This window comes from Zootoca vivipara, chromosome 16 (genome assembly GCF_965207765.1).
Source record: "Zootoca vivipara chromosome 16, rZooViv2.hap1.1, whole genome shotgun sequence".
NCBI lineage: Eukaryota > Metazoa > Chordata > Lepidosauria > Squamata > Lacertidae > Zootoca > Zootoca vivipara.
The window spans coordinates 13,601,299-13,670,172 of NC_142599.1; the positions used below are offsets into that span (position 1 = coordinate 13,601,299).

General features: G+C 45.9%; 3 protein-coding genes across 5 annotated transcripts in view; 1 reads left to right on the forward strand and 2 right to left on the reverse strand.

The window, feature by feature from the left end:
• Positions 1-3,035, reverse strand: part of CCDC116 (coiled-coil domain containing 116) — a 9,934-nt gene extending 6,899 nt beyond the window's left edge. Inside the window, exons 1-2 of the mRNA XM_035098779.3 lie at positions 2,976-3,035; positions 983-1,519 (exon numbers count right to left, since the gene is read on the reverse strand). Coding sequence (XP_034954670.2) covers positions 983-1,519; positions 2,976-3,035 — 597 coding nt within the window. The remainder of the gene's footprint in view (positions 1-982; positions 1,520-2,975) is intronic.
• An 8,150-nt stretch (positions 3,036-11,185) lies between these two features.
• Positions 11,186-32,393, forward strand: YDJC (YdjC chitooligosaccharide deacetylase homolog). Of its 3 annotated transcripts, none has more exons than XM_060269911.2 (6): positions 11,186-11,290; positions 18,808-18,986; positions 23,337-23,496; positions 25,738-25,837; positions 29,472-29,649; positions 31,234-32,393. In XM_060269911.2, the coding sequence occupies exons 2-6, from the start codon at positions 18,823-18,825 to the stop codon at positions 31,586-31,588; spliced, it is 957 nt and encodes a 318-aa protein (XP_060125894.2). In that variant the 5' UTR covers positions 11,186-11,290; positions 18,808-18,822; the 3' UTR covers positions 31,589-32,393. The 3 variants fall into 3 exon arrangements, with proteins under 3 accessions (XP_060125894.2, XP_060125892.2, XP_060125893.2); XM_060269909.2 differs by lacking the exon at positions 11,186-11,290 and adding an exon at positions 15,877-16,021; XM_060269910.2 differs by lacking the exon at positions 11,186-11,290 and adding an exon at positions 17,834-17,978.
• Positions 32,394-36,600: 4,207 nt separating this feature from the next.
• On the reverse strand, positions 36,601-60,709 carry UBE2L3 (ubiquitin conjugating enzyme E2 L3). Its single transcript, XM_035098352.3, has 4 exons — positions 60,658-60,709; positions 43,741-43,836; positions 39,685-39,871; positions 36,601-38,847 (listed from the first exon to the last, which is right to left on the reverse strand). Exons 1-4 carry the CDS (start codon positions 60,682-60,684, stop codon positions 38,693-38,695), a joined length of 465 nt encoding a protein of 154 aa, XP_034954243.1. The 5' UTR covers positions 60,685-60,709; the 3' UTR covers positions 36,601-38,692.
• Positions 60,710-68,874: the final 8,165 nt, after the last annotated feature.

Sequence of the window (68,874 nt, forward strand, 5' to 3'; positions counted from 1 at the left end):
TTGTTATATGTTGCAGAATACACTCACAATAAAAGACCCGTCTGGAGGAGCCCGTATCCCTCTTTCAGTCCGTGCATCCAGTTGATGAATGGGGATTAAATCCTGCTGCCTAGGCTGCATGATCCTGTTCGTTCCTGGCTATGCAGGCAATGTAAGATTAAACGCTGTCCTCCTGCCCATCAGCTAACAACACCGGTGATGTCAGCTGATGGGTAGGTGAGCATGATTTGGAGAAAACTTGACAGGCAAAATTGGACAGTTTGATGGGCCAGGTATGGCTGGCCCACAGGCCAGAGGTTCCCCACTCCTGCATTAGGGTCACAACATAATTCAAGCCTGGAGTGCAACTGCGATTTTCACCTGTCATTAGCTGCGTCACAGGCACTGTCCAGTAGGTTCCTGCGACACTCAAGTTTTATAGAGAACCTGTCCAATTGTCATGCCGCCAGTAGCTTTGAAAGAATCACATCACACACACCCGGGAACAACACATAGTGCCTTGAGGGCTAAGAACATGCACCGCTATGAGAACAGTAGGAGATTGCAAGGGGGAAAACCAGAAGCTTCTGGGAAGGAATATTGTCTGCAACCCGACTCAGTAAACGAAATAAGCATTCAGTGATCTGAAAAAGGCTCAGATCATGGCTTAGGAGGAGCAGGATGGAGTTGGCCACCAGGCATGTGGCTGGAAAAGAACTGCAAAGAGAAGGCTCCCTTTCTACCGCTGGCTCCTGCGGTGCAACATTGCACAACTATCCTAAGTCCTTGCACACACATTATGGAATTTATGGATATAGGACCCCATTTCCACACCCATACAACCCTCCCACACACACACACACATAGCAGGCTTTTCTGTAGCGGATCCAGACATTTTGTGCAGAAATTTATTTCCGTGCATGGATTACATGGACTGGATCAGAGTGGGGAACTCTCAGCACGGCACGGGAGGTCCGATCCATCAAGAAAGTCCTCCAAATACCTCTGCGTGGAATCCTCCGGAAACTCCCTCCCTGGGCCTCTCATCTAGCCTCGGGAGCCTGGCAGCATATTTATCCAGGAGGGACATTTTCCCTTCGAGCCCAGGCTCCCTTCTGCTCATGAGACATGCTTCCCAGTCGTCTTCAGAGCTGGAAGTGGCCGAGGTGGTGTGGTATTGCGAGCTGCAGGAGAAGGACCACGACCGGCTGTCCAGGCTGGAGCCGGATTCTTCTTCGACATCAAATATAGGGTCTCCATCCTCGGTCGTCACTCGCCGCAGCTTCCGCACGGCGTCCTCGACGATGTTCTGAAGGCTTTCCAGGACCTCCTCGTCAGCCAAGAAATCCACAAACTCCGAGAATTCGTTGGCAAGGTGGCTGTTTTCGCCATGACTGCTGGAGCGATGTTTTCGTTTCCCTTTGTCTGGGCTGCAAGCTCTGAGCTCAGCAGTTGTGGTGGCTGTGAACTGGTCCCGGAATTGGCAGCGGGATGGTGGCCTCAGGATGTTTCTCCAGTCACAGGGACCTCCTTGTCTCAGCTGTAGACAAGGAAAAACCAGGGTGAAAAGGGGAATTGGGACTGAAGTTACTGGGACTCTGTTTCAAAAATGCATGTAACACCAGCAATGTAGGCAGTGATATAGTGGAGGGGGTAACACGGGGGGGGGGGCAGCAGTTCTGGGACTTTTTTCAGGAATTATGACAGCTTTGGCCTGGGTAATTGGCAGCTCTGGTGAGTGGAGTAGGTGATAATAAGGCTTTCAAGTTTTTTGTGTGGCAGATTAGGGTAGAGATCGCCAGAGTGTGAGGAAACAAGCAGGTAGGGGCTAGTCACTGCTTTCCTTTCCTTTGCTGGGGGTCCCTACTTCATGCTAGCAATTTAAATGGCAACACTTCCTTTTGCAATTATTTGAATTTTTCATTGACAGCCAATGTTTACATTTCAGCTGGCTGAAGACCTTTTGTTGACGCTCAATGGGTTTTACAAGTTGAACCAATGCCACCAGAAGCAAACACTACTGACAGTTGAGTGGTGCTTGGCCCCAGTAAGAGGTCGCCAAATCTGTCAATTTTGGTTCTCTAGGTTTCTCATTTTTCAATCTTAATTTCAGCGCTCCACATTTCTGCGGCAATTTGCCTTTTTAAAAAAAAAAACCATGAAAATGTATCAGCAGAGTGCAAATTTATCCTAATAAACATGGGTTTGCATGCAGTTTTGACTAATATACACATTTTTGCAAGCAATTTCCTTAAAATCTAATGCACCTGTGTGTGTTATTTTCACTAATGTATGCATTCTGTGCACGTTATCTTGCTCATAGATGCATATATATATATATATATATATATATATATATATATATATATACATATTCTTTGGAGAACTGCATTGCAAAATTCAGGTAGGTTCAGATAAAACCGGGTTCCTTAAAACCGGGCCCACAATACTCAACTCGTGCCTTCTAGTGGCTATGAGCCTTGCATCTGAGCCATGGGGAACCACTTAACAGTGACTCCCCTGAAGACCTCTATGATTCAGCAGGAATATAAGGGATCAGGCAGCCCTTGAGAGATCCTGGATGGCAGCTGGATCAACTGCTGCCCACCACTTTGAGTGCTGCCATCCGTACGACTGACACCTACGACTGCCAAGCCCAATGTCGGAGTGGGGCAGCACCAGAGGTCACTTTGTTTGTTGCGTTTATAATGCCACTTTTTACTCCATGAAGCTCAAGGTGGCTCGCATATTCGGTTCTCCCCCTTCCTCATTTAACCCCTACAACAACCCTGTGAGGTAGGTTAGGGTGAGAGTCAGTGAGACTGGCCCAAGGGCAGCCAGTGAGTTTTATGGCTGAGGAGGGATTCGAACCCTGGTCTCCCAGGTCACAGTCCAACACCCTAACCACTACACTACGCTGGCTCAGCTTGGGTGACTCCCCTTCCTCGAATGGGATGGTCAAGGGCAACCCATTTCTGTCTCCCATTTGGCCTTACCTGAGGTCCCCTGAGACTCTCATCATCTGCCAGATAGCCGGAATATCTACGACTCACCATGGTGCTGAAAGGACAGCGGCTGTCCCCTCCTCTCTTTCCACACCTTCTGTTTGCTCTTCCTGCACAAACACACACGCAAAATAGGAGTGTTGTTATTATTTTACAAAGAGGGGTGTGATTCCTGATGAAAGGTCTAGGAAGGAAAGTGGTCATCAACGTTTTCCTAGAGGGATAATATTTTGTGTGTGAATGAATCAGAGTTTGGTAGCAAAAGAGCAAAGATGTGGGCCTGGCAAGGGACAGAGGGTTTCATATCGATATAAATATATACATACTTATAAACCACCCACACATTCAAAACATCACGACGCCATACAGTAAAACCGTTAAAATGCTGTAAAATTACATAGTCATAAAAACACAACGAATTGAGCTACGCTCAATCAATTCTATAAAAACACTCAGCGGAACCAAATAGCTTTAAGCAGGAGGTGAAATATCAAAATTGTAGGCGCCTGTCAGATTTCAGTAGCAGCAGTGTTCCAGATTGGTGCCACTGCATTTGTTATGCTTGGTTTCATGAGGGCTAGAAACTCTGAAAGTCGAGGCAATCAGAATAAACAAATCCCAGTTCTAATGCACATATGACAACCAAACTCTTGCATATCCAAGTAAATCCCATTCTCGGTGTGCCAGCCTTTAAAAATAAATCAATACCAAACCGCTACTCACAATTGTGTTCATCAAGGGTGAAAAATCCCAGATTATGAGAGGTGAGGACAGGGGTTTTTACCCCTCCAAATTCCTCGTTGAGGATCCTACCCAGCGGGCTATCTAGCATGGAGGGGTTTTGCCAACGTGAGGAAGTCTCTTGCCTCAAATGTTCACACGGAAGCCAAAGAACTGCTTATGCCTCTCAGAGAATCTTGTTCTGTCATTGTTAGGTAACCGATCCTGTTTGTTTGCCCATGCGATTCCATTCATTTGCATAGAACCTTCCTATCGCAAAGCCCAGCTCTCAAAGCGGGAGTTCAGCTAGCACAAAGGTGGGGAGCCCTTTCCAGATCAGGGGCCACATTCCCTTCTAGGCAATGCCCAGAGGGCCAGGTGTGAGCGTGGCTGGAGGCAAAAGGGGGGGACGGAGCAATGAATGCCAATCTTACCTTTCTACAATGGGCTGGTTTCTACAAACACACGGATACGTCACTCTCGGTCCTCCATCCAGATAAGTGAGACTAATGAGCAGAGCCCAAGGCCCATTCCAGCCAAACCACCCAAGGAAGATCCAAAGTAGATCTGGTGAGGGGTGTGGCCTGGGAAGAGGGGGTGTGGCCTGGAGAGGAGGTGTGGTCTGATGAGAACATCAGGTACCTGATAGGGAGAGGCCTTAGAGTGATGTATTTATGGCCTGGACTTCAACCCTGAGCTTCTTCAACCCTGAGCTAGTTCGTTGGTGCAAGAAATCCAGACTTGGAAAGGTTTTCTCCAAAAGCACAATCTGAGGGAAATCACGGGCAGAGGGGAGCTATACGTTGCATGTTTCTGAAAGGCGCTCTTTGTATCCTCCAGATATGTGTGATTAGGGCTTTTTTCAGCCGGAACTCAGTTCCGGCACCTCTCAAGTGGGCACCAGCGCCAATATAAGAGAACAAGGGAGGGTCTCATGGTGAGTTCCAGCACATCTTTTTCTATAAAAAATAGAACTGTGTATGACCCAGCTGCACTTATTATTAAATGGGCAGGAGAGTATGAGCCTGGATCAGATGTTCTTCTAAAAGACAGGGCAGGATTTAGGCATCTTGCTTGGAGGCTGGCATATCTAAAATCCACACCAGCCTCCAGTTTTCCATTGGAAATGCCATAGCTCTGTGGCAGAGAGCTTGCCTTGCAGGCAGAAGGTCCCAGGTTCAATCCTCAGCATCTCCAGATTTTTTTTAAAAAATGTTCAGGTAGAAGGCAATGGGAAACTTTCAGCCCGAGATCCTAGATAGCCACTGTCAGCCTGGGCTGGAGGGAGAAACCAGTGGAGACCTGATATGAGGCAGTTTCTTACCTTACCAGACTGGAGGCTTGGGGGAAGAGAGTCAGCTGAGGCTCCCAAATGCCACAGAATATCCATTTCTCCACTCACCTTTGCCCACTGGCATGCAGCCTCCAGAAGTTTGCCCTGAGGAGTTTGCATCCCCCCAGGGATGAAGAACATTCCTTGCCCTTTGCACAAGCTTTCATCGGCTACAGTTTGCTTTTCTCTGGCACGCCGATGCACAAATATACGTTTTCTGCAGGTTTGGGACCCTGCCTCGACTAGAGAAACCTGAATTTCGTGCCCGTCCTAACACACCACACAACTATCTGCAGGAAGAATGCCGCTCGGCTGCATATTCCTTTGTGTATGGCCTGGATTTATTCCCCTTCCTAAAAAAGAGTTCTGGTGTGTGTGTGTGTGTGTGTGTTTTACAAAAGATTCCCTTGTCTGCTGCGTCTTGGCATGTCAAAGACAACATTCCAGCTGATAAGAATGGCAGATTCGGAACAGGGCTGGGAGCCAGGTGGCTGGGAGGGAGAGGAGCCGCGTGAGCAGAAAGCATGGCTGGCTTGGGGGAAGGTGGTCGTCTTCCCAGCATCACCTAAGTGGCTCAGTTGTGCGGAAGCACCGTAGCTGCCAGTCAGTGCAGACAACGCTGAGCTAGATGGACCAGCGCTGCCATGAAGAGGAGAGGTGGTAGCTCAGCAATAGAGCATCTGCTTTGCATGTCAAAGGTCCCCAGCAACTTCTGATAGGACTGGGAAAAGCCACTGGCTGAAACCCTGGATAACTGCTGCCAGTCAGTGCAGACAATACTGAACCACTGGCATAAGGCAGCCTGCTATGTTCTTGCAGCCCTAATTTCATAAGAATGTCAGAGGAGCCCCTCTGGATCTAGTCAAAGGCCAGTCTAATGCAGCCCCGTGTCTCACAGTGACCATTCAAAGACAATAAGAGAGTTGGAAGTGGGGAGAAGTTTGTGGAATTGCCCCCTTCCAGCTCCCATAGTGGTCCCTTCCCCAATGTCTGAAGGACAACCTTGCCCAGTGGGGAGTGAGAAGCTTCTTGTAAAACAAACAAGTTGTCTTTTCCTTTTATCATAACGGTGCTTATCTTCCTATATACATAAAAACACAAGGCTGTCATCACGCAGCCCCCATTGAAGGAGTTGTCATGCCGCATCACAATCCTGGATTTGGATGTATCCAGAGCACAAGGAGTAGGAAGGGGAAACTCTAGGAAGTTAATAATGTGTTTGGTTGTGGGAGAAAATAGCGGGGAGATTGGTGACCACTTTGATTGAAAAGCGGTATATAAAATAACCAAGGGATGCAGGTGGTGCTGTGATCTAAACCACTGACCGTCTTGGGCTTGCTGATCGGAAGGTTGGTGGTTTGAATCCCTGCAACAGGATGAGCTCCTGTTGCTCTGTCCCAGCTCCTGCCAACCTAGAAGTTGGAAAGCACACCAGTGCAAGTAGGTGGAAAGGTAAATGGCGTTTCCGTGAGCTCTGGTTTCCATCACGGTGTCCTGTTGTGCCAGAAGCGGTTTAGTCATGCTGGCCACATGGCCCGGAAAGCTGTCTGTGGACAAACGCCGCCCCCCTCGGCCTGAAAGCGAGATAAGCACCACAACCCCATAGTCACCTTTGATTGGACTTACGGTAACTGTCCAGGGGTCCTTTACCTTTTATATAAAATAAACATAAATAAATAAGCAGATGTTGCTGGAGTCCAGTCCCCATCATTCCTGACCACAGGTCATGCCCCTCCCCAACTCCCTTGCCATTTTTCTGCAATAGATGTCTGTTTACAGGTAGATGGAGTTTTCTGCCAGGTGTATTTATAGAGGTAGGCTCTGTTCTAATTTTATATTATTATACTTAATGGCAAGAGAGAAGCGCAGTCCTCCCAGGCGTCATTGGGCTCTCAACTCCCATCAGCCCCAGCCAGTGCTCAAGGGTGATGAGAGTTGCGGTCCATCAACACCCCTGATGGCCACCGGTTCTTCTCTCCGGACCTGTCTACATTGGCAAAAGAGGTGCTTCTGATAGGGAGGGGAGTAGGCAACATCCAGACCATTGCTTCCTTTCTGGCTGATAGTTGAAGCTCCTTTTGCCATGGCATTCTTTCTGGGGTGTGTGTGTGCAGGATGAAACCCTCTAGACTAGAGGCTCTTTGGTGGAGGGAGAGGACCCGAGAGAGCAGTTCAGGTCTCTCCACTGAGGATCACAGGTAGCCTGATGTGTGGCTGCTGCCATCTACAGGACAATATGAGAACAACGCACATCTGGGTGTTGAGCTGTGAGCAGTAGGGGTTCAAATCCCTACTCAGCCATGAAACCACGGGTGGGGGGGCACCTTGGGACAGTTAGCCACAGCCTCTCAGCCTAACCTACCTCTCAGGGTTGTTGTGATGTGGCCATTTCTCCTCCCTCTTTCTTCTGCCCCATTTTCTCTCTGATGCTCCCTCTCATGTGGTTCTGGTGGCGCTGTGGGCTTGCCGATAAGAAGGCCGATGGTTTGAATCCTCACGACGGGGTGAGCTCCCGTTGCTCTGTCCCAGCTCCTGCCAACCTAGCAGTTCGAAAGCACACCAGTGCAAGTAGATAAATAGGTACCACTGTGGTGGAAAGGTAAATGGCATTTCCGTGCGCTCTGGTTTCCATCACGGTGTCCTGTTGCACCAGAAGCGGTTTAGTCCTGCTAGCCACATGACCCAGAAAGCTGTCTGTGGACAAACGCTGGCTCCCTCAGTCTGAAGTGAGACGAGCGCTGCACCCTTTACCTTTACCCTCCCCCCCATGTCCCCACCCAGCTGGCAGACAGAGGAAGGCTAGATTGCTCTTCCCAGGAAGCCTAAACTATTTACTTGCAGTGGAGGACTTTTAAAAATTGGGGAAAGGAGAGCGATTGCTGTGTTCAGCAAGATGGAGAATCATCGAGAAGACACCATGAAGAAGCCATCCATTGCATGACTTCCTGGGCACCGATTCTCAGGGCGTAAACCTGAGCCGTCGCGGTGGTACCCTCTCAGGTGAACATGGAAGCGCAACATCTGTTCTAGCCCACCAAGTGGCCAAATTGACATTTTATCTAAAAGATATTCCTTATACACCCTCTTCAACAACTCATCTTTGTAGAATACTCTTCTGCAGATTGAATACCCAGTCTCTCTAGGCAGAACATGGTTGGATCAGACCCTAAACATTCTCCCAAGTTGGCATGGAATCTTAATTGTTCTGAACTTGTGCCATTTCAAACTATCATGTGTGGAGTGTTTCTCTTCTATGTAGCTTTGGGAGAGCACCTTGTCAGGTGGCCCCAATACGAAACCAATCAATAAATAAACAACAACAAAAATTTGGGGCGGGGGCCACATGAAAGTAAGCTGGGGGCCACATGTGTCTGTAGGACACACCTGTTCTAGGGAGACAGGTGGCATTTCTTCCCTGGGAAGAAGGGTTGATTGTTAAACCTGTTGGGGTTCTCCAAGAAAGTGTCAGTGCCCTAAACAAACTGCATTTCCCCGGTTCTTTAGGGGAAGCCTTGACTGTTTTAAAGTGGTACGATGCTGGTTTAAATGTGTAGTCCAGATGCGTCCTGTGTCTCTGGATGGAGAGGGCAGAGGAGGTCGGGCAATTTGGGATGGAGGTGGAGGGGAATCCCTGGGCTGGTCTCTGCCTTTTGCCTGCCCTGCAGGGTTGTTATGAAGACGAAAGATGGGGTTAAACCAACATAAGAAGCTGCCTTGTTAGCTGCCTAACAAGGATGGACAGCAACGGATGATTTCCTTCTATCGGTCCATGATAGATAGTGTTCTCTCATAGTGCATTACACTGGTTTGACAGCCATGGGCAGAGAGTCCCTACGGAGGGTGGTGAAGACAGTACATGATATCGTAGGCTGTCCCCTGAGTCCGCTAGATGTTATCACGAGAGAGACCCTTTGTCTCAGAAGAGCAAGGAACATTCTCAGGGATGACTCACACCCTGGCCAGCACCTTTTTAATCTCTTGCCCTCGGGCAGGAGATATAGAAGCATGATAAACTACTACACCAACAGATTAAAGAACAGTTTCTACTCACATGGGTTGTGAGGCTGCTGAATGGAAGACAGCAACATTGCAGCTGACATTCGTTGGTGGTCTTATGACAGCACACAGAGTAGAACAAGGACTGAGAGATTGTGGGGGGGAAGGGAGCTCGTTTAATCTCACTGTAAACAAGTGGTACAGTGACAATAAAGTATTTCTATTTCTCTATTTCTATTTCTATTTATATTTCTATATGGAGTCAAACCACAGCTGCACCCAGCTCACTACAGTCATACCTCGGGTTAAGTACGCTTCAGATTGAGTACTTTCAGGTTAAGTATTCCGTGGACCTGGAAGTGTTTATTTCCAGGTTCCGCTGTGCGCGCATGTGCAAAAGCAATCTGCACGCTTTGCGCATGCGCATAATCGTTCTGCGCGCTTCGCACATGCACAGAAGCGCTCTAGAATCATAGAATCGTAGAGTTGGAAGAGACCACAAGGGCCATCCAGTCCAACCCCCTGCCAAGCAGGAAACACCATCAAAGCATTCCTGACATATGCCTGTCAAGCCTCTGCTTAAAGACCTCCAAAGAAGGAGACTCCACCACACTCTATCGGCGCTTTGCACATGCGCACTACCACCGCTTGGGTTAAGTACTTTTCGGGGTGCGAATGGCAACCCCAGAACCAATTAAGTACCGGTACTTAACCCGAGGTACCACTGTAAATGTTAATTTTTTCCACCTACAATACTGTCTCCTTTATTTTATAGTACAGTACATTGATTTTATGAATCAATGGTCTCGTTAGACAGTAAAATTCATGTTAAATTGCTGTTCTGGGGGGTGTTTTTCATTGTCTGGAACGGATTAATCCACTTTCCATTACTTTCAATGGGAAAGTTCGCTTCAGGTTAAGTTCGCTTCAGGTTAAGTACAGACTTCCGGAACCAATTAAGTACTTAACCTGAAGTACCACTGTATCTATCTACCGCTGAGCTATGCTCCCTTCGTCAGCTACACCACGTATTGCCACGAGGATTAAAAATATAAATATAAACTAATAGGCAAATCCACACCACACATTTAAAGTACAGTCAGTGCACATGGGACCCTGGGAAGCTCTAGAACTCCTGGAAGCTCCTATTGTACAGTGGTACCTCGGTTTATGAACACAATTGGTTCCGTAAGTCTGTTCATAAACTGAAGCGTTCATAAACTGAAGCAAACTTTCCCATTGAAAGTAATGGAAAGTGGATTAATCCGTTCCAGACAGTCCGCGGAGTACTTAAACTGAAGCGTTCATAAACTGAAGCAAACTTTCCCATTGAAAGTAATGGAAAGTGGATTAATCCGTTCCAGACGGGTCCGCGGAGTACTTAAACTGAAATGTTCATAAACTGAAGCATGGGTGTAATTGGTTCCGGAAGTCTGTTCATAAACTGAAGCGTTCATAAACTGAAGCGAACTTTCCCATTGATAGTAATGGAAAATGAATTAATCCGTTCCAGATGGGTCCGCGGCGTTCATAAACTGAAAATTCATAAACCGAGGTGTTCATAAACCGAGGTTCCACTGTATTGTATTTTGTACATTTATATCTCACCTTCCCCTGGCCCAAGGTCACCCAGCTGGCTTCATGGGGACTAGAACTCTGACTTCCAACACTCTAACCACTACACCACACTGCAGGGGTGCCGACTTGAATAAAACATTGGGGGGGGGGGCAGGTAATCCCCGCATAACCGATCACACGATGTTGCACACACACACACACCATTTGAATGGCAATTCCTATCAACTGGGTGGGGGGCAGCCCCCTCAAATATTTTATGGGTGGGTGAAAGGACCTCGGCCCCTAGGAGTTGGCTCTCATCATACCACACTGTAAGCAAATATTTGGATTAGTTACCTAAGGGTGCTGGGAGCTGCAGCACGTTGGCAGGGGCGAACTACAGTTCCCAGGATTATTTGGGGGGGGGGTTGGCGAAGGGGAGGGAGCCATGTGTGCTCCGAACGTGCGCTGGAGATGGGTCCTTAAACTAATTCGAGCTGCCTTCCTCTACCCTCCCCCCCCCCGGGAAAAAAAATTCCCCCTTAAATCCCAACGCGTTCCCCCTTTGTGCCGTCAGGGGGCGCTGCCGCCCCCTCTCCCACCAAGCCGATTCTTTCCGCTCCCAGGTTGCAAAGAGCTTCCTGCTTGCTGGGATCGGGTCATGGATGCTGCTGCTGTTGCTGCAATTGTTCCACCATGGGTGAGTGGTGCAAGAGATCTCCCTTCCTCTTAGCCCTGGGATACGTGGGCGGCGATTAGGGGTCTGGTGGCGGTGGGGGGGGGGTCTCGCCCTAGCTCTGCAGTCCCCTGTGGGGTCCGCTGCGTGGGAGAATCGGGTCTCCAAGCAGGGCAGGGGGGTGGGGGGAGACCAGCGGGCCCTTCTCCCTTTGCCCTTCCTTGGACCTTTGTAAAAAAAATATAGGTTAGATATATATCTAGGGGGCACACACAAGCTTCCAGATCCTGCCCTTCTGTTGTGGGGCGGGCGGGGCGGGGCGGGCTAGCCAAATAGAGGCGCTTTCTTGCAGGATCCCTTTCTGGGGTGCTGCAAAGAAAAGGAAAGGAAAAAGAAAAACCGCTGCAAACACTGGGGCTTCCTTCTCTCTGGAGCGCGCGGGATTGCACCGTTGCATTAGGCTGGGATGGGAGCAATTCGCGCCGGGGACGTAAAGGCTTGCATCCCATGCTTGCAGCGCTGCGGAATATGGAGCAGGCAAGGCGTCCGGAGGTGGGAAGGTTGAATCAGATCGCCTTGAGGGGCAAAGGAAGAGGGTGGGATCTCCTCTTTCCTTGCCTGCTGCAAGCTCCTCGAGCTGCGATGGCGCCATGCGTTTTTGGGGGCAGATGAATGCTGCTGGGTGCGGAAAGACTTGCGGGTGGAGAGGCAGGCCGGTGAGCTTAGAAGGAGTGCCTAGGAGGATCGGGGCCAGCAGGGGAACTGAAATAGGGGTGTTGATCTTTTTCCTTGTTTACTATCACTTGGGAGAGGTAATTGTCATGCTTTGACACTTGAGCGCTATAGATCTATAGATCTATATGTATAGATAGGCATTACACATCACTTGGGAGATTGCAATTGGTTTTAAACTGCTTTTATTTTGTCTTGCTGGGAACTGCCCTCGGAACTTCTGGTGGTTGTTATTTTTAATCATATCTTCATTTATACAATGCCCCCCCCATGGGACTCACAGCTCACGGTAGCTCACAGGTGGCGATAAGAACCACTACGAAAAGCGGGGGGGGGGGGGGAGAGAATGGTTAGAAAACAATTACACCTTGATAGAATAAAAGCTGTATACAAATATATAAAACGTCTTTTGATAATGATGATAAGGAAATTGGTTGTGCTGGCCTGGAATCGCCCCAGCGAAATCGCAGGCGGTGTTAGATTTTTGGTACAGTAAAATAAGGTTTTTGTTAATACCTTAAGACTAAATGATTATATTACATACGGCAAAACATTTGTGGAGCTAAGCCCAGTTTCTCAGAGGTAAAAAGCATTATCCTCAATTTGCAGAAAGAGAAAACTGATGCTGGTTCATTTTCCAGAATTCCCCGCCCCCTGCAACTAAATCAATTAAGACCAGAGTTAGGATGTTTGACTTGCATGTAGTAAATAAAACTTACAAAAAGTTCAATTAAATTAACACCGTGTGAATTTTATGTGCTGTGTAAATCTCAGAAGCTTTTCCAGTAGCGGAAAGAATTGGAGCTGAATATTTCAAATCAACAAAGCCCACTTAAGGAGCTTCACGTGTTATTAGTCAAGCAAATTCAAAGCTTTTACTTGGAAAGTTATTTTTTATTGAGATAGGACATATTTTAATGCATGGTGTTTGTTGGGGGTGGGGAAATGACAGCACTGAAAACAGTTGTTGTTGTTGTTTAGTCGTTTAGTCGTGTCCGACTCTTCGTGACCCCATGGACCATAGCACGCCAGGCACTCCTGTCTTCCACTGCCTCCCGCAGTTTGGTCAAACTCACGTTCGTAGCTTCGAGGACACTGTCCAACCATCTCGTCCTCTGTCGTCCCCTTCTCCTAGTGCCCTCAATCTTTCCCAACATAAGGGTCTTTTCCAGGGAGTCTTCTCTTCTCATGAGGTGGCCAAAGTATTGGATCCTCGGCTTCACGATCTGTCCTTCCAGTGAGCACTCAGGGCTGATTTCCTTCAGAATAGCATACCAATTTTAGCACGTCCAAAGAGCTATTGACATAAGTGCATGAGCTTCTTAGGGAAAAGTCACCTTAAAAAAAAACCACATTAGTGATCACTTTCATTCTAGGTCTGAATGGTATCCTATTCATTCCAGTCACTCAATTTGTCTCATTGTGTTCATTGTGTCGTCCCCTTCTCCTAGTGCCCTCAATCTTTCCCAACATAAGGGTCTTTTCCAGGGAGTCTTCTCTTCTCATGAGGTGGCCAAAGTATTGGATCCTCGGCTTCACGATCTGTCCTTCCAGTGAGCACTCAGGGCTGATTTCCTTCAGAATAGCATACCAATTTTAGCACGTCCAAAGAGCTATTGACATAAGTGCATGAGCTTCTTAGGGAAAAGTCACCTTAAAAAAAAACCACATTAGTGATCACTTTCATTCTAGGTCTGAATGGTATCCTATTCATTCCAGTCACTCAATTTGTCTCATTGTGTTCATTATCCCATGAATTCATATTATGAAACAGTGTGTTTCAAAAAGTGGGAGGGCTGTCTTTGTTTCCAGCCCCCTGATTTAGGGCTTTAAATAGTACCTGGAAATTTTTTTTATTTTTTTTTTTGCCTGCTGCAAGAAAAATAGGAAACTGCCTTATACTGACTCGGACTTGCTGGGTACATTTGGCTCAGCACTGCTTGCACGGACTGGCAGCATCTCTCCATGATTTTAGGCAGGGTCCTCTCTCTAGCTGAAGATGCCATTACAGTAGAGGTCCTTGATCCTTCTGCATGCACCAATCGGGGTTTAGGCCCAGTTTTGGCACAGAAACTGCTTTGGTTGCCCTGTATGATAACCTCGGTTGGGGGGAATTGCCCTCAATCTGTTTCTACTTGCACAGATGTTTCCAAAAGGTGATGCTTCAGCCCCGTGGAGTTCCACAGGGTTCAGTTTTATCCCCTATCAGCAAACTTTCCCAGCAGGGGGCTGGTCCACTGTCCCTCAGACCTTGTGGGGGGCCGGACTATATTTTGGAGGTGTATGTGAACGAATTCCTATGCCCCACAAATAACCCAGAGGTGCATTTTTAAATAAAAGCACACATTCTACTCATGTAAAAACATGCAGATTCCCGGACCATCTGCGGGCCGGATTTAGAAGGCGATTGGGCCGGATCTGGCCCCCCGGGCCTACGTTTGCCTAGGTTAGATTACTGCAATGTGTTACACGTCTGAAGATGGTTCAGAAACTTCAGCTGGTGCAAAATTTGGCTGCCAGGTTGTTCACGGGGCAATAAGGTTTGAGCATATTACACTGATCCTGGCCCAATTGCACTGGCTACCAATTAGTTTCCGGGCCCAAGTATTGGTTTAGGGCTAGAAAGCCTTTAACTCAGGGGTCCCCAAAGTTACCCGGCTTCGGGCCGGATGCCCGCCATGCCGATTGCGTGGTGGGCCAGAGGGTGGGGGAGCAGTGCGCGCCCATGTGCATGCGCAAAGGCTATTTCTGGCACACTCCCGACCTGGAAAGCACCGGAAATAGCTTGTGTGCATGTGCAGAAGCCTCCTCCGACCCGGAAGTACACCGGAAATGACGCTTGCACGTGCACACAAGCTATTTCCGTCGCTTTTCCTGGTCGGAAGTCGGCAGCCGCACTACACCGCGCTGGTAAGAGCGGGCGGTGGCAGCTGGGGTCCCCGGGGGCCACATAAAAGCCTCGGGGCCGTATGTGGCCCCCGGGCCGTAGTCTGGGGACCCCTGCTTTAACTGCTCAGGACCTCAAAGACCGCCCCTCTCCATATGAACATATCCAGACCCTGTGTACATTGTCTGAGGCCCTTCTTTGTGTGCCTCCTCCACAAGACGTCCGGAGGGAGGCAACACAACAGCCTGCCTTTTCTGCAGTAGCTCCCTGTTTGTGGAATGCTCTCCCCAGAGAAGTTCGCCTGGCACCTTCGTTATGTACCTTTAGGCGCCAGGCAGAAACGTTCCTCTTTAACTAGGCCTTTGGTAGATTGACATCCAATGCGCTTTTAAAATATTTTGTGGGAGGGGGGATTTTTAGGTTTGTTTTTATTTTTATTATGTATGTTGCATTTTCTTATACTGTAATTTTATGTTGTGAACTGCCCGGAGATCTGCAGACGTAGGGGCAGTATACAAATTTAATAAATAAACAAACCATTCCAAACAGATGCTCTGTCACTTAGCTACTACCCTCCCCTGGCATTTTACTCTTTTGGTTTTTAAAATCTGGATTATTATTACCTTTTTTTAACAAAAGCTCTTACTATGGTAAAATTGTAGAGTTGGGAAGGACCGTGAGGGTCATCTAGTCCAACCCACTGCAATGCAGTAATATTCTACCCAACGTGGGACTCGAACTCCTGACCCTGAGATTAAGAGTCCCATGCTCTACCAACTGAGCTATCCCAGCAGTCCATTAACCCATTTCCTTTTTTATTTGTAAGCCCTTTTGAAAACCTTGCTTAGAAGCCAGATGTTTTGGACTACATCTCCCATCAGCCCCAGCCAGCCGTGAAGGCTAAGGTTAAGTCTTCTCTAGCTACTTCCTTATAGAGTCCAGATGACTGTGCAAGGAAGCGCCTAGATTTGCTCAGGCCACGCCCATCCCCGCCTCCAGAAGTCGAGACTACGAGATATGCTTTCGACAGTCTCCTTCTAGCTTAGGCAACATGCTCTTGAGCAGTTAAACCACGCCGGCCTTGACAAACCAGTCCCTTTCCTCTCTGCCTCCCGAGCAGATTCAACAGGATGCCCGTAAGTACAGCTCATTCCTTCCGCAAATGGAACGGAGGAGTCTCAGTGCCTTCTTTGTATTCACCCTAGACGCTGGGCAAACACACCGCAATGCCGGACTTTCCTACTTTGGGAAAGAAGGAGCGTTAAAGGGGCTCTAAGCCATTCTGAAAGCCGGAGAGGGGAAAGGGAAGTAACTGCAGCAAAAGGGAAACTCTGCTCCACTGCTGAAGTTTTAAGGCAGCTTTAGTCAATATTTTTAATTGTGGGACGGGACCTTCTTCTCAAGCCCCAACCCTCCAGCTTCACGTTGGTTCCATTTCGCAGGACCCATCTGCCCACTCCTGTGAAGCCCTCGTACGCAGAGTGTCCAAGTTTAACCTTCACAGAATCATAGAATTTTCAGAGTTAGAAGGAACCCCCAGGATCGAATGGCGTTGTCCTGTACGGGGATCGAACCTGCAACCTTGACGTTATCAGCACCATGCTCTAACCAACTGAGCTCTCCAGGCAGCTATTGGCTTTTAGTTGTATTTTTCTATTGCTTCTTTCCTTTCTTATATTGCGCCTTACTGTATTACGGTTCGAATTCTGTGGAATGCACGCTGGGTTTTTATGCTGTTGTAGGAAATAACACACCCCCCCCAGTCTTTGTACATATGAAATATAGGTCCACACAGTCCCACAAGCACCCCCCCTTCACGTAGCCTCATTTCTTTTCTTCATATGCCCCCCCCCCCAAATAAGGGCTGGCCAAAATCTCGCCCCTCCGGAGAGACGCGCTCCCACGCTTTGTATGAGTAGACCGGATGAGTCTACTTTAACGGCTCCACCAGCATGTCTGGTGTGCCTGCTCCAATCAGTGGGCAGACCAGGGGAATCTACTTTGACAGCTTGCTACATTCCAGTTATGTCTCTACCCATTGTATGCTGGACATCACAGCGTTATTATAAGGACTCTTTTATACTTACCTCATGTGTTGACTGAATGTTAAAATTGTTTCTGAAGCTGGCTGCAACCCAAAGTGTTTAAACAGGTTAAACCAGGCATGGCCAACAGGTAGATCGTGATCTACCGGTAGATCACTGGACGTCTGTGGTAGATCACTGGTAGATCATTGGCTCCCCCCAAAGAAGCTGCACAACTGTGGCTCCCCTAAAAATAGCTCAACATTTTACCTCCTCCCTGAAAAAAACTCAACAACTTTGACCTGAACCCCCAAAAGGGGGTAGATCACTGCCAGTTTTTAACTCTGTGAGTAGATCGCAGTCTCTTGGGAGTTGGTCACCCCTGGAACCATTACCGATGAGGAAAAACCGTTTTCTTTCTTTCATACCTATACTTCTAAAGAATCGGCTGCGACTCAGATCTGTTTTATTCCATGTTTATTATTACTCTGTACATTACACTGTATCAAAGGGAGGAGAAGCGGCCATAATCTGGTAAGCGGGACAACACGTACACAGCCTCCTCCGGAATAATGAAATTCCACCTCCAGCTGTGCCAGACAGCCGACCATCTTCTATAGTATACAATGGATTTTCCTCTCAATGTGGATTCGGACCAAGCCCAAGTCAATGGACAACCATCACCCTCCTGATGAGTGTGAAACTTCCCTTTTGACCTGGGGGAATGTAGAAGGGAGGAGCCAGAAACACCTGGCCAGGTGCTCAAATTACTACCTCTGGACCCCTCCTTCTTGTGATGTACTGATGATGTATTAGTGACATGTTAGTGATGTATCGTTAGGGGTGTATCTTGGTGATGGGGAGCACATAAAAAGGGAAGACCCCTTTTGTTCGGGGTCTCCATCTTGCTTCACTTCGTTGCAGGTGGGGCCCTGTCGCGACAGCCTATCTTTTAATAAAGACCAAGCCTACTGGCTGCTGTTTTGCTCTGATATTTTGGCTGGAGTCTTGTTTTGTCCAAGGGAGCCCTCAGATTTTCCATTAACAGTGCTTCCGACAACCCCGTAAGGTAAGCTAGGTGGAGAGGGGGGGGGAGAGAGAGAGAGAGACACTGGTCCAAGGTCACTCAATGAGCTTCATGGCCACGTGGGGATTCGAACTCAGGTCTCCCAGGTCCTAGTCCAGGCATAGGCAAACTCCGGCCCTCCGGATGTTTGGGACTACAATTCCCATCATCCCTGATCGCTGGTCTTGTTAGCTAGGGACAATGGGAATTGTAGTCCCAAGTCTCTGGAGGGCCAGAGTTTGCCTATGCCTGTCCTAGTCCAACACTGCAACCACTATACCACACTGCCTGTGGGAGCTGGGCAGAGGAGGCCTCTGCTTTATCCTAGATGTAAGTGGGATTTGGCCTAACTCTGCCTTTCTGCAATGATCACCCACACCCAGTGAATGTGTTCGTTTTTAGCAGGAAGCACCTCTTTGCTTTCACCCCATTGCAGGAAGTTTTAAACCCATTGACCTTTTAATCTGGAGGGAGGGCTGTGTGTGAGAAAGCGAGGCCGGGCTAATCCTGTTGAGTAACTTTGCATACAGACACGCCCTTCCTCCCTTCCTCGAATAGCAAAATAAACTTGCTTTCTACACCTCCCGGGAGGATGGGCAGAGCAAAGCAACGTAGGTGATACTAGCAATTATGGAACCGGCACTTCTGTGCTGTGGCAACAGCTGTAGCCATCGCTGACTCATGCTTCGATCCGCTCCAGAGGTGCCCTTACATTTCCTGTAACCCTCCACACTCGAGGGCACTCTGGTTGGCTGGCGGGCTTGATTCTTGTGTGATTTATTCAAGACTTCCTCTTGCATTCTCTCTCTCTCTCTCTCTCTCCCACTTTCAGGGCTGACTCCTAAGGATGCCCAGAGCCACAGTGAAGCTCATCGTCACAGGAGATGACTTTGGCTACTGCCCAAGAAGAAACCAAGGCATCGTGGAGTGTTTTCTCTCCGGCGGGGTGTCCAACGTGTCCCTCCTGGTGAACGGCAGCGCTGCGTCCGATGCGGCACAACTGGCGAGGAGGTGAGAGCACCCTTGCGCTTCCTGTCTCTTGCTCTCACGCAGGGAGATCGAGGATGGCCACTAGCTCGGTGGTGGAGCCCGTACTTTGTGCAGAGCAGGTCCTGGGCTCAAATCCCAGAATCCCCAGTAAACAGGCTTAAGAATGAATGAATGAATCTTTATTTGCGTTAGCCGTCGGCCATAGCAATAAAACAGCAATGCGATATACGAAGAATATAAATACAAAGCCAATTAGATAAAATACATTTTAGGGTTTTGAATCAATAGTCAAATAGTGGATCTTATTCTGATTGCCCCAGCTAATGGATTTACCTTAAAGGCAACGCCTAGAGTTCTGCTGCCAGCCAGTGCAGACAACACTGAGCTAGAGGGATCATTGGTCTGGCTCAGGATAGGGCAGATTCCTATCACTGCCTTGTCGCTTATATACACAGTACGACTCTGCAGTCTGCTGAGAGAGCGTCACATCACATGCAAATTTCACATGCAAATTTCAGTGCAGGGCTTTTTGTGGGGCTATTCCTGATCTGTGAAATAACTTCCCTTTTGAGATATGACAGGCGCTCACAATCTACACTTTGAAACTATGTTCTGACATGCTTTTCCAGTTGAATGAATAGGTCTCTGCCATGGGTACCTGTGTGTGTATATATGTTGTAATAAGCAAAAATCTGCTCTTATTCCCTTATGGGGTGCACAAGAACCAACCAGAGAATTTTGAGAAGCAAAGCCTTTATTTTTGTTGTTGCAACAGGGTCCTTCCCCTCACGAAGGAGAACAAGGAAGGCACCCAGAACAAAAGAGAACCTCCACTTTTATCAGTTTTCCCATCACCAAGAAACACCCCCAAAATACATCATTCCTACATCACCACTACGTAATCAATATCTCTCGAAAAGGGAGGGTTCAAGGTAGAAATGTGAGCACCTTAGACACCTCTCCTAGTCCTTCTCTCACCCCTCCCAGGTGTGAATTCCTAAACACAAAGAGAAATTAACAGTTTCCTAAAAGTTGATCACTATCTTTTGTTCGGAGGAGTCTTCTTGTGAATGAGATGGCTAGTAGTCTGGCACAATTGATGGGGAAATGTCCAGTTGGCAGAGCCTCCGGCTTACAGGATTATGGCTCCCAAGTTGATTGTCATGTGGAAATGTGTGTGTGATTCTGGTCAGAGAGAGTCAAAATGGTGTCAGTCAGGCCTGTCTTCCTGTGCTGCTTCAGACATGTGCCTGTACATTCATGTACATGTTTATGAACAATAATATTAATATATATATAAAATTTACAACAATATGTTGGGTTTTTTGTATTGTTCTTAAACTGATTTTTAAGCTGCTTTTATTGTACGCTGCCTTGAGACGCATGTGTGCAAAGCCAAAATAATAGTAAGAATAACGAGGATGATAACGATAAAAAAACAACAGCCAGTAAAGCTCGGCTATTTTAGGGCTATTTTCGTGGCAGGGGGAACCTTGAGCGCCGCCCACGGCCTTTTCGACGCTCTCCTCTTTTCGAAAGCAGCCTGCGAAGCCGACGGCCTTTACCGGCACACTTTTTGTAAATATAGAAAACACCTGGCCCCGTTTCTGATTACAAGCCCTGCTGAGTTCGGCCCACCAGGCCGCCGCGTGACTCGGAGTCTGAAACGGCTTCTTCAAATCCAGGTCAGAGCGTTTGGAGTGGCACACTATTCTCAGCCACTCTGGGAGGCTGGTTTTCCTTCCTAGCACGCCGGACACCTCTCTTAGTCCTTCCTACCTTGGGAATCTAATGCAGGGAGCCAGGGAACATAATGCAGATCCTGCCTTGGACACTTAATTAGGTTATGCGTGAGTAATTAACAATTCCTGCCAGCACTTACGCATGCGAGGTATCGCACTGTGGATGCGAGCTTAACCTTGCGTTCGGCACCTGTAGGTCCCATAGCCTCAGTTTAAGAGAGCAGCTCAGATCTGGGTCACACTTTTTTTGCTTACTCCTCTGATAAGTATAGTCATTGAAAGCCAGCATCTTAATCCTTCTAACCGTCTCTGCTGACTAAAAGGATTGTCCCTGCGTGGGTGTTTGCTGCTATAAATATTCCTGAGTTATCAGCGACCTACGGAGGGTTTCCTTCATCCCCTGGCCTATTACATAAATTAGAAGCCTGGGCTGGTTTGAAATAAATACTCTGTTGGTTCTTCTCCAAGGGCAAGGCCTCTTATGATAACCTGCCTTCATCTTGAGTTGTCCTTTAAACCAGGGGTGGCTAAGCGCCCAATTTGGCCCCATAGCAGATCTTGAAAAATAAAAAAAATAAACTGGGCCAGGTGGTCGTCAAGATGGGGAAGCTTTTGCAGTCGGAGGGCCGCATTCCATCCTAGGCAACCTTCCCAGGGCCGGTGCTGGGTGGAGCCAAAGTCAAAAATAGGCGGAGCAATACCTTTTTACCTTTGTACAGTGGGCTGATTTCTTCACACTCACAGGCCCCTCTCTGTTCTCCACCCAGGCAATCGAGAAAACACAATCAGAGTCTAAGGGCACATCCTGCACCACAAAGCCTCACGTAATTGACTTTTTGTTGTGGTCCTGCTGTTAATCCCCAACACTACAGGTTTAAAGTTTAAAAGTACACAAACAGCCACAGGTATTGGGAGATTTCTCCAGGGTCAACAAGTTCATATCCAGGTGTTTCCAACATCACACCTCTTGTACTAAACCAGTGATGGGCAACCTTTTGAGCTTGGTGTGTCAAAATTCACCAAAAAACTGAGCATAACTCGGGTGGTGTGTCACTTCGAGAAAAAAACCATAATTTCACAATATTGATAGTTTAAATAACAAAAATGTATAATTGTAATATATAACTGTATTTAATAAACCAAAAACTAATTATTTAACCAAACCAAAAAACCCTTATTTATCACAAAGTGCCTAGAGTTGTTGAGCTTTTTTTTTGGGGGGGGAGCTGCTGATCAAAGTTTTGGAGGTTTTTTGGAGGGTGCAAAAGTTGCTTTGCTTTTTTGGGGGGATGCCCCTAGGCTGCTGCGCATTTGGGGGGAGGGGGAAAGAGAACAGAAATAAATGACGAATAATACCTTCCCTGGAACTAACAGGCAGCACCAACATAGTCTGCCAAAGCACCCAAAAACCCAGCACAGAATGGGTTAAAAAACCGAACGCTGTTACACCCAATCATAGTCTGCCAAAGCGCCAAAAAACCCAACACAGAACGAGTTAAAAAACAAACGCTGTTACACCCAATCATAGTCTGCCAAAGCGCTAGAAAAACAGCACAGAAAGGGTTAAAAAACCAATCTCTGGCTACCAGCAACAACAACAAAAAAAGGATCCGGGTTTTAACAGCGGAGACAAGCTCTAGCGGAGGCAAGCTGTAGGAGGAGCGGGAGAACAAATGGGGGGGGGACAACAACAACATGGGCCAATGGGGCGCGTGCCAGCAGTGAGGGCTCTGCGTGTCACATCTGACACACGTGTCATAGGTTCGCCATCACTGTACTAAACAGTGCCTCCCTGTGAAAATGTTGTGAAGTCCAAAATAACCCAAAACATTGGGGTTTCTTTTCTTTTTTTTGCTGGATCAACCTCAGTTTTAAATGTAGGGAAGCACTGTGTATAGTGTCAATAATAATAATAATAATAATAATAATAATAATAATAATAATAATAATAATATATTATTTATACCCTGCCCATCTCTGGGCGGCTTCCAACAGAAGAATAAAATAATCAATTAAAGATTAAAGCCTCTCTAAACAGGGCTGCCTTCAGATGTCTTCTAAAAATCTGGTACAGTGGTACCTCTACTTACGAATAACTCTACTTACGAATGGAGCGCCGTCCGCCATCTTGGATGTGGTTTAGATAAGATTTTTTCTACTTACGAATTTTTAGATAGGGTTGCTTCGACTTACGAATTTTTTCTCCCAATGCATTCCTATGGGATTCGACTTACAAATTTTTTCGACTTACAAATGTGCGTTCGGAACGCATTAAATTCGTAAGTAGGGGTACCACTGTAGCTGTTTTTCTCTTTGACATCTGATGGGAGGGCGTTCCACAGGGCGGGTGCCACTACTGAGAAGGCCCTCTGCCTGGTTCCCTGCAACTTGGCTTCTCATAACGAGGGAACCGCCAGAAGGCCCTCGGCGCTGGACCTCAGTGTCAAGTGTAGCTCTGAAGAAAACAGAGGTATTTCTTACCCATCTCACAAGGATGTTTAGGAACTAATGAGCTTCTGCACTGAAAGACACGACACAAGTCTCTCCCTGCAAACCCATCAGTCAGGGAACGTGGTATGTTAGTGAGAGCTGGACATTAACTGGCGTTTTAAAATACACCCTTCCCCAGGTATCACATTCCAATAGGGCTCCATGCCAACCTTTCTGAGGGCTCTCCTGTTTGCCCGGCGTTGAAAGCGAAGTCCACATTGCTCAACGAAGAAGGATTTTTCCACGGAAAGATGGGGATCCGGAGAGCGTTAGCAGATGGTCTCCTGAACATGTCTGAGGTAGGAAGACACGCATACAGGGCTTTGCTTGCTAGCCCTGGTGGTATCGACTGTGGGAGAAACCATGTGACTCTCATTGTTATTATTTGAAATAGTTTTATTTGGTTTTACAAGTATAAAATTTCAGCAATACCATCATACGTTTCCACATTTGCAGATTCCTCCGAATCTCTGGGCTTCCCACCTCCCCTCCCTGGGTCCTATTACCGAGCCTTTTCTACTGCATCTTTTCCAATAATCCATATTTCATATCATTCCATTGTCTCCATTGCTACATTACATTGCTACATTACAGACTGGAAAGAGAAGTTGCTGAATTGGAGCTCATTACCAAGCTTAAAACCATGGAGCCACCTGGGATGAATAAAGACATTGGATTCTTATCTCATTATGCATGATCAAGCTTTCTTTAGCGCCTCAGCCCTTGCTTTTTTCCCCCAGGACCAATTGCAGTCATCAGCAGTCGTTAACAGCCATCTACAGGTTTACCACTCCCATCAGCCCACCACCCATTCCCATCACCCCCACCCTCTGAATATACATAAGGGTCTGGTTGATTCTGTTTCAGTGTATCTGACGAAGTGTGCATGCACACGAAAGCTCATACCAAAATAAAAAATTAGTTGGTCTTTAAGGTGCTACTGAAGGAATTTTTTTATTTTACATTACAAGTGTTATTGTAATCCTGCTAGTGTTTTCATCTGCTTACAGTGGTCTCCAAGATAAATTATAATTTTTTCCCCATTCTTTGTTAAAGTTCTGGTCTTCTTGATTCCTGAGCTTATTGGTCAGTTTTGCCATTTCGGCATAGTCCAACAATTTGATTTGCCATTCTTCTCTGGTAGGAACTTTATCTTCTTTCCATCTCTGGGCTAATAACATCTGGGCGGCTGTCATCACATACATAAAGTCTTTTCTGCTCCCTTGGAATATCTGCACCTATAATTCCTGATTGGGACCCAGGTGGTGCTGTGGTTAAACCACTGAGCCTAGGGCTTGCTGATCAGAAGGTTGGCGGTTTGAATCCCTGTGACGGGGTGAGCTCCCGTTGCTTGGTCCCAGCTCCTGCCAACCTAGCAGTTCGAAAGCACGTCAAAGTGCAAGTAGATAAATAGGAACCGCTCCAGCGGGAAGGTAAACAGCGTTTCCATGTGCTGCTCTGGTTTGCCAGAAGCGGCTTTGTCATGCTGGCCACATGACCTGGAAGCTATACGCCGGCTCCCTCGGCCAATAATGTGAGATGGGTGCGCAACCCCAGAGTCGGTCACGACTGGACCTAATGGTCAGGGATCCCTTTACTTTTACCTATTTCCTGATTAAAAAGCCTCTGATGGTTTTTTGGTTTTTTTGCAAAAGTTAATTTAAACATTTTTTCATCTCATTATATATCATTTCCCAGAATGCTTTTATTATTCTTACAAGACCACCATTAAATTTAGGCAGAAAGTTAATACCTAAAGCCCACTTTAAGCTTTTTTTGACCTTACCTGCCCACACCTGACATTATGTCTGACGTCAGGTATAGGGGCAGGCGGGGAAGGCTACCCCAAAACACCTTCACAGGACAGTGGGCAGGTCTGGTGGGCCAGGTTTGGGAGATCCCTGGTGTTGAACCATGGTGAGATAGGTGGACCATGTGCATGCATGCACATTTCAGCGTGCATGGAAGTTTTGTGTAATCTCAAAGAAATAAGAGTTTATTTAGTATTGTTCTTATTTTGAATTACTTACAGGTGTGAGGGCTCTCTATACCTGAAGGAGCGTCTCCACCCCCATCGTTCAGCCCAGACCCTCAGGTCCACTACTGAGAGCCTTCTGGTGGTTCTCTCACTGTGAAAAGTGAAATTACAGGGAACCAGGCAGAGGGCCTTCTTGGTAGTGGCGCCCTCGCTGTGGAACGCCTTCCCAGCAAATCTGAAAGAGTTAAATAACTATATAATTTTTCTGTAGGCGTTTTTCTGTTTGGTAAAAGTTTTAACGTTTGATGTTGTTGTTCCTGTATTTTTGTTGGAAGCTGCCCGGAGTGGCTGTGGCAACCCAGTCAGATGGGTAGGGTATAAGAAAAATAAGTTATTTATTTATATAAATTTTCAGTGCTTAGGGCCTCTGAAGGTCTCCATCTGGCCCTGCATCCTCACTTGTTTTTTGTTTTGTTTTGTTTTCCTAAATGAAGGATGTCTTCTTCATATACAGTACAGGACAACTCTCCTCACTTGTCCTCCTTTCCTTTTACATTCCTAGGTGAAACACGAACTAACCGCGCAGGTTGACTTGTTCCGTGAGCTCACAGGTCACCTGCCTCAACACATGGACGGACACCAGCATGTTCACGTCCTCCCAGGTAAGGTAAATCCACACCTTAGGCAAAGATGAGAGACCTTTTCCATCCTGGAGGGCCGCACGTCGGGATTTTTCATCTTTCCACAGGCACCCTCTCTCCTCCATCCAGGGGAGCAAGAGGCCTGGTCCGAGTTCCAGGACACATTCCAGTCAGGCAGAGGTAAAAAAAGGACCCCTGGATGGTTAAGTCCAGTCAAAGGCGACTATGGGGTTGTGGCGCTCATCTCGCTTTCAGGCTTTCCAGGTCATGTGGCCAGCAGGACTAAACCGCTTCTGGAGCAACAGAGCATCGCGACGGAAACCAGAGCGCTTTGAAATGCCGTTTACCTTCCCACCGCAGTGGTATCTATTTATCTACTTGCACTGGCCTGCTTTCGAACTGCCAGGTTGGCAGGAGCTGGGAGAGAGCAACGGGAATTCACCCCGTGGTGTTGGTGGGATTCGAACAGCCAACCTTCCGATCAGCAAAACCAAGAGGCTCTGTGGTTTAGACCACAGCGCCACCTGCGTCCCTAGTCAGGCAGAAACAGGGAAGAAAGGCTGTGGTCTGGGGAGAGGGCGTTTTGGCTTGGAAAGGAGACACGCCCTGGGGAGAGAGTCCCAAAGACCAGATAGACAGGCTTCTGGACCCAAGGCCCATTCCAGTCTAGCCCTAAGGACACAGCCGCCCCCCCCCCCCCGCCTCCCGCACCTCTCCGGGGCTGGAGATCCCAGTTTGCAGGCAGCTGCCTCGGGTCAGGTTACCTGTGCTGCTAAGGTTGCCTTAAGCCTGGCGGGAGTCTATTTCCTCGCTTCGCCAGCTCAAAGAGCAGGTGCTCCGGGTGCTCCGGTGACAATCGGAAAGCAGGGAGGTCTCAGGCTTGTCTCTCGCAGTACCCAGCAGCGCCGCAGTCTCGTTGTTTGGGAAGCGGGTTTAAGAATAGATTTGGTTCCAGTTCCATGTCACTCACACCCATCCCAAAAGCAGCTCTTTCATTAAGTCCACAGTTCATCCGCAGTGGTTCTCTGTATTCCTGCCCTACCCCTACCCCTACCCCCCCCCCCCGGGCGCTGCCTTCAGAATATTACAAGCTGTTATGCCATGGTACAAAATGATATAGAATAAAAGTACAAGAAGAACATACGTTGAAAGAAGACTGGGAAACGTTTATTGGATATATGGGAAATAATTGTCTACAGCTGAAAGCGGTGGCAGCATTAAGATGAATTCAACAGTGTAAATAAGTTCTGGTGGATGCAATAATGGAATACTGAATGGTATAGTTTTTGTAAAATATGCAGGGATTTATGGTATGTAAAAAGGGACGCGGGTGGCGCTGTGGTCTAAACCACAGAGCCTAGGGCTTGCTGATCAGAAGGTCGGCGGTTCGAATCCCGACGACGGGGTGAGCTCCCGTTGTTTGGTCCCAGCTCCTGCCAACCTAGCAGTTCAAAAGCACATCAAAGTGCAAGTAGATAAATAGGCACCGCTCCGGCAGGAAGGTAAACGCGTTTCTATGCGCTGCTCTGGTTTGCCGCAAGCAGCTTAGTCATGCTGGCCACATGACCCGGAAGCTGTACACCGGGCTCCCTCGGTCAATAAAGCAAGATGAGCGCCGCAACCCCAGAGTTGTCCGCGACTGGACCTAATGGTTAGGGGTCCTTTTACCTTTACCTTTTATGGTATGTAAAATGAACCATGGAAAGAGAAGAAGGGAAGCCTTTGATATCTTAAGGTTGTAAAAATTAGTATTTTAAATTGTAAAACAGAAAATTTAATGAAAATTATATAAAACGAAACAGAATGATACTCCATACCCAAACACTGTGACCTGGCAGCTTGTAAAGGCTTAAACTAAGAGAAATTGAGCAAGGTCCATATTCAGTCCCCAGAGTTAAAGCGCCATTTTATATATTTTTATTTATTTATCTTATTGCATTTATAGCCTCCCCCTTCTTATCACGGTGGCATAAACGGTTCTCCCCATCCTCATTTAATTTGCCACAACAACCTTGCGAGGTAGGTTAGGCTGAGAGGCAGAAATTGTGGCCCAAGGTCGCCCAGTGAGCTTCATGGCTGAGTGGGGATTTGAATTCTGGTTTTCCAGGTCTTAGTCCGACACTCTAGCTGAGGGTGGCCCAACTTTTCTTTTTTAATACAAATTTTATTTTTGCATTTTCTATTTTACATAATAAACGAATTAAAAACATAAGACATATAATCCCCTTTGACTTCCCTCCCTCCCCATTGTGGATCTTAATTTAATGATTTCCCCCTCTGCATCTCTTTCATAACTCTATTCTTATAAATCCTTTGCCAATCCATAGTTCGGATTTACACTACAATTTTTCCGTCAATCCTACCAGTGTATGTAGTTGTTTACAATAGTTTTTCAAATAAGTTATAAACTTCCCCCATTCTTTATTAAAGACCACCTCTTCCTGGTTTCTGATTCTTCCTGTAAGTTTTGCCATCTCAGCATATAGTTCATCAATTTTGTCTGCCGTTCTTCTTTGGTCGGAGTTCTACTATCTTTCCATTTCTGGCCTAACAGAATCTGCGCAGCCGTAGTCCTTTGAGATGGCCCAACTTCTCATACCACACACTGCCTTCATGCAGGGAGGGGAGTGAGGCCAAAATGTCACACACACACACACACACACACACACATCCCGCAGTTCCTGTGGGGTGCTGGCAGGGCTTTGGGAAGGAAGCACCCACCTCCTTCCCTAAACTAGGTAAAGGTAAAAGGACCCCTGACCATTAGGTCCAGTCGTGACCTACTCTGGGGTTGCGGCGCTCATCTCGCGTTATTGGCCGAGGGAGCCGGCGTACAGCTTCCAGGTCATGTGGCCAGCATGACAAAGCCGCTTCTGGCGAACCAGAGCAGCACATGGAAACGGCGTTTACCTTCCCGCTGTAGCGGTTCCTATTTATCTACTTGCATTTTGACGTGCTTTCAAACTGCTACGTTGGCAGGAGCTGGGACCGAGCAACGGGAGCTCACCCCGTCACGGGGATTCGAACCGCTGACCTTCTGATTGGCAAGCCCTAGGCTCTGTGGTTTAGACCACAGCGCCACCTGCGTCCCTTTCCCCTAAAGTAAGAAAGCGCTAACTAGGCTTTGGGAAGGAAGATGGAGGCCTCTCAGACCCTGTCGGATCCTCCTTCCCAGAGCCCAGCACCACCTCCTTACCTGGCTTTGGGAAGGCAGCGTGAGGGGGGTGGGGGGCAAAGCGCCAAATGTTGCCGAGGGCCGTCTTGAGGGCTGCATGTGGCCCTTGGGCCATGCATTGGACTACCCTGCTCTACCTAACCACTGCTCCACACTGGTTCTCTATGACGGCACCACTACGGCTCCCAGAATTCTCTGGGGGGAAAGCTACGGCTGTTTACAAACAGCCGTAGCTTTCCCCCCAGAGAATTCTGGGAGCTGTAGTTCATTAAGGGTGCTGAAAGTTGTTAGGAGTTCCCTATTTCCTTCACAGAGCTACAGAGGGGTTGCACAGTCAGTTATTCTTCCCAGGGGATTGAATTGGCCAGGAGCAAGAGCCAGTAATGGACTTGGACTCAAAAGAAAATATGCTCTCTCTCTTTTTTTCAAAAGCCTGTACTTCCTTGGAGAAGGACTTCCTAGTAACCTTTTCTCTTCCAGAGATCAGAAATGTATTTGCACAGGTGCTGGAGGATTATGGGATCACCTATACCCGAGTCCCCATCGAGCCAGACCTTCCCCGCTGCGATTGGATAGACCCACACTTAATGGCCTTTTACCTGGGCGTGGAGAAGGACTCCCTAAACACGGTGGATGTGTTTAGGAAACACAGAATAAGGTGAGCAACCTGCACTTGGGAAACAACTCTGGTTTTTGCCAGTGCTTGGCTTTTTTTCTCGGTTCCCGTAGTTTCCAGCTCACCGAGTGACCTTAAAGAGAGTTTCCGTTTATTACGGCCATAGGGCAGCATTTTTTTAAAAAATAGCTAAAATACGATTATTATAAAAGCAAGAGACAATCATTATTAAAAACAAGCCGGAATAAGAGCAGGGAGACGAGAGAGTCACTGGCCAGCAAGTTAAAACAACTCGAATGATAACTGTTAGTAGAGAGATCCGGTGGAAGACTGGGGAAGAAGAGTCATGTGTCTGAAAACACAAGATTTCATAAGCAGAATAGTAATAGTGCCTCTAGAAGGCTTGGTGTGTCTTACAGAGAGAGCCTTCTGTTTGGGTGAAAGGGTTAAGAGACTAATTACACAACAGACCCCCCCCCCAAATATTGTTGTTGTTTAGTCGTTTAGTCGTGTCCGACTCTTTGTGACTCCATGGACCATAGCACGCCAGGCACTCCTGTCTTGCACTGCCTCCCACAGTTTGGTCAAACTCATGTTCGTAGCTTCGAGAACACTGTCCAACCATCTCGTCCTCTGTCGTCCCCTTCTCCTAGTGCCCTCAATCTTTCCCAACATCAGGGTCTTTTCCAAGGATTATTCTCTTCTGACGAGGTGGCCAAAGTATTGGAGCCTCAGCTTCACGATCTGTCCTTCCAGGGAGCATTCAGGAAAAAAATTATAAATTCTTGCAAATATTGCAAATGGCAAACATCATCCCCAAATAGGTATTCCGTTTCCCCTTCTGTAAGATTCTGCAACAACAATATCATGTTTATCTGTTTTGTTGAATTAATTAAATGAAATTGTTTTAATTGGATTCTGAATAAATGTGCAATTAATTGTAGAATAATAATAATAATAAATTTTTATTTATACCCCGCCCTCCCCAGTCAAAAACCGGGCTCAGGGCGGCTGACACCAACAGAACCACAATAAAACATAAAAACAATTAATTAAAATACAGATTAAAATACAGTATTAAAATTTAAAGTGCAGCCTCATTTCAAGTAGGCCATAAATCCAAGCCATGAGGGAGAAAAACACAGGGGTCAGGCTGAGTCCAGCCCAAAGGCCAGGCGGAACAGCTCTGTCTTGCTGTATAATAATAAGTAGGATGGGAATTGTAGACCAGAACATCTGGAAGGCACCAGGTTCTCCACCTTTCCCTCTCCCTGGCATCGTGAGAGGGCACTCCCATGTATACTGTAGCCCCAGCAATGCCATCCCAGGAGACTGGAGTCTTGCAGCCGTGATCAGTGAGCTACTAATCAGCCAAGTAAAACTGATGTGATCAATTAACCAAGATTCCATTCATCAACTGACAGCCCGAAGATGAAATCCCCTTCCTACCGATTGTGATATTTAAGCCTCGCAGCATGTTACAGAGCAGGGAGGGTCCGGCACCACGGCAATCTTTCACTCCAAATAGATTGCATTTCATGATTGGTCAAAAAAACAGGGGGCAGAAAATGCTTGTCCCTTCAGCACTGCTTGTGCGATTAAATGCTCATCTTCCTCCTTTCACAGGTGGCCAGATATATATATAGGCCTGAGCACCATGGGCAAAAACATGTCCATCGCCAACATCCTGGGGGCCATTGATAACGCTACAGCGGCTTACCTGCCGGAAGAAGACTCCTCCATTCCTCCTGGCTCGCCGTCAGGCTCAGATCAAGAAACCAGAACTGTAACCATTGAGCTGATGACTCATCCAGGGTACCCCAGCGTCCCGCCAGTTGGGGGCTGCGGCGAGGGACCCGACGATTTCTCGCAGTCCTGGGAACGCTTGCACGAACTCGAGACGCTCAAGAACGCAGAGTTGCAGAGCCACTACAGAACAAGGAACATCCAGCTCTGCGCATTTAAAGACCTTGGGATGTGACACTGCAATTTTTTGCTGGCTGGGCTGGGCCAGGCTAAGCATGACGCTGAGTGAGGTGCAGAGTTAAGACCCACCCTTCCCCCAAAAAATTGACCGCTTGGTGTGGCACAGAGGCTCCCTGTGCAAGGAGAACTTCCACCCTTTGCAGCTCAGGACAGAGGTTGCGCCCCATTTTCACAGCACTGGGGAACAGAAGTTATATCCCTATGGAGGGAAACTTTGGACAGTAACAGGACCAGCAGGTAGAGCAGATGATTCTAGGAGCAGGAAAGATTGCATAGGAAACTGTATGGGCCTCTCATTGTGGGTTGGGCCTCTGGTATAGAAAAATACACATTTGGATCTGCCAGAGTGCTGGGATCTGATTCAACATACTATTAGTCTACAGCAGGCATGGCCAAACTTGACCCTCCAGCTGTTTTGGGACTACAATTCCCATCATCCCCGAGCACTGGTCCTGTTAGCTAGGGATGATGGGAGTTGTAATCCCAAAGCAGCTGGGGGGCCAAGTTTGGCCATGCCTGGACAGGTATCGGTCTGGTCCATTATCCAGGGGATTCGAAGCAGGGAGCATGTGAACTCAACACAAGCTTAAATCAACACTCTTCACTAAGTAAAAAACACTTCTTCAGATACCAAGATACGAAAGCTCATACCAATGACAAACTTAGTTGGCCTCTAAGGTGCTCCTGGAAGGATTTTTTTAATTTTGTTTTGACTACGTCAGACCAACTCGGCTGCCTACCTGTAACTCTTCACTAAGGTCAGCCAGCTGCCTCACCAATAAAAGCTGAACTGGACCACATACATGGGGAATTGGCATCTGTGTCCTTAAGTTTAGACAATTTATTTCACTTCTGGAGAGGCAAGGGGATGAGAGTCCTGATGTAAAACGGTAGCTTCACTGTCACAAGCTTGGAAATGTGGCTGTTGAACAAATTTGCAGGCTGCTGAATGTTGTGGGCAGTTGTGTTGGCGTAGAATGCTGTCAGCCGGCGTGTATGAAAAACACTGCTTGCACCATGAGAATAGCGGACAGAATATGAAATGTACAAATTGATTTATTGGCACAATGGCAGAAATATTCCCGAAGGGTTCAATCTTGGGGAGTGGTGGGGTCCCCGGATCTAGGGCTGTGTGTGTTAGGAGCTGCCATACACAGATAAGACATTCTTTGCACCGACCTAGAGCATAGGGGCCCATTGTTGCATACGATTCTAAAATGAGTAGCCCTGTGGTTTACCCACAAATTAAATGAAGGTTTCAGCACATGCAGGCAATGTGGAAACAAATTAGCTCCCTCTGCCCCAATTTCTTTTTAAAAAGGACTGCTCATGCTATAGTCACTAAACATCTGCATCCAGGCTATTCTGGCCTTGAGATGGCCATCAGATCAATCCTTGGCTTAACATGGTTCTGTTCCTTGGAGTTATGCTTGGGACCATACAGAACCAAAAGGCTGCCTTGGGTATGTGGATGGTGGGATCCCCTAGTGTCAGCTGACAACCAGCTGTACAGGAAGTGGGAGAAAGGGTGTGGTCAGTCATGTCTGGCTCCCAGTGAAACACCCCAATCTCCTCCTGCTTTACTTCCCACTTACTTACCCCAATAGCCACCTCCTAGGCACAATCATGGGTTTTATGGTGTGCCTCTGGTGGGGGACACGTCATGGTTTGTCCACCTTTGGGCCCCACCCTACACCTAGCTCTCACCTGCGGCTCCTGGAAGCTGTCAGCATGTGACAGCAGCCTCACCCCAGGGACAGCTTCGACTGGCCGGTTAATCCAGGCGAGTTGGTGACTTCCCCCTGCATGCGAAGACAGGCTCTGGTGGACCAAATGGATGAAACCAATGATGTGTCCAAGGGGTCAAGAAGGTGGTTACTGCACATGCTGTAGAGGGAATTGAGGGGCAGATGGGAAGGTAGCCCATCTAGGAAGAAAAGGCTACGGAGTAAACCCTACACAAATTCAGTGTGAAGCACCTGAGAGGGTTGGATGGTGTCTTGAACGCCTCCTCCTGGCAACTCTTGCAGCCCAGCTGGCGCCAAGCGTATTGCTCTGCTTTCCTTTGGACCACATTGACAAGGCCGAGAGGGTGGGTCTTGTCATCTGGGCAGCCCAAGACCTCCATACACACTGACCAGGCTTGCACCCTGGGGAGGTCACTTCAGTGCTGCCCCCCCCCCCCGAGGCTCCATTGTCTCTTGAGACAGACGGATGCCAGCAACGGGCACTATAGTTTTTGACCCACTAAAATTACTTCGGACTAGGCATGTCACGTTGTTCTGCTGAGGTCGCCACTGCAGTTCCATCATCAGTGTTGCGATAAATTTGTATTTCTTTGCTCTTTATCAACATTCCCGGTTGTGGATTATTGCTGGGCTGAAAGGTTGGGGCGGAAGTGGGGGGCAAAGAACATAAACCCAGGACTCACTGAATCTACTAAGTTGATAACAGGTTTTCCATAGGAGCCCTAAGGATTGTACATTGCAATCCTACGTATGCCCACTCAGAAGTAAATCTCACTGCTGGGACAAAGAGAGCTGCCTTACACAGTCAGACAGTTGGTCTATCTAGCTCAGTATTGTCTCAGAACATCAAGAGCCCTGCTGAATCAGGCCAAAGTCCTGTCAAGCCTCCAACATGCCTCCAGGAAGTCCACAAACAGTACCTGGGTGAAGTCATGCTCTGTCCTTGCGTCCTCAGGAACAGGTACTATTCAGACATACAGCATGAATTTACAAGCTCTTGTCTTCCACAGCAAAACTAAGGGCTTTGGTGCTGATGAAGCCTCTGGTGATTGGCTGAACTACCCTGACATCACAGAGGTGCAGGAAGCCCAAGATCCTTTGGCTAGCTCAGGTGAGCTGCTTCTGTTGCCCTAATTACAAAGCTTTCCGGGTCTCTTTCCCTCCCTGCATCGCAAAGATGATGCGAGAAGGGAGGAGAAGAGACCAGTCTACACTGTTTCAAGCTCCTCTGAGAAATAAAAAAAAAATAAGTAAAATTCATGCTGGGAACAGGTAGCTAGTTTTTGTTTGTTGTGAGGACGGTAGTCATCAAAAGCCCCAGCATAACCCAGTTTACAAAGATATTTCCTCTTTCCTTTTCAATCATGCCTCTGTGGATGAACTTCTCAACTGAGATGAACTCTTCCCACACCGAGAAGCATGTGAAGCTGTCTTTATTGAGTCAGACCACTGGTCCATCTAGCTCAATATTGCCAACACCTACTGGCAGTACCTCTCCAGGGTTTTAGAAAGTCTCCTGAGACTGAGCACCTTCTTCTAAATAATGATCATTATTTGCATGTAGACAGTCACTGAGCTACAGCATTTCCTCTATCTAATGACATGCTATCTTCTTGCCCATGAACATTTGTCTTGTAATGGTCTTAAAAGGTACTACAGGAAAATTTGTGGCATTTACGCAGTCATGTTACAAAACAAAAACTTGCACGACAACGGGATGGAGGGCATGAGAATTTAACCCAGACAGGGTATTCCCCCCCCCCCCACACACACCCTCTCTTCATACACCGTTGAAAGGATTTTAACATTGAATTGTTGCACAGGGAGGGGAGGAAATAGAAGGACTCTGTCTACGGACCGCTTTAGGTTAAGGTTTGCTTGGTGGAAAAGTTTTAACAAACCTAACAAGAAGACCAAAAACCCTACGTTAATAATAATAAATGCAAGGGAAGTAAGCCATGCCACAAAGCCTTTGAGAGCATTTTTATTCAGGGTAGCAGAATGGAATTGCAAGAAAGCCTAGACCAATACAAGAAAAGGTGGCGTAGACTTGGATCTCAAAACGACAAGTTTAGAATTCAGCTTTGTTTGAAGAACCAGACAGAACCAGAAGAAAAAAAGTGTGAACGCCTGAGTTGACATTGCATCGCCATAGTACTCCTCTTCCATGCATGCCTCAAATTACACTGCTCTAAGGTGTATGTGGGGGCAGTCTTGTTGTTCAGTGAAACCCGCACCCCACAACTGTGTGTAAAAGAAACGGGCCTTGGATTTGCAGGCTCCCACTTCCCTCTAACTCCTGTCACTATGCATAGAAGTGAACCTCTTAACATCCAGAAGAAGACCATTTCTCGGCTTTCAGGGACTGGGGTCGAGTGGGAGGGGAAGAATCTCTCGACTGGGTGCAGTGTTGCAAGAATTGGCCTTAGCCACTGAGGCCCTCCTCTTAGGAGAACTGGTTAAAATGGGACACCCCTTTGCAAGAGGCCCACCTGGCCATCCGCTTTATGCACCTACAAAAACTCTTCCTTGCTGATTGGCAGGAGTTTGTGGGATCTTTTTGAGAGGCACAGCTGAAGGCAAGCGGGATAATCTTGTAACTAAATAAGGAGCAGCAGGATCTGAAGCCTTCCGGTTCTCACGTGTTTTGAAATTTTCTTCCATCGGATGCGGCTCAGCTGTTCTAGGGGAGAGTGGAAAGCCTTGCCTGAGAGAGCAAGTCACCAAATGCAACTGCAGAAACAATTTCCGTTTAACTGGGGGACCTAAAGTAAAATGTGCATCGCCGCGACTACAGAAACTGCTGTCGTAAGACAATGCCTGCACTTGTCTCCCAGGACAGATCCATTTCTAGCATGCAAACTAGCCTCTCAAACCAAGAACTGTTATACACTGCCTGATCTCAAGACGAGAGGTTAAAAACAGGCATGCCTCCATTCCTAGGTGTAATAGGAAGCAACACCAGAACAGCACAAGGGTGGGGATTGTCAACAGTGGTTCCTTGAACGATAACAGGCCCTTTTCAGAGAGCACCAGTTCAACTATAGGCAGTTTTGACCTGAGAAGTTTACAATTGAAAAGCTATATATTCTCACTAGCAACGTTAACAAGAGTGACAGATAAAATGAGAGCTGTGTGTGTACGGAACTAGGGGGCTAACCATGCTAACGGATGCGACTGGCAGTGAAAACCCAACGGGGCTCAAGTGAGAAGCGCTGGCGATGCAGGATTTACATACACTTCAGCTTGACAGATGAAATTTGGCATTTTTTGTTTATTTTGAATCTGCGTGAGCGTGAATGAAACAAAGTCAGTACCAACTTTCTGCAAATGAAGACACAAAAAAATTGTGGAAATTTTGGTAAATAGACAGTGCTGGTCACCAAGCCTGAACACACACACTTAAGGAAATGCAAGTGTCCATTAAGTAAAAGGTAGTTTTTTTGTTTTGTTTTTTTGTTTTACTTTAATCGCCTACCAAAGAATTTGTCTAAGAACACTTAAAACAGAGATGCTTCATACCCCAACTTATAAAAGAAAAAAACTTTTTTTTTTACACTTTTCAACAGAGGTACTTGGCTGTCAATCTTTTACGGTTTGAAATCAAAAGTTGGGAGCGGGGGAGGAGGAGGGAAGAGAGGGGTATACACAAAACATTAAAAATCCAAAAGGTTACTCTACTGCTCCCCTGACGTACATTAGCCCTAAAATGTAGCAAAGGCAAAGCCCTACTTCCAAACTCCTTACAATTACCCACCTGGGTATGGAAAGGTTTACTAATGCAAGTTCCTGCAAAATAGAATATGATATGTTCTACTTGCGCGCTACTAAGTTTCCACAGGGATGGGGGTCCAAATGCTCACTTGAACCAGGCGTTTAAAATTCAGCAGCTCAGAAGCCACTTTTGGTCACACGGCTAGATCGCTTTTTATGGTATCCTAAACTCTAAAACACTAAAAATGAAACCGAAAGGGTGTTGTTTCAATTTCTTAAAGGGGTAGAACTTCACCTTACTTGAGAAGAAATGCCTGGGATTAGAAAAGAAAGAAAGAAATACATTTAAGTTTGGCTGACCCCTGAAAATGATTACAACTCAATTTTGCAACGGCGAATTTCGCATAAGAATTTTATGAATGGCAGTATGTACTGGCCACTTACTGCTGAACAGAAATTTCTTGTGTTTCCAGTAACAATCAGACAATCCATCATTATGGGAAGGTAAATTCCACAGGAGAGGGGTAATTAGATGGAAACTGAGTTCAATGACTAGCAATTTGTTTTCTGAAATTAACACTGCATGACGTTTTTCTTCTGTAACCCTCCCAAAAAAGTGGAGGTTGGCTGGGGGAACTGTTTTCCTCCCCTCCATTTTGGTACCTCTTGGTCCCTAATTTGCAAATTTCCCCATTGCAATGCTGTTCCGAATAATTAGATCTTCTAATAGTCTGCATAGATACTAAGAATAAAAGTGTAAAATAAATCTTAAAAAAAACCAAATCATCACATCCCACTATTCCTTTTTGCTACAGAAAATCCTGTATCAAAAATTTCTCAGAAACAGGACTGAAGTCATACTGTAATTCATTCATGCACACAAAGCTTGGAGTTCCCCATTTAATAAACATTATTGTAGTCACATCAGCCGAATTTACACGAGATCTAGGCTCGGTTCTGATTATTTTATGGAGTACATGTGGTAGATTTTATTATGTTACAAATTGGAGTTAAGAGAAACTTGAGACCAAGTTCCACAAAGCACAGTGCAACATTTTAAAGAGGGATAAAGGAAGCAAAACTGCCAAACATTCAACTCTTTCTTTTCTTTTCTTTTGCCGGGACAACGAGATAATTTTGCTAAGACATCAGTGCAATGGTGGGGTTTTGTTTGTTTGGGTTGGGGGTTTTTTTTGGGGGGGGAGAGGGAAAGATAAGGGGGGAAACTTAAATGTGGGAGGAAGGAATTGCAAGGAAAATAAGAAATAACAGCCACAACCTTTTGAACTTTTAAGGGCAGATTATAAGTCTACGATATTTTTTGATAAATTCTGACAAGGAAAAAAAAAGAGAGAAACAGCATCCTTTAAAAGTATATTGAAGCAGTGATTTTAAACAAAGAAAGCAGAACTAGAACATCTTAAATTTTTAATCCTTTCTTTACAGGTTACCTAGCCCACTTTTGATTAAGAAACTGTAGAAAGTTAGTAACAGCCACAAGTTAACACCGAGAGGTGGCACTTGTCAATTTCCCATAGAGTCCTGCTTTGTGGTGTGTCTGAAATGCACTGCTCCAGATCTTCTATCACACATGGCTGACATCAACTCTGTCAGGTTTTTTTGTTTTGTTTTGTTTTTTAGTCCACTGGTCGCTTTTCACCATATTTCTTTGTAAACTCTTCAGCGTTCTTACAGAATTTTTTACGGTCCTTAGAGTATTCTTCGGCTAGGTCGGCCCGAAGTGGGTGCTCGGGCTGGGGGTCGTTCACCAGTGCTATGAGGGACTGGATTACTGCCGAAAGAAAGCACGGAATATGTCAGTATTGATGCGTGAGAGCGGGGCTGGGGGGGAAAGAGTATTTTGGTACACACAAGCCTATTGGTTTTTTTTTATTACTTTTAAACAAACAGAGGTTTTCAATTGCCCATGGCCTCCAGCTACCAATACCACATAAACAAAGCTATTAAAACCCACGAGAAACTGAACTTTCAAACTGCAACCCTAAACACCGATGGGTTGAAGCTGGCACACGAAGGGAGGAGGGTGTGAACCAGACAATCATTCTGGGCTCGCTCAGCAATGGTTTGGCAAGCTGGCGTTATAGCATCCAAAAGGGTCTAAGGTCTGCTTGTATTTCTGACCAACTTGTGAGAAAATAGGGAATTAAACTCATGACTGCGCAGCGATAGTTACTGTGTCCTTTTCCCAGGTTTCCTTTGCAGTTCCTTTTTTCTCTTCCCCAGCTTTCAATAAAGAGTTTGTACAGAACTGCTGCTGTCAAAGTCTAACCATGGTACAGCCAAAAGCAGGCACCCCCAAACTGCGGCCCTCCAGATGTTTTGGCCTACAACTCCCATGATCCCTAGCTAACAGGACCAGTGCTCGGGGAAGATGGGAATTGTAGTCCAAAACATCTGGAGGGACGAAGTTTGGGGATGCCTGGCCAAGAGTGTCAATGAGGGTTTACAGTCAGATGTTGTATGCCACCCCTTGTGGCACCTGCATCCCACCCCCAGCAGTTAAGAACTAAAAACCCCATTAAACAAAACCTTTTACAGTTAACTTAAATTCCCACTAAAAATATAAATTAGTCTGAGAGAAGCCATGGCCATCTGCTGGAAGTCTTACCTTGATCAGTTTTGGTGGCTGGCTTCCAGTTTTCAGCACTAATTACTGGCAAACAAACCTGCCCCTTTTCATCGATGTTAGGGTGATAGATCTTTGTTTTAAATGTAATCTTGGGAGGTTTGAATGGATACTCTGCTGGAAAGTTGATTTCGATTCTGAACGCACCCTTGTCGTACGGAGGATTGTCCTGGAATGAGAAGATATTAAGAACAGTTCAATACGGGAAGGGAAGATTTCACAAAATGCTGGCTTCAGAACTGTGGCTATAATGTTTTCATTCATATAAACATAAATATAAATATATGAATGATTCAAAATCAATATACCAGGAGTTGTGTTATGTGTCACAGAAAAGATGCCACAGGCTGATAAGGAGGAGTCTAGTGAGGAAGTCGGCTACTAGAAGCAACATGCAGGATAGTGTTTTGCAGAATGGACTGGAACTTGGGAGATTTGTATTGAACTCTAAAAGCTGTGGCTTGCTAAAACAAACCAGCAACAGAACTGCAGGCCAGGGGGGGTCAAGAGAAAGGCTTTTCAAAGCAACTTGCTGTCACTAGAAAAACACCACACCACTGCCTCCCGCCAAGGGAAGCTTAAGAGTGGGAATGGGGAATTTCCATGCCCCTCTATTCCGTCACATGTAGCTTGACCCACTTTTAGACTTGCCTTCCTGGCTATCACTGAAGCTCTCTCCTCACCCAAGGACACATGATAAAACCTTATTTTCAATAACATACAAATACATAATAAAAATATAATAGCAGTGAGGATGGGAGGGATAAACAAAAAACAGCAAAAATCCAACAGCAGCAACGAGGAGTCGCCAATTATCCATTAAATGACCTGGGGATTGGAACCACTTTTGCTTGGTGTCTAAAAGGTAGAGTCACTCCCTGTCAAGCCTTCAAGAAGGATATTCCATAGATCAGATTTCCGGGGTGCCGCTACAGGCCAGGCCGAACACCCCCTTTCCTTCAAAGGCTAGTTCTGCGGTGAGTGAGAACAGGACCAATTCTGCAGCAGCACCCCACAAATCCAACTATGAGTACGAAATACCCTTGCAGTTAAAAACAACAACAACGAAGGACACAATTCCACATGCTTACATTCTATGATGTGTGGTTTGTGTAATGAGTATCCCTCTAGTGCATTCTACCCTCCTTTGCTCTAAGCCTTCTCCCTGCTCATAGTACACCCACACTATGCTGTCCCTCTGGCTCACTCGATATATGCCTCCTGGCTCTTTCTACTTCTCTCCCCTCCTGCTTCTCTCCCTGTTGATCACTCCTAACTCACGCTCTCTGCCTCATTCCCGACGCTGCTGCAATGGCGTTCTCTCTACCAGGAAATAAAAGCATCAGGGAAAGAGCTGGGTGCCTAGGCTGTGTGGCACTCAATAGACACAAAAGCCGGCTGCCATTTTTTGCTCCTCACTGGTCTGAAATACCGTGTTAAAAACTAAACTTTCCCTAAAGCTGAAGTTTAAAATTCAGTAAGGAAACCTGCATTCAAGAGGAACGCCAGTTAAAAGAACAAATGAACTAATGAATCCATGGAAACAGTGGCTGCAAGGAACCAGAAGGCAAACGCAGTTTGAGAACATTTAAAAAAGAGAGGGGAGGGATTAAAAATTACACAGGAACATCTCTTCAGAGAGGCAAATCCAATGGCCAGCACATGGAAAGCCCTGCACCACCCAAGAGGCTTAGGTGCTCGTGTTTGCTGACTAAGAACGCCACATGGCAAATCACAACTGAAACCAAGGGATTCATACCAACTGTGTGCTCATAGATTCAGTAACCTTTAAAATTCTAGCCATCCTGCCTCTAAGGCAGGAGTGGATACACATCAAGTTTATCAATGCAAAAGATGGGCAGGCAGAAGAACAGGGTGCCTCTGAAGATACACAAAGCTTAGGGATGTTTTTAGCAGCAGGATGAGATTGAGCTCACCGCTCCTCCCCACATGTCCTTTCCTGGTTAGCTTTCTTCATTTTGGCAGCCTAATTTTAAGTGGGAATAGTCGTTTGTTGTTGCTTTCATTGAGCAACTATCCAATCAGACCGAACACAGGTTAAGAGCTCAACGTCAAGCCTACTAAGTGGTGAAAGCAACAGCGAAGAGGAACTTCTTTCCTGCCTCTTTTGCATCTGCAGAAAACAGCAGACTTCTTTAGGTGGTCCACAATCTAACAGAACTACCTTCATCATCGGGGTCTGGTGAAGAACCCAAGATCTCCTGCAATGATTCTGCAAAGTTTTTTGCAGATGAAGTCACTCAGATTCGGAAAGAGGTAGGTTCCACTGTGGTAGTGGGGCAAGGGCGGGAGAGTGCTAGAGTCCTGTCTGGTCAAGTTGCGTGGGATCAATTCCAATCTGTTACCTCTGAGGATGTGGACAGGCTGCTTGCAACGAGTGAAACAGACTACCTGTCTCCTTGATCCTTGCTCATCCTGGCTCATAAAAGCAAGCCGGAAAGGGCTAGGCGATGGGCTCCGCAGGGTGGTGAATGCCCCTCTCTTTGAGGGAATCTTCCCAGATCTAATTAAGGAAGTGGTTATTAAACCGCTTCTTTAAAAAAATATTTGGACCCGGCCAATATAGCCAACCATCACCCAGTCTCAAATCGTCCATTCTTGGGCAAGGTGATCGAGTGGGTGGTCGCTGAACAACTCCAGGCGCACCTGGAGTATGCAGACTACTTTGATCCCTTTCAATCGGGATTCAAGCCTCATCATGGGACTGAGACTGCCTCAGTTGCGCTGGTCGATAATCTCTGGCAGGCCAGGGACTGAGGTGAAAGCTGTTCCCTAGTCCTGCTGGATCTCTCAGTGGTCTTAGACACCATTGATCACAACATCCTTCTGGACCATCTAGAGGAACTGGGAGCACTCTCCTTCCTCCTGAGCTGTGTCCAGAAAGTGGTATTGGGGAGGAGTGTTCAGACCCCTGGGCTCTCACTTGTGAGGTGCCTCAGGGCTCGGTCCTCCCCCATGCTCTTTAACATCTATATGAAGCTGGTGGGAGAGATCAGGGGGTTTGGGCTGGGCATTCACCAGTATGCAGATGATACCCAGCTCTACCTCTCCTTCAAATCGGAACCAGTGAAGGCAGGGAAGGTCCTGTGTGTCTGGAGGTGGTTAGAGGATAGATGGATGGCAGCTAACAGATGGAGGTTGACTCCTGACAAAATAGAAGTACTGTTTTGGGAGGACAGGGGGCAGGTGGTGTGTGGGACTCCCTGGTCATAAATGGGGTAAATGTGCCCTTGAAGGACCAGGTGCACAGCCTGGGAGTCATTTTGGACTCACAGCTGTCCATGGAGGTGCAGGTCAATTCTGTGTCCAGGGCAGCAGTCTACCAGCTCCACCTGGTACGCCAGCTGAGACCCTACCCGCCTGTAGACTGTCATGAGTGGTGCATCCTCCGGTTAACTCCCGCTTTGACTACTGCAATGCACTCTATGTGGGGGTACCTTTGAAGGTGACCTGGAAACTACAACTAATCCAGAACGTGGCAGCTAGACTGGCGACTAGAAGTGGCTGCCAGGACCATATAACGCAAAAGGATCTTCACTGGCTCCCAGTACATTTCTGAGCACAATTCAAAGTGATTGTGCTGACCTTTAAAGCCCAAATGGCCTTGGCTCAGGATACCTGAAGGAGCATCTCCTCCCCCATCGTTTAGCTCAGACACTGAGGTCCTCCTCCGAAGGTCCTCTGCTGGTTCCCTCACTGCGAGAAGTGAGGTTATAGGGAACCAGGCAGAAGGCCTTCTTGGTAGTGGCACCCTCCCTGTGGAATACCCTCTCACCAGATGTCAAAGGAAATAAACAACTATCTGACTTTTAGAAGCCAGCCCTGTATTGGGAAATTTTTAATGTTTGATGTTTTACTATGTTCTTATATATGCTGAGAGCTGCCTAGAGTGGCTGGGGAAACCCAGCTAGATGGGCAGGGTATAAATAATAAAATTACTATTTTTTATTATTATCACCAGGTACAAATGACCTGAGTAGTGCTTTTGGAACCAAAAGAAGCTGCTTTCACACTCACAGGAACAATAAGCCCTTGCCAAGTCAATAAGTTAGCTTCATCAACTTGGATATTACGGAAGTTCTTCATTCCACATTTGCGGATTTCTTCAAGCTCCTGCAAATAATAAAAAAAACACAAAAAAATAAATGTTAGAAAGAAAAGCCAGAAAACAGTTTAGGAAAACACACATTACTTTTTTTCCTTTCGTATTAAGTGGATGGGGATTGAAAAATGAATCAACTGCTGAACATCACTCTTCTTACTTTTGAGCAGGTTACATTTCATGGCTATGCTGAGAGTAGGTTTTGTTTACGTTTCTCTAATTTGTGCCAGACCTAAAATAAAATAAATACCGCTACTAATAAAAATAATGTACTTTCAGTCCCACTATTTTCAATGAGAAAGACTATAGCAGGTACTCCCACTAAAATTACTAAGACTTGAAAGTGCTTCACATACCCCAAATGCAGTAACTCATAGAAGAACCAAGCATATGTCAGAATTATATCAGCATACTGCAGGATATTGGCCTTAAGGCCAAAGCCAAGAGATGAAGATTACCTATTGAGCAGGTTTGACTATTTTAAACCAATGCAGTTATTAAATAATTAATTTAACCTACAGTATTGCATTTGTAACCCACTTTTGGATTTTTTTTGTAATGGAAAGGGGGACAGTGTTTGTTTAAAAAGTAAAAAAAATAAAATCAGGATTTAAACACACCAAGGGGAAAAAAAATAAAAACTCCAGAGAACATCAGCCCATCAGTCTCAGAGGGCAGTCCATTCCTCATATCACTTGGGGCAAAGACTACATCAAAAGCAGGTCCTGCTTGATATGTTGGACCAATGAGCATTTTAGAAAGACGTAGTTTTCATGGAGGCCATGAAGTCTCTAGCTGGCTCAGTATCTTCTGTGTGGATATTGAAGTCCCCTACGAATATCATCCTGGCACCCTCCAACAATACCCCAGAGACCACCTCATTCAGCCCAGTCAGGGATGCTGCTGGGCAAAAGGGAGATTTATGGTTTGGGGAGGGAGGCAAAATGCATTTACATTTGTTTTTCAAAAAATGTTTAATCCAGAGGTATTGCACAAGTGTGTTACTCAGCAATACCAACATTCTGACAAAGCAGCACTGCTATTACATTCTCCAATGTTATCCCCGGCATGTTCAGATCTTGAGAACAGCGTTCAAAAATCCCATTGCTCTAGGCGCATTTTGCGACAGGGGATTTCATTATTGCGAGCAGTTTCTGGGCTCTGGGCACAGTACTGCACCTAAGATTTCTGATTAAAACTGCACAGTGGAAAGAAAGGAGGGCCTTTTTCTGCCTCCTCACTTCCAGCCACTCTCTGAAGAGACCCTCTTAAGAATATAGGGAGGGGGACAAGGGAAGCATGGCTTTGTTTTTTGCAGTCTTCAGATGAGGACTAGACCATGTGAAAAATGAACAGAAGATTTTAGCTGCAACTCATTCATTTTCAGGTTTGCATTCTTGTTTTAAAAAAACACACCTAGACATTCTGTTGTTGCGACCATAACCTAGTTTAAGGTGCTATTTAACTCCTAGCTTTCATATCTCAGTTTCTAACACTGCTTGAGAGCACAGGTCCTCTGAACTGGGTTGAAGAAATTTTGAAATGCCGTCATACTTAAGTTGCCCCAGTGTGCCTGGTTACTTATGGTGCCATGCCATAATCTAGTAGTAGTTACATTGACTGGGAAGTTTCATCATGAAGAGACAGGTGCAAACTTAACTATGGTAGTTCACTACTATTGCTTTTGCCATAGCAACAATACTTTACTTCTTGTAAACTTGCTGAAAGCTCAAGGTAAACAGACCTGGTATGGTGTTTCTCCACTGATCACAAGTAGAACACACAGGAACAGCAAAGAAAAGGCAAACAGTGGCTGTACTGTCAAAGCCCAAATATGCCAGCAAACAATAATCTATATATAAAAAAATGTAAACTGGGCATGTGTGTTCGCCTCCAATGTTCAATGAAACCGCTTGACCGATTGCGTTCAAATTTTGACACAAAGTCAAATGTGACTATGAGAGCAAGCCCATACCGTTTTCAAAGACAGATGTCACACCTGTGCAACGTAAAACCCCCAAAGCCCTGTGTTCAAAACCTCCCCACTCAGACGAAAGTGCATGCTGGGAAATAGAACGGAGAAGCAGTGTCCCCATTGGCTGCAGACAATCAGTGACATCACAAAATTCCAAGGCAACAAGGCTCAGCATTGCCCAGCGACTGAATAGGCCACAGCATTGCCCAGCCGGGAGAACTGACTAGGCCGCAGGCCACAACCAACTGAATATGGGTCTTTTACAGGGCTGTGCCTTTGCGTAGGATAAATGTGTCGGGGTGGGGTGGGGTGGGGGGATTTTACAGAACACGCGTGGGTAGGGGAGTCAGGGTTGGGACAGGGAAATTTTTACAGAACACGCGTATTGGGGGGAATGATTGTGCGCAAAATAAAGGGGGACTCTGAAGGTCTATTTAACATAAAAAGGTCATTTTAACACAAAAAGCCACAGCAACGCGTGGCAGGGCCAGCTAGTAGTATATAAATATAGACTGGCATAATGGAAGTGTCAACTGACATAATGGAAAGACATGCTATCCAAACTTACATGAACAAAGGGCACAAAGAGCACTGAAAAAGATCCTCAAACTTCATCATAACAAGCCTTCCCCAAATGAACTTTTCACCTGGCAGCACTCATGCATGCAAGAAGCCCTCACATCAATAAAATGAGAAGGACAAAATGAGATCCCATGCAGAAAGGATTCAGAACTGATTCTACAGAAGCAGAGGCATGTGCTCCACTGACTTCCCCTTCCCTAAGGAGACACTGTTTGTGTAGTCAAGGAGAATTTCTTTCCCTTGAAAACTGGCCAGACCTCTCTAGCAATAGTCTACCTGAAAGTCGTGAAAACCCTTTCCTTTTATTTAATGCATTTACCACACTCTTTTAACTGAAAAGGCTTTCGGAGCAGCTTACAATTATCAGTAGTAACACAGTCCTCGCCTTCAGACTTACAAACTGAAGAGCGTGACACACAAGAGAAAGGAGGAGGAGACTGGAAGAAAACACACATATACTCTGGTGCCAATTCTTCACATATCTGCTGTTACAGAAATGACGAGGAAACAGTTCAGGTATCCTGGTGGAAATGGCTGCCACTAGATGATGGCTGAGGTGGAACTAAAGACAGGGGATCTCTCAGTCTCTGTAGCCTGGTGTAAATGATATAACCAAGCTGCTTTATTAGGGGCCTAATCTGATTATTTAGTACTTAGGTATCACCCATAGACCTAAAATGTATACTATGTACTTTTGGTTTCTATTTTTACATGATTAAAATGTTTTTAAGTGACAGCTACTAATTACTAATGGACATTGTGACTGGTAATTTTGCTAGAGACAAGGGCTATTGGGGGGGGGAGGTAGAAACCATCCCATTTTTATTGTCTATTATTGTCTACTCCAGCCTCCTCAACCTGATGTCCTCCAGGCATGTTAAGACTACAATTCCCATCATCCCTGATTATTGGCTATGCAGGCTGGTGCTGACAGGAATTGTAGTCCAAAATAGCTGGAAGGTACCAGGTTCAGAAGGAATAGCTTACTCAAACTTGCAACAGCTCTATCAGGTCTTAGACTTAGGCAAAAGGAAATCATTGGAGATGGCAAGGATTGAATCAAAAACTTTTACATGCAAGCATTAGGCTCTGCTACTGAGCTATGGTCCTCCCTGATGTGTTTACAACAAAGCCAGTCACTGGCAGTCATAAGGTGAGTGACTAGGACTTTTTAAAAAAAGCCTGGTCCACCTGGATTTACCACTGGTGTCCACTGTCATGATGTACCCACAAAATAACAAAAACAAACAAACCCTGCAACTTTTGCTGCATTGCCATGAAATGAAAAAGTACTCAGATGGAAGTCCATTGTAAGGCTCAGTGCCTAGTTATTTTAAAAATGTCTCAGTAAACTGCTAAAAGTGTGCAAAGCTCAGTCCAATCTGACATGGCTCTCTGCAAACAGCTTATTGTACACCTATGGATATAAACATAAAACAAGCAGGAAACAGCCAATGGAATGTGAAACTTAGGCAACAGGTTTTTGTTGAGTCTCTCCTTTGTGACTAATCACTTCCTTTAGTACAGAAACTAGCTACTCTGTTAGTATCAAGGTTAATTCAAATCACCAAGAAAAAAATGCCAGAATGTAATCACAGATTTCTTCAAATGAGCCTATTTGCTGATCATATACTTCGAAATAAATACTAATTGATTGCTGCAATCATAAAAACATGCTAGGCTTTTGCAGACAGATGCTAGCTGGAATACTCAAAGGATCTGCTCCTTTTCAGATTTCCTTTGTTTTGTTTTGTTTTGGTCTGCCTGTCTCCTTTCTTATACAACTGCCCTTTTCTACCTGACTCTTACTTACCCCACAAGGAAGTACAAAATCTCAACCAGAAGAAAGGTCTGGTAATTGTTACTCAGCAGTGTTCTCTTTGAGACTGAAGGTAAAGGCCCATGAAATGGTCAAATGCTTACAGCCGGGTTAGGGAACCTAAAGCCTACCAGATGTTTGACTACAACTCTCATTATCCCTGGCCACAGGCTGGGATTGATGGGAGTTAAAACACCTTCAACATTTGCGAGACCACAGGTTGGCCAGTCCTAGTTTACAGTACAGTACTGACAGAACCAACTGAAGAGATCAGACTGTTATAAAGCACAAAAAAATGAGTTAAAGTCACCCAGGTCTGTCAGTGGATGACACCTGTGGGAGTCTGCCCAGCCCCTGGCCCCTAACAAGCTATAAAGTACACAATCTATTGTGCCATGCAACAAAGATGTTTTCCCCACAGCTCTTTGCAAGAAAAAGCAATTGGTTCAGCTTTTAGGTGGTTACTTTAAGAGAGTAGCTTCTTATAGCTGAAACTCAAATACAAATAGTCTCCACCACCCTAATCCTAAACCCAGGGGTTCCCAACAAAATTTTCTCGAGGACCCCTCATCGAGCCGCTATTGTGACAAGGACCCCCATTAATTCCTAATCCTAAAATTAAAAAGTGAGAGCCAAATTAAGAGTCTTTTTATAAGAGTCCAGGGAGGAGGGAGGGGAATTGAGAAGACAGGGTACCTGCGCAGTAGCGCACAAATGAAGCCGACGCGCGCAAAGCATCTTGGGGAGGTGAGCGTTAGTAGAATGCGCACACTGCCTCTTCGCAAAACAGTAGTGTTTGTAAAGCGCCACCTAACGGCATACAGCAGAACTACTGCCTCTATCTAATTCTAGTTTTGCGCTAGACTCTGCTCATGCAGGAAGCGGCCAAAACAAAAAATCTGTTATCATCCGAAATATATTTAATATATTTTTTATTCTAATAGCATCTTGCGGACCCCTCCGGCATAGCTCGCGGACCCCTGGGGGTCCTCGGACCACCTGTTGGGAACCACTGCCTAAACCAATTAGCAATTCTGAATCAAAATGTATTTAAAAGTCTTCCTAATTGGAACAGATTAGAAAAGGCTAACAAAAAATGATATTTAAGGAGATGTGGTTCCATACTATTATTTAATGTGAATGAAACTTTATAGGGCACACATTTAACATTATGTATTTTGATAGCCTATCAATATAGTTATGACTACGTACAGACTTTTGTCTAAAGTACTGTCAAGTTACGTAACATTGCAAGGCCTCTGGCCTGGCAGTAAACAAACTACAGTAGTGCAGACAATAAGAGTGTCTCAATAAGACATGCAAGGGCACCGAAAAAGGCAGCCCAGCTGTTTGTAAAGAAAATCAGGAGGGTCTTCAGATATGGTGTCTGCTTAGTTGTTCACACATGGCTACTAAAAGCTCCATCAGCACTTGGGTTGTGCATATATATTTAAAAACATATATGGGCAAGGTTCACACTGAAAATGAACAGCAAAAGGGGACTCCTGGTTGTCAGAAAGCAATCTGTAGGCCTGGCCTTCCACAATCTGATGCCCTCCGGGTGTTTTGGATTAAAACTCCTATTTAACCCAAGCCAGAGTGGCCATATTGGGGAAGATTAACGGTAAAAACGGTAAAGGACCCTTGGACAGTTAAGTCCAGTCAAAGGTGACTATGGGGTTGCAGAGCTCATCTCGCTTTCAGGCCAAGGGAGCCAGTGTTTGTCTGCAGATAGTTTTCCGGGTCATGTGGCCAGCATAACTAAACCGCTTCTGGTGCAACGGAACACCACAACAGAAACCAGAGCGCACAGAAACGCTGTTTACCTTCCCGCTGGAGCGGTACCTATTTATCTACTTGCACTGATGTGCTATCGAACTGCTAGGTTGGCAGGAGCTGGGACAGAGCAACAGGAGCTCACCCATGGTATCCCAAAGGCAGACAGCAGACTTCCTACATCTTACTGAACCATCTGGGAAGCAATGCCTTCAGCAGCATAAAAGGGGCTGATCTACTAATGGCAATTAGGGCACCACCCTTTCCCCTTTCTGATACAAATTAGTAGCACAAGCCACAAGCCACAATAACTGTATAAAGTGTCCTACTTGCTCGCATTTCTGTGAAACAGAAAGGAGCATAGAATTGGTGGCAGTGACAATGAAGAATGAGATTGGGATATAGCAGTGAAATCTGGGGCATCAGTCAGGATTTGGGGAAACAGCTACTTTGGCACATAAGAGGGTGTTCAAAGAGAGTCCACATGATGGGGAGTGGAAAGGTCCGGGGAAGATGCTCAGATCCAAAGAGGAAACACTGGGAATGGTGAAAGGATTTTGGCAGGCAAGATGAGGAAGGGTGGTACTGGGATTCCATAGCAAAGTTTTGTTTTGTTTAGAAGTTGGCACCTCCACACCACCATTGATTCCCACCTACGGTACCCACATGTGATAAACTGGAGGTGTAGAACCCAGGCCTCTGCCAAGTTTTGTCCAGTAACCCATTTTTATTTGTTTAATCTCCATTTTGAAATTCATTCTTTCATTTCATTTCAAAGTGCCCTGACTTCTGAATAATGGCAACATGCATCACATATTATTCTCTCCGGCTTTATACTGAATTTTCAATAGATGATGGGTTTTGAAACAAACAAACAAACAACAACATACCACATTTATTTCTGTTTGTTAACCATTCCAACACCACCCGCAATGTTGTCTGTTGTTGGCAAAATTCCGGCATTGGCAACATGCCCTTCTGGAGGTTTCATGTGTAAAATATGTCACAAATCAGAGGGAAGCAGCTAGCTAGCAATGGATGCTAACATTAGAGCAGTCCCTTTTGAGGAAATTGTGCAATTTTTTAAAGAGAAGCAGAAGTTCAGCATTGCTGAGTGACAACATGACGGGAATCAGCATATAGTATTGCTTGTAATCTTTACCATTAAAGTATTTCAACCTCCTTCGCTGAAATCACTCATGTACCTTTCACTCTGCACTTTGCCCATCATTTCCTTTTCAGGAGACGAATCCTGCGGCATATCTCAGAGAATGAATCTCTGCCCACCAACTAGTATTACTATGCTCAAATATTCAAAATGATAGCACACATTTAGATTTAAAACACACTGGAAGCGCTAGCTTTGCATTCTTGCTTTTAAACCTTAAATACACAAATCAATCAGAGACTCTTTCATCAAACAAAGAAATAAAGAAAGAGAAAAAAGTGAGAGTCTAAGAAGAGACAAGGAAATGACTAGAAGCTGTAGGCAGCTTGGAGGCCATATGTTGCCACTCCCAATAAGAAGTGATTCAGAATATCCTCTCCCCCTCCACAAAAAGGAGTCAAGTCTCAAGTTATTGCAATTACAATTTGAGAAAAGATCCTTTCATCTCTTTTATTGGTGGGGAGGGGAGGAATTCTATTCCCTGTTATGAATATTGTATGGACTCCCTTCCTGAAGCCCTTGAGAGCCACTGCCAGTCAGTGTAGACAACACTAAGCTAGATGGATCGGTGGGTCTGACTTGGCATTAGGCAGCTTCCTAACTAGGCATATAATTCCGATACGGCTATCTTAGAACTATAATATGTCAGGATACTGTCTGATATTGATGAGAGTATTCAAAAAACAATGACGTCGCTGTTAACTCCAGAGCCCCCCAGTGGCAGTAACCATGCAAATGCATTTTCAAATGAGACACAGACATATATTACTACGCCCATCTAACTTCGCATAAATTTGAATGCTAATTCGTGCTGGCGTGCATATTTAAAAATAGCACATTAGCTAACGTTAAGGCTGGGCTAAAACAATGAACGGGGGGGGGTGTCAATCAAGCAATGACCTGTTGAAACTCCTCACTACATACAATTCTATTATTTGCTTTCAAATAATGTGTTCAGTGGTGTATCTGGCAGTGAGAATTTAGCTGAAAAGAAAAGTTAGAAAAGAATATACGGACCACCACTCTCAATCTAATCTACTAAGTTTTAAACTCATTATTTTTACCCAAACGTATCCCAGTGTTATGGTCTACATGACATATATGTCTCCCGCCTTTTTCCCTGACAGGAACACAAGGCGGCTTACATATAAAAATAAGAACAGATAAAAAACATGGGGGGAATCATTTAACAACAATTAAACATACTATTATATATTTATATTAGTGGCCTTGTGCCCAGTTGCTTGGTGCAGTGCCACCACATCAGAGTATCGAACGAAACACACACACATATCAGATTTTTAAAAAACAGGGAAAAGTTACTAGCAAAAAACGTAAATAGCTTGATGAGTCAACAGCTCATTTACAAAAGATCTGAATACAAATGCTCCAAGTTAGTTTCATGGGAGTGCTTGCTGCTGTTAGTTTATGCAGTTCAGCTGAGTAAATGTTTGACTATGTCGCTGTTCAAGCAAAAACTTTTTAAAATCAACTTGCTTGCTATTTCCTTGCCTTTCAGGCAGAAATTTGAACACAACTGTGTTAACATTTCAACGTTTCTGAACACTCCAAATTTTAAAAAGTGAAAATCACAATTTGGTTTTTTTAAAAAAATCCTATGCTTGCACTTCAGTGCCCACTTATTTCCCTAAGGAGTTGGTGTCATTTTAATGCCACAAAATGATTTGCTGTAAACATGGGACAGTTCCTTTTATTTCACCAACCTTAACTGGTAGATAACATACATGGTTTCATATAGCCAAGCATCTTCTATAAATTTGTATCTTCCATCAACAGAAAGTGGTCCATTTCATTTCCATGAGAAACAGAAACAAAAAGCACATTTTGTGGCATGGGTCAGACATGTGGCAGCCCTCACGCTGGGCTCTCATGGAAGTGCTCTGTAGGGGTCATCTCAACTCCCATGATGGTGGCAGCACTTTAAAGGAATTTGGGCATTTATGCATAGAAAACGCAAACAGTACCTTCTTATGGGCTCTGCAGCAGCCCTGCATTAGCCCCACACCACCATGTGGGGGCTGCTGCATGCCCGAACTAGGACAATGTACAGATTTTAATATGCTAATGACACAATATGGTATCAGTACACACAGTACTGAGACAGTGGCTCAATTGGACAGAAGGACTCTACCAATAGCAAAACAGTGGCCGAACGATGCTGCTATGCTGGGACTTGCCCACGACCTTCAGCCCAGGACAGCTTTTTAAGGAATGAAACAAGGCTACTACCAACCCTTTTACATGGGCAACTTATGTTTACTGAACAAGGATCTTGTAACACCACCACCACCACCACCACACTCTTGTGCAGATGGTCTAAGGTGCACTTCAAACAATGTTTATGGACAAATGATTGCATACTAAATAAATAGTTTGAAGAAATGTATAGTAAAACAACATTGGGTATGTTGCTGCTTTCCCTGCTCTTACATTGAAGTAAAAGGTAAAGGGAACCCTGACCATTAGGTCCAGTCGTGACCGACTCTGGGGTTGCGCGCTCATCTCGCATTATTGGCCGAGGGAGCCGGTGTATAGCTTCCAGGTCATGTGGCCAGCATGACAAAGCCGCTTCTGGCAAACCAGAGCAGCACACGGAAACGCTGTTTACCTTCCCGCTGTAGCGGTTCCTATTTATCTACTTGCATTTTGACGTGCTTTCGAACTGCTAGGTTGGCAGGAGCTGGGACCAAGCAACGGGAGCTCACCCCGTCACAGGGATTCGAACTGCCGACCTTCTGTTCAGCAAGCCCTAGGCTCAGTGGTTTAACCACAGTGCACCTGGGTCCCCCTTCAATACTTACACTGAAGTATTAACAAATAAATTTTCTATATGCATTCCTACCTCTGTCATTTCTGGGAGAAGATACCATTTTTTAATTTACACCCTGGTAAAATGACATTTGTCAAAGCTGAACCGTGCTGACCCATTTGCCCCAAATGTAAAGGTGGATACTTCTTACTGTGTTGTATTAGCAACAAGAGTTTGGGGCTGCTTTGGCAGTTGTTTGACTGGGACGCCAGAGGCCACATTTGGTTATACTCTGCTCTCCACTCACTCTATATCCTGTAAAAGCCTCCTGTGCCAAGATTGTTCTCCAGTACTAGAACAGAATCAACCAAAGAGGCAGCCGCCTTGAAAACAGAAAGGCCAGTATTTTGTCATAGCTTTAGTTAGCCTCTATCTGAACCCATGCTCTAGATTCAAGTCATCAACATTCAATGGTATAGATTTCAATTACTATCTGTTGGTGCTGAGATATAAATTACTAGTTAAATCCATAATACAAGAAAAGGAAATATTATTTGTAAAACACTACATATATTGTATGCGAATTAGAGTTCATACAGACAGATGAGGGAGTGCATGAACCAACTACACATTTGTTAGTCAAAAGCAATCGCATGGCATCCAGTCCTCGGATAATAGTCAAGATATCCTATCATTTTTTAGTTTATTTTAAATCAGGGTGCAACAGCACACCAGGAGTGAGTGCAAGTACACTGCCTTCAGAGCTAAGGTGGGAGTGGGGGGAGCATTAAAGCATTTAAAGAAAGTTGTGCCAAAAATGGTTGCCCAATCCGCATGTGTAAAGATGCTATTTACTTAACAGAACCAGTGTTGGAAACTCAGATATACAAGCTAGGAGCCAATTGGTCCTGAAACCAGTTACAGTCGCCAAAATGGGATGTCTAGCTGCCATTTTGGGGCAAAAGAGCTCTAAAGTCTTATTTTTCAAATGATGAACTGAGTGTGATTGATTCTCAGTTAAACATCTGGCTAGTTCAGATGACAACCTTGAGCTAGGTTAAGAGCTTTGAGAACTTGAAGAAGAAAAGTGCCTTGATCCAGGGACAGTCCACTTATATTTTGGGCTATTCCTTCCTCTTTTTCTAATTGGTGACTGCTCCTGCTCAGGCTGCACAGAAAAGGCATTTTGGTTCCAGAAATTGATTCCAATTGTGCAGATTAAATATAACTGATAGAATTATACAGGACGTGGTATTAGTACTATGTGAAAATAGCCCAGATCCAATGATCCCCAGGCATGCACCTCCAGGCATCTTTACTTGGTCAGAAGAGACTGATAGCTAGGTGCAAAATGCACCTGGTGCCTGGCTAATATCGAACACTGAACAGAATAGCCTCACTGGCAAAAAACAAACACGAAAAAATAAAAAAAAACTATGGTAGGGGATTGCTGCTGAGTGGCAGCCTAGTTTGGCATGAGCAACACCTCCAAGAAAAATAAACACTAAAAACATTCAAAACTTCAGAAGTGTGTCTGGCTTACCACCAGTTACAGACCACTTCCAACAGATGCACACTGCACTTAAGACCACTTAAGACCATCACCTGCCATGCAGCTACTGAAATAGCAATGGATGAGCTTACTCTAGGGTAGGGTGGGGCATGATGGCTCCACTTCCCTTTAGTGTTCAGAAATTGAATCAACGTCTAAACCAGTGATGGCGAACCTATGACACGCGTGTCAGCACTGACACACATAGCCATTTTTGGTGACACGCGGCCCTCCCCTTTTTCCTTTTTTAAAGGGGAAACAATTATACATTTTTGTTATTTAAAGTATAAATATTGTGAAATTATGGGTTTTTTCTTGAAGTGACACACCACCAAAGTTTTGCTCGGGTTTTTTTGGCGAATTTTGACACACCAAGCTCAAAAGGTTGCCCATCACTGTTCTAAACACAAGTACAAACTTGAGGAAAGATCTCTAGATTCCTTGTAAAATCAGGTATCAGGTGTCCATTCACTGTTTAAAGTTTAAAGAGTATTACTTGGGCAGCATTAACTCCAGCCAGAATGGCCAATGGCAAAGAATGATGGAAGCTGGGGTCCAACATCTGGGGTGCCAGATTCCCCACCCCTTCTACTAAAGTATATTCTGGAAATACTCTAAAAGGCAATTCTTAATGTTTATATTTACTTATTTCTGTCAGCCACCTAACTGTTTGAATATGTAATCACCCTATTTAAAGGTAAAGGGACCCCTGACAGTTAGGTCCAGTCACGGACAACTCTGGGGTTGTGGCGCTTATCTCGCTTTACTTCCGGGTTATGTGGCCAGCATGACTAAGCCGCTTCTGGCGAACCAGAGCAGCGCACGGAAACGCTGTTTACCTTCCCACCAGAGCGGTACCTATTTATCTACTCACACTTTTGACGTGCTTTTGAACTGCTAGGTTGGCAGGAGCTGGGACCGAGTAACAGGAGCTCACCCCGTCGAGGCGATTCAAACCGCTGACCTTCTGATCAGCAAGCCCTAGGCTCTGTGGTTTAGACCACAGCGCCACCCACGTCCCTCCCAATCACCCTATTTAAATTATCTTTAAAATATTTTACCATGGGCAAAAGTTTACTATGACAAGTCCTGAGAAGCTCTGCTTTCCAATAAATTCCAGTTATTTCAGTTTCTGTAGATAGTTCTTAGTAGTTCATCAGTAACTGTAAGCGCTATGTCTGTTTCAAAATACTATATAAAGGAGTCTATATAAGATAACCTTTGTAACAGACAGGAAGTTTATTACAATATTAAAATAGTCTTTTCTTTCAGATTCAGCATTTACTTTTTGTAATATGCTAATTCTCATCTATATGCCCATATCTAATTCAGGGTTGTGGAACCTGTAACCCACCAAGTTAAAAATAGAGGGAATGACAAATGACAGAAGCCATTCAATAAAAGGACACACAGTACCCAGAATTTCTACTGCTTTATGCTGTCATGATGCTATCCCATCTTATGGAAACATTATTTTAGATCAAAACCTAGTATCAGACTAGTAGTGGCAAATACAAGTAGAATTAAATAAACATAAAGGAGGGGTTCCTTATGGACAAAGTGGTTCATGGCTCAGATACAAAATACGGTACCTGATAATTATTATTCTGTGAAGCTCTCACTGAAATCAACATTAAATGAACCATTTTTAAATTTTAGAACCAGTGAGGAATATAATTGGCAATTTACTAATAACCTCTAAAAGAGTACATAGATTAAAAACAATTTAGGTTAAAACTACGTTTTTAATCTGTACTTCATTCAGCAAATATTATTAAACTGAGAAGTAGACAAAGCAAAGAACAGACCCTGGAGGGGAACATTTCAGATACTGTATAAGTATGAAAGTTTCACTTTCCTTTTCAATAAAGAATCATTTCTTGGCCTTCTTCAGAAGGAAATGCTGACTACACCACCTCCTTAGCTATAGCAAACAGATATGCATGGGAAGTGAGGGGAAATTAACACACAAATGTATATACATGCTGTGGCAGCATTCTGTACATCTATATTATTAACATCAGTAGCTCAGGCTTACAGCAAGGGTAGGGAACCTTTTTTTTTTACTGTCAAAGGCAAAGGCCATGTTCCCTTAGGGGTAATTCACTGAGGGCCACCTGTCAGGAGTGTGAAGGGCCACAACCAGTTTTGAGCAAGGCCTATGTTATTCCATCTTTCTGCCACACCCTTCTCTCTCCTCCTTTTCCTCTCCATCCAGTGTGCTACCAGGTAGGGGGTTAAGAGATAGATCTCCTCTGCAAGAGGCTTGAAATAATCACTGACAAGAGAGATTTCCCCCCTCTCCTTTCATTGCTCCATTCATTTAAGCATATCCCCACCCCCATTTCCACATCTCTTTCCAGGTTCATCACACACCTACACTTAGGCCAAAGGCTGCAAGCAGTCCTAGGGCAAGAATTCGCCCATCCTGGTAGACAGCATCAGGACCAGCATCATATGCTGGAGAGCTGCATGTTATATTTGGTCCAAAATTACTTATTTACCATATGCAGCAAATGGCTTGAGAATTACAGCTCTAGTTACAATCTCTACAGGTCTAAAACACCGATATTATAATTATGTGTGTAAATCCTACCAGCATAGGTATGGGTTACTGAAAGTCCTGCATTCTCTCCTGTGGAGATTGGTCACTATTCATATATTTGCTTCTTAAAACTTTTTAGGAAGTGCATACTATTAGTCAAAAACATGCAAATGACTGGATACAGAGTTTAAGGACAGATAGGCTGTGCCAGGTGGGACGACAAGGAAAAATAGTTACTTTTATTTGTTGAACTTGTATACCACCCTAGACCCGTATACCTCAGGGTGGTTCACTCTTCCTCTGAAAGTACAAGACTATTATTTCTGGCATATTAATACAGAGGAAGTGGATTTAAGCATTTTTTAAAAATTAAAAGGACAGGTTATTTCTTGAAACACCCCAACTCTTGCTTTACACATAAGCTTAAAGCCATGCTGACAGTAAAAACTGCCTATACAAATGGTAAAACTGTTAGGATTTATATACAGTTGCAAGAGCTTCCCAAGTGAAATCTGTTCCCTGTCAGCACCTAAGAAGAATTAAAGCAATTTCAATGACACAATTTATTCAATTGTCTATGCATTTCCCAAGTTCTGGATAGTAAACCTTACTCACCAAATAAATTAGAAAGCAACCTTACTATGCCTGTACCCAATTATACACATAGTTCACTGACTAAATGCCATGTAACTAATTACATTACATATGCACAGTATAATAATAACAACAACAATTCATTATTTATACCCCACCCATCTGGCTGGGTTTCCCCAGCCACTCTGGGCAGCTTTCAAAAAATATTAAAAATACATTAAAACATCAGTCATTAAAAACTTCCCTAAACAGGGCTGCCTTCAGATGTCTTCTAAACATCAGACAGTTGTTTATTTCCTTGACATCTGATGGGAGGGCATTCCACAGGGCAGGCGCCACTACAGAGAAGGCCCTCTGCCTGGATCCCTGTAACATCGCTTCTAGCAGTGAGGGAACTGCCAGAAGGCCCTCAGCGCTGGACCTCAGTGTCCGGGTTGAACGATGGGGGTGGAGACGCTCCTTCAAGTTTATGATTAAGAATCTCTTAAGCAAAACAAAACCAACTTCTATTCATGACAGGGATCTTAGAAGAGGCATTCCCTCTTGTGAAAAACAAAATGAGAAATGCCTCTTCTATGATGAAGCTTGCCACTAATGGGAATTTGACGAACTTGCGATAAATTCATCAGGGGCACCTTTTTCGTCAAATATTGCTGCGCAATTATAATACAATCTGTCATGCTACAACAGCTGCAAAAGCCATATCTGGATGTAAACTATACGAGTTAGCGAAAGGAATGCGCTAACAGTGATGCAAAAACTGATGATGCATATGCAGAACAGTTTTTAATCTGTGCTTATGAAGGCTGTGGAGCAAACGTCACTCTCTCATCCTAGATATGACTTATCACTCCAGGGGAGTAACACGGCCTCCTTTGGACTAGCACAGTGTTAATCCGTTGTCGGGGCAAAACGAAACTAATTCACAGGATATTTGTCATCTTAAAAAGCCTAACCGATTTGGGCTGCAAACTCACTGAACGTAGTCACACTTACTCCCAAGTATAAGCCAAAAGGATCCGCGCCGCCGTTATTGTGGCACATGCTTTTCAAAGCTCCCACCCAGCCTCTTTTGTTGCCCGTCCTTGCCGGTGGGGGGGGGGGTTGGATCTCCTCCCTTACATAACCCCAGAACTGAATAAAAAGCCACCGCTTTTAATCCCGTGCCTGAAGAAGTAACTTTGGGAGATCTGAAGGCTTTTTGAAGGAAGGCCGCGGGAAAAGAAAAAAAGGAAGGAGGAAGCAAAGCCATCCCCACCTGAAGTGACTTTTGAACCCGTTTTCAGCTTACTCAGAGAGGGAGATGGCGAGAAACGTGGAAGAATTTTTATTGTTATTTTAAAAAAAGAAAAGAGAGATGCACCCCACACGGCCTACTTGAGCAAAAATAACAATTCGTTTTTTATTTTATTTTTCCTCTCCCCCCCCCTCCACAGTTCCCACAAAGGACCGACTTCGAAAGAAGCCACCACCCACCTCCTCCCACTCCCGGCGACACTCCGCCCCGAATCCGAAGCGGGGTATCGGCTCGCCGCCTTCCCTCCTCCCCGGCCCGGCGAGTGGGGTGGGCTTGCTGGGACGGAGGGGCCCCCGAGCTCCCCCAACCCGGAGACGCCCCAATGGACGCGGGTTGCCCGGAGCGAGGAGGAGGCCACTGGCGCCGCCGCCGCCATCCCGCCCTTTGCTTAGTCACCGCGGGAGCCGCTTCTCGGGCCAGGGCCGCCGGTGTGAGGAGGGAAGAGGCGGAGGAGAAGCCGCTGCTCCAGCCGCCGGCCTCCAGCCCCTTCCCGAGGCGCTCTCGAGGGCCGAGGCCTACGCTTCCCTCAGGCGCCGGCGGAGGAGGCGAAAAGAGAGAGAGAAAAGAGCGAAGCGGAAGCGGCTCCGGCGGCCCGAGCCGGGGGGGAAAGGGGAAAAGCGGGATAGCGGGGCCTTCGGAAGCCGGGAAGGGACCACTCTCCTCCGCCGCCCGGCTCGGCCCGGCCCGCGCAGCGCCTCCCGCCGCTCCCCACCCCGCCCCGGCCCTGCCCGGCGGGCGAGCTCTCGGATGTTACCTTCATCAGCCTCCTGCTGGCCGCCATCTTGGATCTGCTGCCGCTGCCCCACAATGCATGGCGGCGGCGGCTGCGGACGAGGCGGCTACATAGACCCTGCGCTTCCTGGAGTTGACACGCGCCGGGCGGGAAGGAGGGAGGGAGGGAAGGAGGCGTCGTTCGGGGTGGGGGGGAGTCGCCCACACACACACACACCGCGTTCCGCGAGGGGGTTTTAAATAGGGTGGGCTCCCAGGCACCTCCTGTCGATAGATAACGCACGCTCATGATTTTGGAATTTCCAGTTTGGGGAATTTCAGCTTTATGTATGTTTATTCATCATCATCATCATCATCATCATCATCATCATCATTATTATTCCGCCCTGTGGAACGCCCTGCCACCAGATGTCAAAAGAGAAAAACATCTACCAGACTTTTAAAAGACATCTGAAGGCAGCCCTGTTTAGGGAAGCTTTGAATGTTCAACAGACCATTGTTGGAAGCCGCCCAGAGTGGCTGGGGAAATCCAGCCAGATGGGCAGGGTATAAATAATAATTAATAATTATAATTATATTTTATTTGCAATTTTATACGTCCCCATAATTTTCCAGTCGTGTTTTTTTTAATTTATTAAAGCTTTATTGCAAAACAATTTACATACTACATAAAAAACAACACGAACCAATACGATACCCTCATAACAACTAAACACTAACACACAACATATCATTTGACATGGAAGTCAAATTTTACAGTTGCTTTAACCTTTTGAAACTCCATCCCCCTTTCTGCAGCTCCTTAATTATTATTTTTTATATATTTCCCTGCATATTCCAAATTAATTTGCACAGGGATTCATCTACTTTAAATGTAGGTGCAGGTTATTGCAATAATCCTGCCAATGTTCTTATCTGTTTACAGTTTGTTTGTAAATATTCAATAAACCGTTTCCATTCTTTTATTTTATTTTTAAAAAGCCGTTATATTGATCCCCCCCCCCCCGGTAAGTTTCGCCATTTCTGCATATTCCATAGGTTTTGGTATCTGTTCTTCTTTCACCGGGACTTCTTCTTTCCATTTTGGGGCAAGTAACGTTTTTGCCGCTGTAGCAGTTTGGGTAGTTCTGTCCCTATATTTCCCACAAAAAAACTGTATGGTTCAAAGCATGGCTGAAATATACCCCCCCCCCCGGGTTTTGCGGTTTTTTAAAACCGCTTTTGAGGATTTTCTTTTTTTAACAATCAAGCAGTGTAGACTTTTATTGAGCAAATAAATACAGTCGTACTTCAGAAGTCAAACGGAATCCGTTCTGAAAGTCCATTCGACTTCTGAAACATTCGACTTCCAAAGCGTGGCTTCTGATTGGCTGCAGGAAGCTCCTGCAGCCAATCAGAAGCCCCGGAAGCCCCGTCGGACGTTTGGGTTCCAAAAGAACGTTAAAAAACCAGAACACTCCTGCTGGGGGGAAAAGGATGTGCTCTGCTGCTGTTATGGAGATGTCTACAGTACTTGGAAAGGAGGGGGCAGCAGCAGAACTTGAAATGGGGGTGGGTTTAGACCAGGCATCCCCAAACTGCGGCCCTCCAGATGTTTTGGCCTACAACTCCCATGATCCCTAGCTAATAGGACCAGTGGTTGGGGAAGATGGGAATTGTAGTCCAAAACATCTGGAGGGCCAAAGTTTGGGGATGCCTAGTTTAGACTGATATATACCCTCTGGAATTCCCTCCCTTTCAATATTAGGAAGGTGTCATCCTATATAATAAAGTCCCTGTGTCTCTGCATCCAGATTCCGTGTGTCCCGTTTTCCGCGCTACTGAGCATGTGCCCCACGGACACAGGGATTGGACGCAGAGACTGGACGCACACAGAGCCGGGGTTCTCTCTCCCTCAACGGCTTCCCCTCCAAACTGCCGTTCCGCGCCTCGCCTCCCGATTAAAGGCGCGAGGGGAAGAGGGGAAGGGACCATGAGGGATTGAGATGCAAGCGCGCGTTCCCCGCCGCCGCCAGGGCGTTCGTGTCCCCGCCGCCGTTCCCCACCCCCACCCCATCGCCGCATCCCAACCCCTCCCCCCACCCAGCGTGTGGTGGGCTCAGCTCTGGGTGGGTTGGGAAAGGCGAGGAGAAGGAAGCTTTCAAATCAAATGTTCTAGCACCCGTTAATTTAACGGGCTTCAAGATACTAGTAAGAACATAAGAAGAAACCAGCGGGATCAGACCACTGGCCTATCTGGTCCAGCATCCTGTGCACACATGCATAGGACACTTAGCTATTGGCTTCGACTAAACTCAAATCCCCCTGGTCTAATATCCCTAGTAGTGCTGCAAGATTGTCACAGGAGCGCCTGGATCAAAACTGTATATCGAAAACCTCACCCTTGTGGTTTATCACCACAACAGCTACTCACTTTGGGTTTTAGTAAAGCAAGCTGTCTAATTTGTCAGTGCCTAAATGGTATCGAGCGCCGGAACAACTTGGCCACAATAAGGAAATTTTGCCCATGGTATGACTATTTGCCACCTTCCCATTTCGACTCTCTGGCACCCTATCTGCACAACCTAAAAAAGGTAAAGGGACCCCTGACCATTAGGTCCAGTCGTGACCGACTCTGGGGTTGCGCGCTCATCTCGCATTATTGGCCGAGGGAGCCGGCGTATAGCTTCCAGGTCATGTGGCCAGCATGACAAAGCCGCTTCTGGCAAACCAGAGCAGCACATGGAAACGCACAACCTAGCAATTCTAAAATACAGCCGTGCTTTTACTCTCGCAAGATTGAATGTATTGCTCTCGACTGTGCTTGAGGGACGATTCCAACAGATTCCACACGAAAAACGCTTATGTCCCTGTGGAGATGGCAGTACCGAATCGGTGGCACATGCATGGGCGTAGGCAAGGGGGCAGGAGGGGGCAGTTGCCCCCCCTAGAAGCATGGCTGCTGGCCAGCCTGCCTGCCGCTGCCCGGTGCCATCTCCCTTCTCCCTGGCTCGCTGTGGGGCGGGTGGAGGGAAAGCCCCAGAGCCGCGCAAAGCGTTTGCGTGGCTCTGGGGCTTTCCCTCCACCTGCCCCACAGCCAGCCGGCTAGAAGGGACGTCTCCCTTCTCCCTTGCTGGCTGTGGGGCGGGTGGAGGGAAAGCCAGCTTTCCCTCCACCCGCCCCAGCGATCGCGGAGGGGGAGGAGGGGATCAGAACAGCCCGATTTCGGGCTGATCCTGGCGCCCCCTCGCCCCTGCCGATTGTGGAGGGGGAGGAGGTGGTCGGAGCAGCCCGATTTCGGGATGATCCTGCCGCCCCCTCGCCCCTGCCTGTCGAGGAGGGGGAGGAGGGGGTCGGAGCAGCCCGATTTCGGGCTGATCCTGGCGCCCCTCGCCCCTGCCGATCGCGGAGGGGGAGGAAGGGGGAGGAGCACCCTTATTTCGGGCTGATCCTGGCGCCTCCTCGCCCCTGAATGACCATGGCTTTCCTTGCCCCACTGTGCCCCCCGTGCCTTGGCCCCGCCCCTTGCCCCCCTAATTTTGATCCTGGCTACGCCCCTGGGCACATGCCCTTCTGGATTGCATTCTTTATAAAGAGGTTCTAAATGAGGTTGCAAGGTTTTTAGCTGGAGCAATCAGAATAAGATCCACTATTTGACTACTGATTCAAATCCCTAAAATGTATTTTATATGATTGACCTTTAATTTCTATTCTTTGTATATCGTATTGTTGATTTATTGCTGTGGCCGATGGCTGACGCAAATAAAGATTCATTCAAAAAAAAAGTTTTGTTACAATCAACAGTGAAAAATTTCAAAGCTGACAAAAGTTCTGTGTTTAAACAGGCTTCACCTGAACTCTGACCCAAACATGTACCATTGTTATTTGAACTTATTATTCTGATGTTTGTTTTGCTTTTAGTGGCATTTCCATGATTTTTTATTCTTCGCCCTTTTGGGTATTTATTTATTTTAATGTTAAGCAGTTTAGAAATTTGTGCAAATAGTATTAAATAAATACTAGTATTTATAGTATTAAATAAAAAGCACACACCACTTTCTGAGGTGAGGAATGCAGGGCACCCAAAGCTTCTTTGAGAAAAAAGGAGAAATGGAGACTGCACTCTTTTGAACATATGTACCGTGGGTTGCAATATTATTTATTTATTAAGAATTGCAATGGAAATCTATGCATCAAATTCACTGGTACTTACTCAAAGGTAAGCGTTAATTCAGACATGAAGAACCTGTTGCATGCAGAACTTTCTTTTTAACTCAGGTCTGACTCTGTTATTTCATCCTTTGTAACTTTGGGGCCACAAATATTCAGCATGGAGATAAAACGTCACTATCCAATACCAGTCATTTTTCCCCGCCCCCCTTTTGTGCTTTGTCTGATTGCAAGCTTGAAGGCAGAAGTTGTGTTTCAATCTTTGTGATATTAGTAACAGCAACAATCTTATTAATAACAAATACGACGACAAAAGTGCCCCTTTGAAATTGTATTTTTCTTATTTATCTAAGTTGGAGGGCATTCCAAGGGGTTCAGACTTACGCTGTGACATGATACTATTGGGGCTGGCCTGGGGATGGAACGGGCTAAAGAATATTAATTCAGGTAACCAGAAAATGTGTTCAACACACATTAGAGAATGTTGATTCAGCTGTTTAGTACGGTATTTCAAATTCAACTGCTGAAAATTAGCATTGGTTTGTAACCCACCGGGAGTGGTGCCCTCTGCTGGTTATCTTTAATTAATGCAGATTTAAATGCACACAGAAAATAACTGCATTTCATAAAGCCAGCTTATCTGGAAAGTGAGAGAAAGGGGAAGTGGTTTGAGTGGCACCAGAGTACAAATTTGGTTTTGAACAGGATGTGAACATTGAATCATGAAAGGCTAAAGTGAAGAGAATCGTTGTGCAGTTTCACCCTGATTTTTTTTAAAGCACAACTTATATTTGCATTAATCACTTGGCGTTTGATCACTGTTGCTTTCATGTACACTTAAAAAATAAAATCTTATTATTTCACGGTTTTAGTGACATTTGTGTGTATTTTAGCATTCTGGTTGCTATCCATCTCGGGTGCTATCTGTAGAAAAGAGTGTTTGTGTTTGGTTACAGGTAGGTAGCCGCGTTGGTCTGGGTCGAAGTAAAATAAAGAAATTCCTTCAGTAGCACCTTAAAGACCAACTAAGTTTTTATTTTGGTATGAGCTTTCGTGTGCATGCACACTTCTTCAGATACAGTGAAATAGGAGTCCCCAGGCACTTATGTAGAGAAGGGGTGGGGAGGGGGTGGGGAGGGGGAGGGGAGGGGGGATCAGACGGGTGGTGGAAATGGGTGATTGACTTTCCACCACCCTTCTGAGTGATCCCCCCTCCCCTCCCCATCCCCACCCCCTCCCCACCCCTTCTCTACATAAGTGCCTGGGGACTCCTATTTCACTGTATCTGAAGAAGTGTGCATGCACACGAAAGCTCATACCAAAATAAAAACTTAGTTGGTCTTTAAGGTGCTACTGAAGGAATTTCTTTATTGTGTTTGTGTTTGTTATACATTAACATTTTCTTTTCAGAAGTCATTTAATCTAGCACCCTGTTCTCACAGTGGCCAACCAGATCCAAAATCCAGGTCTCTGCCACCATGGCCCAAGGACAGGCTGTATTCATATTGCAGTTTACTCCATTTTTGTACAACTTTCCCCAACTGTTCAGTTCCACATTGTATCTGAGCTGTCACATTTAGCTGTTAGGTATTTAGTAGTTAAAGGTAAAGGGACCCCTGACCGGCCTACAGCTTCCAGGTCATGTGGCCAGCATGACAAAGCCGCTTCTGGCGAACCAGAGCAGCACACGGAAACGCCGTTTACCTTCCTGCTGTGACGTGCTTTCAAACTGCTAGGTTGGCAGGAGCTGGGACCGAGCAACAGGAGCTCACCCCGTCGCAGGGATTCAAACCGCCGACCTTCTGATCGGCAAGCCCTAGGCTCTGTGGTTTAACCCACAGCGCCACCTGGGTCCCATTTAGTAGTTAAAGGTAAAGGGACCCCTGACCATTAGGTCCAGTCGTGACCGACTCTGGGGTTGCGCGCTCATCTCGCATTATTGGCCAAGGGAGCCGGCGTATAGCTTCCAGGTCATGTGGCCAGCATGACAAAGCTGCTTCTGGCAAACCAGAGCAGCACATGGAAACGCCGTTTACCTTCCCGCTGTAGCAGTTCCTATTTATCTACTTACATTTTGACGTGCTTTCGAACTGCTAGGTTGGCAGGAGCTGGGACCAAGCAACGGGAGCTCACCCCGTCACAGGGATTTGAACCGCCGACCTTCTGATTGGCAAGCCCTAGGCTCAGTGGTTTAACCACAGCAACACCTGGGTCCCTTAGTAGTTAAGAGATCCTTAATTTAGGGTTGGCATTATTAAAAAAAATGAAAATTCAAACACAAAAGTTGTTGCGCTTGCTTCCCCCCCCCTTTTTGGCCAAAGTTGAGCTTTTTGCCCAAAATCACCCCCCCCAGGATGTTTTTGAACTATTTTTAAGAATAATCAACAACATGGATTGCCATAAATCTGGATTTTCCCAGACATTTTGCCGATTTCCTCCCAGACCCTGCTTCCGACTGCGTTATTCCGGGTATGTGCAGGAGATTCTGGACGTATGGCGGCCCTTCCTAAGTCCCATTATGAAGCTACGGTTCCCAGAGTAACAACCCATCTTCTTAAGGAGCGCTGCAAACTATAGCCCTGCTAGCAGAATTGCAGGGAGGGGTTTCCTAACAATTCTCAGCACCCTTAACAAACTATAGTCCCCAGGATTCTTTGAGGGGAACCCAGGGCTTTAAAAAGTAATGTAATACTGCTTTACAGTTATCGTCATAGCTGCCAAGTTTTCCCTTTTCTCGCGAGGAAGCCTATTCAGCATAATGGAAAATCCCTGAAAAAAAGGGATAACTTGGCAGCTATGGTTATCGTATGTTTCCATGTATAACACCCCCCCCCTGTTTTGGGGGACTCAAAGAAAATGGGGGGAAATTTCCCAGAGTTGTTGAGTTCTTGGGGGTGGGGGATTGCAAATCAAAACTTACCCGCTAGACTGACGTGTGTGATTGCCAAAGCCACCAATCGTCTGCCCGCTCGTCATAAGCAACCATGTACAGTATAAGACAAGACCTGTTTTTTTTACAGGTTTTTCGGGGGGATAAACCTAGTCATATACACAGAAAACTACAGTATGTCACCAACGGGGCCTAGGTGACCATCTGCCAGGGATGCTGCGAGCTGAAAGATCATGTACTAAGCAGCCCTTTCTGTCCACTGATTCTATATTTAGGGACTCGTTTTGAGCCGTTGCATGAATTGTGGAAGCTTCCTGTGTCCTAGTTTGTGATCCATGAATAGTGATCCTTGGGGAACAGCCTGCTTGGCCACAGATCAGGTGAACTACAAATCGGTCGAACCAAAATCCAGTCTGCTGGATTATGAGATTTAAGTGTGCACGTAAATTCCTTTGATTTAATAGTTGGTGAAATACATACCTCCCCACTCCCCAACTACAATCTCACACTCTTCATAAGAAGTGGTGTTTAATAGCTTGCTTGCTTGCTTATTTATTTATTTAAGCACTGCTGGAGTACACCACTAGATGGCGGTAAAACCAAAGGAATCCATTTAAACCAACTTCATGCTGTCAGTCTAACCTAGGCACATCTGTGACATCGTAATTATATAATTACTTGGTTTCCACTGGTGGTGGTGGTGTGTCTGGAGATACGGTACGTTACCACCGTAGGGGATCGGGGCCAAATCGCAACGGGCTTCAGCCAGCACAAATTTCCCCACAGGGTTGCATGCTTAGTCCGTCATGAGCTAGTGAAAAGGGAGGGTCACATAGCTCAAGTGGAAAGATCATCTGCTTTGCATGCAGAAGGTTCCCTAGCATCTACAGGGAAGGCTGGGAACTGGGGTGCCAACTTAATAAAATATTGGAGGGGGGGGTCAGGTAAACCCCCACCCTGCATAATCGATCACAAGACTTAGCACATACACACCATTATGAATGGAAATGCCCATCAACTTTGGGGGTGGCCCAGCCCACTCAAATATGTTATGGGGGGGTGGCAAAGGGACCTCGGCCCCTAGGAGCTGGTTCCCATGGCAGGGAACACCCTCTGCAGAAAACTAGAAAACTCTGGAAAGCCCCAGCCTGCCAGTGTACCTATGATTTGACCCAGAGTAAAGCAGTTTTCGATGTTGCT

Bases quoted from the DNA above. Each gene is read 5' to 3' on its own strand.
- YDJC (XM_060269911.2), top strand. From the start codon at position 18,823: ATGCCCAGAGCCACAGTGAAGCTCATCGTCACAGGAGATGACTTTGGC. The intron at 23,497-25,737 runs GTAGGAAGACAC...TTACATTCCTAG, and splicing joins GTCTCCTGAACATGTCTGAG to GTGAAACACGAACTAACCGC. The intron at 29,650-31,233 runs GTGAGCAACCTG...CTCCTTTCACAG, and splicing joins TTTAGGAAACACAGAATAAG to GTGGCCAGATATATATATAG.
- UBE2L3 (XM_035098352.3), bottom strand. From the start codon at position 60,684: ATGGCGGCCAGCAGGAGGCTGATGAAG. The intron at 43,837-60,657 runs GTAACATCCGAG...TATTATTTGCAG, and splicing joins CCAGCAGGAGGCTGATGAAG to GAGCTTGAAGAAATCCGCAA. The intron at 39,872-43,740 runs GTGAGTGTGAAA...TTCTCATTCCAG, and splicing joins GGCAAGGGCTTATTGTTCCT to GACAATCCTCCGTACGACAA.